The sequence below is a fragment of the Condylura cristata genome, unplaced genomic scaffold (assembly GCF_000260355.1).
Source record: "Condylura cristata isolate star-nosed mole 26May11 unplaced genomic scaffold, ConCri1.0 scaffold00004, whole genome shotgun sequence".
NCBI lineage: Eukaryota > Metazoa > Chordata > Mammalia > Eulipotyphla > Talpidae > Condylura > Condylura cristata.
Genome location: NW_004567105.1, coordinates 21,636,955 through 21,697,982, shown reverse-complemented (window position 1 = coordinate 21,697,982; position 61,028 = coordinate 21,636,955). Strand labels below are relative to the sequence as shown.

The 61,028-nt window shown below is 35.0% G+C and overlaps 1 protein-coding gene across 1 annotated transcript; it reads left to right on the top strand.

Moving 5' to 3' along the window:
• The first annotated feature begins 14,120 nt into the window (after positions 1-14,120).
• ALX1 (ALX homeobox 1) lies at positions 14,121-34,806 on the top strand. Its single transcript, XM_004675841.1, has 4 exons — positions 14,121-14,496; positions 17,193-17,497; positions 20,359-20,487; positions 34,168-34,806. Exons 1-4 carry the CDS (start codon positions 14,271-14,273, stop codon positions 34,486-34,488), a joined length of 981 nt encoding a protein of 326 aa, XP_004675898.1. The 5' UTR covers positions 14,121-14,270; the 3' UTR covers positions 34,489-34,806.
• The last annotated feature ends 26,222 nt before the right edge of the window (positions 34,807-61,028 follow it).

Here is a 61,028-nt window from a genome sequence, read left to right as displayed (position 1 = left end):
TTTTTTGTACATACAGAACTGGGGTACAGGCCAGAGGCTCAGGGGCAGTGAGAGGCTTCACCAGAGACAGAGTGGAGAGCAGAACAGACAGATGGACGAAGTACACTGCTGAGGGGAGCAGCGGGTGGGTCAGCAGAGGTCTGCCACGCCACGTGGTTGCCTCCGAGGCAGGGGGGAATCAAACTCATGCGAAAGTGGCTTTAGATTCTCAGTGCTGTGCTTTAACCCGCTGCGCCACCAGGGAGGGCCCAAATTGGATATAATTTAAGTGTGTAATGTACATCTATTTCAAAATATTTAGTATGAAATAAAGAATATAAAGTTTCTCCCAAAATTGATACTGATTATGCTAAAACAATAGTATTTTGAGCCAATGAAATGTAAGTTTCATCTTTTGCTGCTTTTTCTTTTTAAAATGTAAATATTAGAAAATTTTAAGTTACTACTTAATGTATTTCTATTGGATAGCATTGTTCCAGAGGATTTTCTGTGAGATAACTTAGGTAGGGTGTTTGGTACAAAAACCAAGTGGTATGATAACAGCTAAAAGAGAGCTAGTGACCACAGGAAATAGAGAACAAAGTCCTAGTTTATAATAAAACAGGTTTCTCTGTTCCTCTGCAGCAGGGAGGAGTAGGAACAGAGGGAAGAATCAAAAGGACTAAAATGGTGAACTATGGGTGAGTCCTGCTGTATACCATGGGGATGAGATCTGCAGGGGAGAATCCTAATGGTGCCACAATATAAAAATATGTTATTTTTAGGAAATTTGGATTCTGCTAAACATAGTGAATATTGTGGGGGGAAAGGAGGCAGAGAGAACCCTCCATGTGGCTCTAACTTTAAGAATGGATAATTGAACTCAGCTCTACATTAATGAATTAAATAACATGGTCTGAACAGTGTCATCAGTGGGGCTTTTAATGGGAATCATACTCTATTTAGCACCTGTGATATCAAAAATTCAGTTATAATCTAAGACTGTAACAGCCAGTAAGTAACAGCTGCATAATTTGGGAGATGACAATACAGTGTGTTTATAGTTCTTTTAATACATATCAACACATGCTCTATAAGGTACTGCCTACCTACCAATTTCCTCTCCCTCCAGTAGCATGCAACTCTTCATCTACCAAAACCATGAGCCAGGCATTTGATAGTTCTAAATGACCTCCAGAAGATGGATTGTGAGGTCTGTTTAGAGTTCAGTCAGGAAGAATGCATGAAGCGGTATGAAATGTCTGAGATAACAGTGGTAATTTAGAGTTAGATCTCCTCTGGTACTTGTTTGTCATCTTTGCTTTTGGCCAAGGGTTCAGGAAGATCCCTTCTGTGAAGCTTTTGAAGTGAACCAATTCAATGAACATTACAACATGTAGTTTTCCTTTTATTTCAGAGCTTTTTCTTTTTTACCATCACTTAATGTAATCCACATCTCATCTCCACATTTTAGGAGATGTGTTAAAGCCCCTTTTACATTGCAATAGCAAAGGTGAGAGAACTATTTCTAGTTCATGCTTTCCTTATGGAGGCCTGAGCACATCTACCAACAGAAACTAGGTGAGTAAATGGAAAGCTTATTTCTTAAGTGAATGTCATCAGAATTTCTGAAAAGTAATTTTCTCCTGTAATTTAATCTTCAAATTTGTTTTATAATCCTCATAGAACTGGTCTAGGTCAGCACTGCTTAAGTATAATGTGAGTCACAGGTAATTTTACTTTTCCTAGTAGTCACATTATAAATGTAAAAAGAGATTGATTCAGTTAGTGTATTTTATTTAAACCAGTATGTCTAGTATATTTATTTTATCAAATGGACATTATCTTACTGTTGAACCTAATTAATAATAAGGATGTTATCTTACTGAAGAAGATTTCATCTATATGAGTACCTAAAATTATGTGTCATAGAGGAAAATAACACATAAAAATAAGATGATTTCTGATCAGTATAAATGTGTAAGTATTAATAAATATTTAACTATACACATTCCAAATCAAATAAGTGAATACTCACTTAACTCCTTTGTTCCTTAATATGGACATAAGGCTTCCTCAACAGTTTCTGAACTCAAGATTTCACTTTCAAGATTTATGTACCAACAGAAAAATTACAAGAAGACAAACAATGGATAGATCTACCTCTTACCTCTCTGGATGATCCAATTATAGATATGATCCAATTATAGACTTTCTTTTCACTTCAGAATGAAACCAATGCTTAGTAAAGCTCACTATATTTAGAACCAAGTAAGATGTCAACAGCAATTTTGTTCTGTTCAGTATATATTTTTGGCATGAGGCATATGGAAGAACATTAAAAGAACATTTTTTTTAACCTAACTGTCTTGTGTTCTAATTCTCATTCTGATTTTTCATATTGAACAGTGCAAATATTATCTATTTGCTTACCATTAAGATTATAGCACATTGGGTGCTAGGAGGTCAATAAGGAAATGTATGAGAAGTTCCTGCATCACCATCATAGGTACCATAAGCATTTAATAAATGATGACTTGACTCAGAAAACCACATACCTTACTTAGGAAGTATGTCCATTAAATGAGGAAATAGTATTTTTAAAAGATATTTAAAACTGACTGCTCAGATTAGCCTTGAAATGGCAGATTTCAAAATTTCAACTACACACACAGTGGCCATCTTCCATGAAAAATGTTAGAATCGTTTGGAATTTCTAGAAAATAAGTTGAAATATCAGATCAGAGTTCTGGAAACAATGTCATCTACTCCAAAATAAACCCATACAATGTTTCTACTACTAGTTGCTAGCTTATTGAATAGATTCTCCACTTCTCTCTTATCCACTTCCCCTTTTTTTTTCTAAAGATTTATTTATTTATTCATACAGAACTGGGGTATAGTCCAGAGAAGCAGAGGGTGAGAGGATTCACCAGAGACAGAGCGGGGAGCAGATCAGGCAGATTAACGAAGTACACTGCTGAGGGGAGTAGCAGGCGGGCCAGGAGAGGTCTGCCGCGCCATGTGGTCACCTCCGGGGCAGACGGGAATCGAACTCATGCCGAAGTGGCTTAAGCTTCTTAGTGCTGTGCTTTAATCTGCTGCGCCACCAGGGAGAGCCCCACTTCTCTTTCTAAGGAAAAGATTGACCCTTTTCTCTGTAGGGAAAAGGATCATCATCCTTTGATTTGATGTATTAATCATTATTTGATATTTAAAATTTAAAACAAAAACTTGTTTATCTTCATAAATGTATACTAGTCTTTTAAAGGTGAGTATTAAAATAGATCCAGTAAACAATCATATAAGGAGCTTTTGGCATGAGGCATATGGAAGAAAGTAACCTAAAGGAGATTTAAAAAGATTTGAGGAGTAGGAAAGATTTGTTTCAAATGAGAATGGACTAGGAAGGGGTGTTTTTATATTCTATTCAACTGATCTTGAAGGAGAAACTGACACTGAGAAAAACATTTGGGGCAAAGGATAAAGCCTGAATACCTGGAGTCAGATAACAGCAACATGTTCAACAAATGGAGAGTGGAGCCATCACAATCTGAATTACTGGAAGAAGTGAGAGTACCTGGTAAGAGAGACAGGAATTAGTAGGAAAAGTGACTGGGAAGTAGGACTGGAATGATGTGTTCTAGAACCTATCCAGCCTATAAGATCTTAGGTTTTATGGGTGGTCTCTAGGTGGATAGCTTTCAAGAATTGGAAAACCATAATATTCTCAGCATTATTACCTATGATTACTAGGAAGATTTTTAAATAAAAATAAACATCAGGGGGAATATTAATCTCATTCACATGTGAAATGATAACACTAGTTTTCTACACCAAAGATTTTCATTATTAATGAGTACAGTGTTGAGCATTGAAATTACACATGCTGATACTTCTTAAATCTGAGTGAAGCAGCTTCCTAGTATATACATTGGCAGAGCTCTTTGTAAATTCTTTCCTCAGAGGATATTGGTATAGAGAGTAAATTCCCTGAGCAAGCTGTTCTACCCCAGGAAATGAGTTCCATGAGGCCTTTACAAGCACTATGCTGTCTTCTAACTCCACTAATTGCTGGACGTGGGGGATGGGACTAGAATTTCTAATTTTATGCCTTAAACTATACTGGAATAAAAGAATTTGAAAAGCTCTTTTTCAGCTTAGACTGTTATCACAGAATACCAAAGACTGAGTGACTTTTAAACCACAACCATTTATTTTTCACAATTCTGGAAGCTTGAACGCCAAGATCAAGGTACACCATGGTTGGGTTCTTGATGAGGGCTCTCTTTCTTGTTTATAGATGGTCATCTTACCATGTCTTCTCATGGCAGAGAGGGAGATCTCCGGTCTCTCCAAACTTGCATAAGAACATTAATCTCATCATGGAAACACCATTCTGCAGACCAAATCAAACCAAATTTCCTCAAGCTCCTACCTCGAATACCATCACATTAGGGATTCAGGTTTCAACCTAAGAATTTTGAGAGAACACAAACATTCAGTCCCAAGCAGCTTCCTAAAGGCATGTAGTTTAATTGGTAGGAATTATTTCTAGTAAATTACTTCTGTAGAATTTTTTCAGTATGTGACTTAAAATAAGAATCTTTCTAAAAGGCGGTGAATTTGTTAAGTACTCTTGTTTATTATACAGATAGTTCATAGCAGAAGTTGGACTAGGATCTTAGTCTCCCAAGTTAAAAATAATCCTGAACAGTTTGTGAACAGTAGTTTGTTTACAGTCTAACTGAATCATCCTTTAGGGCAAGTACATTTATCTTATATTAGTACACACATTTCAGAACATGAAAATCTTCATGGGTATTTGTTCTCAGATATAATTCTCTCTCCTTTTTTTTTCTTTTAACTAATCATCATTATATATTTGATATTCTTATATTAAATAGCCAAACTTTGTTCCTGGCTTTAAAGTCACTTATTTTTAATCATAGTATCACAGTTAATTTTTACTATGTCCATAATCTTTATAAAATGCTTCCTATTCTGAATTTTCAAAATTATAGTAACAGCATATAGGGCTTCACTCAGATTTAAGAAGCATTAATGTGTGTATTTTCAACTCCCAACACTGTATTCATTTATTAGTCTTTGGTGTAGGTAACTGGTATATAAAATAATTCAAACCTTCAGATACCTTAACTCTCTTTATGCTTTTTCCCATCCTTTGAGATAGGTACTATTTCTAGTCCAGCTTTATAGGTGACTATGATTCAGAATAGTTTCTAGGGTAAACTCAGCATCACACAGACAGCTGGACCAAATCCAGGATTCAGATTCACTGAATACTGACAATATTTTATTATATTTCTAATGCTACAGGTAATATAGGCAAATATGAGAAAAGCTGTGTGTAACCACTTCCTTAAAACCACTGTCAATTTGTAACCCAAGAATTACCTAGATCATAACAATAAAGGGAGGCCAAATTGATACAATGGTTATTTGACAGAAAGCACTTCTTTCCTAAGTGAACTACTCAATTCCATCATAAATAAGGCAAAGTATGATAAAAAGTTATTTTTCCTCCTTAGTATTAATGTAATTTTCAAATAAATGGTATTGGATATTTTTTTTCTGACAGAAGCTCTGGAAATGTACTACTAGTCTAAGTAACTATTAAAGACCTATCTGGAGTTTTGACTTGGAAGAGACAAAAACAACACAGATTTCCTTCCAACATCTCTTGCCCACTAGTATACAACTTTGAGAATCAGTCAGGTTTAGTCATAGAATTTTTGTTTTGAAAATGCATGCACTTTTTTTTTTAACATGAAAACCCTATTTTCAAACCAATCCACCTAATTCCACCTAGTGTTAAACCAAATAAATGTAATCAGTCTTTTGTGTGGCACACTTAGCTAAAAATTACCAGCTCTTGTAACCATTCGATGCATGACATCGTTTCCAAATCTTTGACTTTGTTCACTGTATACCAGAAAAACTCGACTTTATTAATTTTTCTCTGTTGAAAATTTTTTTTTCCAAAGCATTTCTCATTTCCCTAGATTTCTGTATAATCAATGTATACTGAATACCTGACCTATCTTGATGTAGCTTTTACTTCTGTTAATGTAATATAAGCTAAATTTGTTTTTGCTTCTTTAGCAACAAAAGCTATGCCCTAAATTCGAAATATCCTCAGCTCTTTATTGTATGGCCCTTATATGTTTTGTTTGCTTCCTCCTATATTTATATGTTTAATCTTAATTTGTGAATTTATACTTTCATTGGCTTAGTTTCAACATTCTGCCTTCTCCAAAAGTATTTACCACCCACTGTCTTGTATTTTAAAACTTCATCCCTCCTAAAACTACCTAATTTATTGTTAAAAATCTATATTTTACAAAGGATATTTGATGGAAATATTAAATAAAATTAAAATTCACCTATAATGAATAAAACTTGAAAGAAATCTTTTTAAATGATTTACATGATTCCACATGTTTACTGCTAAGCTAAGTAGTCATATGAACTACTTTAAGAAAGACCTTACAATCTGTACAGTTTGATTCCACTGTGATCCAGCAGTTAGAGATATCTAAAGAAGATCTATCAATAATACAAAGCTCAAATGAGACACTTCCTATAGAACTACTTTATTTCATAAAAAGTAATAATCATATTAATAAAGTTTCTTAATTTATTTTGCCAACATTTAAATTTCTTTCCAAATTCTAAGACAGTGGTCAAACTCTTATTAACATTAGAAAGTGTAAGATTTAAATGCATTCTTAAGTCAGAATAATAAATTAGATTTTACTGAATTCAATGATAGAACAGTTCTTTTGTCCCATTTTCAAACATCTTTCTTAATGTAGCAAAAGGGTAACTGCAAAACTGCTCCCCAAAAGTAACCATCAGCTAAATACAGTGTAGAATAATTTCATTAACTGTAATCAAAAATAAATTTCATTTAATTTCAATCATCCCCCCACCTTTATATACATGAAGGATTTTTCCCAAACAAGTTCCGTTTAAAATGTAGCTACTTCTAAAAAGCTGAGCCTGTTTTGATTTTTTTTTTTGATGTTTCACAATTGGTTGAAATCTCACAAAGAATCTAACACAGATAACATTTTTTAATCTTTGTTTTTCTTTTTGGTAACTTAAAAAAATACAATCGATGAAGTATTGAGTGGAAGAGCAATAAATATTTAAATCACTTGAACTTTATGAACAAATTGTGTTGTCATGAGATTATGTGACGTTGGAGCAAACTGTGAAGGTAGGCAAGTGTTGGTAATTGTTCTGAATCTAACAAAGGTCATTGCGGGGAATCTAATGTTGGGAGCTAAATGATGACATGATGATGTAATCCGTTCAGATTCATTTTTAGCAGAAGTCTTCCAAGACAGCGGGCGTCACCCCTGCTAAAAGTACTGTGCCAGCTTCATTTAACAAAAAGGACATTAAAAATCCAGAAAACATGAAGAAATCGTTGATATCAACCAAGATGTTAAGAGAGAGGGATCTGTTGCCTGACGATTAACGTATCGGTTGGAAACTTCTTGTAGTCCAGCTGAAACCTGATTTTCCCTAAAGAAAACCAGAGTGACTTGTTCGCTGAGAAGACAGGTGGAAGAGTGCAGTGTGCGCTGTTTTACCCCTTCAGACCCACACACACGCACACTCGCTGTTGTCAGGGTTATAAGTCTCTTGCTTTATCCCTTAAATCTGCAGCAATTTGTGATATGGATTAGTTCGGACTGTCAACTTGTGAAACAAAAAGGGCACTGTCGTTAGCAGGGGACTGTTAGATGATCTATTTGCCAATATCAATATTTGGATGGAAGGCTTATAATATGTTGTTTTTCCAAGAGTTAGACTTTAAAGGAGGGAAAGCACCACTGTTGAAATATTAGCAGCAAATCGGTTAACCACTAACTTCATTCTGTAGTCGTGGAGGCTCTTTTAAGTTTGCAGAAGCAAAGTTTTTTTTTTTTTTTTCCTCAGAATAGATATTCCTCTATTTAAGAGTCCTTCGTTACAATATGTCCCCCAGTTCTAGCGATTTCCCCTACTGCCTTGAAGGTGAAATATCGGGCTTCGTTTGGACACTCAGTCTTCACTCCACAGGCATGCCGAGGGGGTCTCCTGAGGCTCCCGAGTGCCGGTGGCAGGGAGGGTGGTCCTGCACCGAGGTGCGCACCAGGTGGCAGCCCACCAGTGCAAGGGGGCGCTGCGATTTGCCTCCGGAAGTTTGCTCCACGAAGAGTGGGCTCAAGTCCCTGGGTAGAAAACCCTGGCCTGAGGTCCGCCAGCCGCTAGACGAAGGTGCAGCCTGGGACCCGGTCCCCGCGGCTGGGCGCCTTGCACAGCCCAAGGTCCTGCACCCCGAGGAGGGGTGTCCAGTGAGCGCGGCTGTCTCTCTGCGACCACAGAAAACGTTTTGTTCCGAAACTCTACTGAGGACATTGTGCAAGTTAAAATTCACTTATCAGAATTGCCATCAGGAATCCAAGTTACGGGGGGCGGGCAGTTGAAGGGTGAAGTGAGCGGCTATTAATCTTTACCTTTCTCTAAAGTTGTCTGATAATTTTTGAAATTAAGAAGTTGACCTTCTTTTCCCCTTTTTTCAGCCTAAATAATCTTTGATGCAGTAAACTTTTTTTGTGTTTTTCCTCATTCTGTTCAATTGATAAAGCAAAGGGGGAGATGATTTTCAGCTGTTTGCAATAAGGTGCGTTCCAAGCGCTGCTTGCGCCCAAACTTCGCGCTCTGTCGGAGGTAGAGATAAAGGGAATTGTGCTTCCTGGGAGGGGCAGAAAGGGTGGGGGTCTAACGGGAGAAAAAAATCTGCCTTTCTCTGTTTGAACGACTTGGTTGCGTCTATTGCCCATACTTTGCCCTGGTTTAATGGCCATGGACTTGTATAATTCCAGTCCAGAGGAGAAACCGGTCATGTCATTTTGCCTCTATCTCTGGTGAGGTGTTCTTTCAGGACGTCTTTCCTTGAAAATCATGAATGTATGCGCTGTTTCTTCTAGAAAATAAGCTCTGTAATTAAGACACATCTAGTAAATAGCAGGAACATATGTCTAAAATATAGTGGGTAGAATTTAAACAATTTATATCTTAAAGGAGTGGCAGAGTGTTATAGGGAAACAATTAATAGTTTGAGTGAAAGCCGGGTTTTCTGGATTAGCTTAGGTTTTTAAAATTGTATTCCGAACTTCCCACAGCAATGACAACAGCCTTTAGAGAAAAAGATGACTACATTGTAAATATGAACAATTATATGTTAGATAAGTGGAAATACCTGCACCAGGGTGGGATAGCCATTGTAAATATTAGCATTTTAAATTGAATATTTTTAGGAAAGCAAGACTTAAATCCATTTAAGAAAAGGATCTATGTGAAAAACATTCAATGAAACCAGTTGAAACAACAACAACAAAAAAAGCACAGGTCTTGAAAAATCATGTGATTTTCTGAAATATCAGAATACTTAATATTGCTATTGAAATAAGGCCAATTTAGTCCATTATATATGAAAGCATCGTGACAGCACTCTTGAAGAGTCAACAGTATTCATTAAAATTCAGCTGTTTTTTTTTTAATTAAAACATAACTTTCAAGAAGCTTCATTAGTATATAGTAGTGTTCTGGATAAAGATGGATTGGGAGATTTATATTTTCTAAAGTCTAAATATTTCTTCATATGTGTGTATGTATTTATTTTTTTGTTGTTGAAAACCTCTTAAGCTGCTTCGATACAAAATATTTTTCTGTATCTGTTCTGTCTGTAGAACTCTGTGGGAAGGCTGAAGATGAAGCTAGGGAAGAAAAACAGCAGCAAAGCACACACAAACATGAGGCCACCTGGCTGTTTGCCATCATACATGACATTCAATTATTTTAGAACTTTTTCATGAGTTTCCCCTCCACCCAGCTTCCCCTCCCCTCTCCAAATCCTTGCTTTTCTACATTTGGCATAGCTCATCTGATTCAGCACGCATTTTTCCTAGCTTTATTTATATGCCTCAAACTCTCACCACAAAAAGAAGTGCTAAGATTAACATTCTTGCAATCCTATCTTGACATTTCCACTATTACTACATACAAATGATATTTCTTTCAATAACTTGAGAAAGAAACTAGAGTGGTCTACACATTGCTTCAACTGCTGCTTTGATGTATATACTCCAAATATTTTTCATTTCCCAAAATATGTTCTCATGGGAGGCAGGAGCATTAAAAAGAGCTTTTAGACCATGATTTTTTTTTTTAAAGTAAAATAAAGTCAAATTGACAGACAGCCAATCCCTAATCTGAAGTTGACTTATCTGAATTTACCTTTGGGGGACAGAGCAAATAGTTATTTCAGTGAACTTTTCAATTTGTTTTAATGCATTCAATTACCTTTACTCTAGATTCTAAAGGGAACACAATGAAATTTTTAAAAATACTCCAAAATACTGCATTTGGGAAATTGGCACCTAACAACAATAGATTGGCTACTGGAATATTAAATGTAGCTTTAAAAGGGAGCATCAGAGTCACATCACAAAATAACCTGTCCATTAGTGTTACCATTCCAGCCTGGAAGACCAAGGCGGAGAAAATACTGTTTAAAAAAATTTGAGACTTGAACCTAAAATATCTCTTGTTAGCCCTCATTGATTTATAAAGGAGATGTGAGGAAGCATCAGTGGCTACACATGTAGAGCTCTAACACTGCTGGAACCCTTGGATGTCCTACATGTTGTTGTTATTTAAAGAAGCAAATGGCCCCTCTTTCTCTTTTCCTTACTTTAGCATCTCCTACAAGAGTTTTTATTCCAGATAGATTTCTTGACTGGCATGAAATATGGGAAGGTGGGGAATGCTGAATACTGGGTATAGAACCTAGGTTCCAGGTATGGAACGAGGTGATAGATATTCTTTAACAGTGGAATAGAAAGATGGAGCAAAAAGAGGAAAGTTAGCCTGGGCTGTTGGGCTGAGCCTGCTGAAATAAAGTCCCTGTTAGAACCTGGCTGAGTAAACGGGATCTCTCTTGCCAGCTGATGGCTCCTCAGAACGCTGATCCCTAGGGCCCTGGTCAAGCCAATTGGTGAGAGTTCGAAAATAGGAATGAAGATAAGAAACAGTCTTTAAAAGCCTACTGAGAAGGAAAGAGCCATGCCGGTCTGAGTAGAGTAGCTGAAGTATTTATCAAAGTTCTATGGTCCATTTCCAGGAAGGTTATCCTCAAAGCATCAGGCAGAAGAAAATTGAGGTAGATCTCAGGGAAGGTGGACAGTCTCCAATCAGATTTCTTCTCCTTTCTTGTGACTTCCAGAAATCATTGCATTATTACTATTTTAATTAGCATTATTTTAAATGTATTAATGCTCCAATGGCTAGAGCTGTGTCATTACTATAAACTACATCTCAACCTCTCAAAATCCATTTAATGCAGCTCTTGGAATCAGAGACCCAACTTCTTGCCAAAAACTGCAGATTAAGCATTCGTTATGGGAGTTTGCCATTAGCTGTTCCCTTTGTTATGGGCACATGTGGTTACATGTCCCAAAACACACAGTATTCCGTGTAATAGATTTGCATTTCCAGGGGGCATCCAGGAATATTAAGCTCAGTTGGTGACACCTTGCACCCATCTATCCAACCACTATCATCAAAAGTGGGCTTGAGGTCTGGGGTTGCAATGGGTTTAGTAAGCAGCGAGCCTCCACTCCCTCGCCTGTCCTCTCCTCTCTGAGCTGAACCTTTATTGGTATACAAGTACTCTAGAGCTTGCATCATATGTCTTTCATTTAAAAGGCACTGGATGTTTTTTCTGGGAATTTAGGACTCTTAGGATGCATATTTATAAACAAGCTGACATAGCTCTACGACATAACTAAGTTTATAGCTAGGAGTTGTTTGTATATTTCCTCAAGTCAGCAAGGCATTCATTGTACCTGCTGCTGTGAATTTCTGGTAAACCAATTAAACAACCATGTCTCATATCCTCCCAGTGTTTATTAGAGAAAGTCAGATTTTCAGAGTATCTGAAGGCAAGGTACAGGGGCGATCCGAGAGAATTGAAAATCGTGGACCCCTAGAGGAGCGAGTAGATAGATAACTCCACACGAAGCGTTCTGGCACGGGCGGCCCAGGAACCCACTAGAAAGTGGCCAGGAAGCACAGCATAGCTTCTCTTATGCCTCAACTCTTTCACCAGCATTCCCTTAGGGGCATTTTGGGGGCTGGGGAGCGGTCAGGGGGAAGGATGCCAGACTTAAGTTTCCGAATCTTGATGCACACTGATTTTCTCCCGAAGCTCAGTCCCATAAAGCTGTTATTTGCTGGAATCCCTTCACTTTTAACAAATACTTCTTGGTGCTGAGGTCACATCTCAAAGGCATTAATAATATACATTAAAAGTTACTTCCAAAAGTGTGTAATTCCCAGAACCTAAGTGCGCGCTCGAGGCCACGATGAACCACGTGAACTGATATTGCGCATCTCCCTCAGGACGATCCAGAGAAAAGAAGCTCTTTGCTCTGACGCCAAAAGACCCCGATCTGGTGTTCAGGACTGTCGAGTTTTTAGTATAGTGCTGAGGAATAGCTCTGAGGGGTGCGAAGCTCCAGGATTGTTCGCCCCGGGACGGCTGCTAGTACTACCCTCGAAGAGCGGCCACCAGCGAGACGTAGGTCGGCCAAGACCCCGAAAAGGGTGGACATGCCCGAACCTATCCGATTGCTCCACAACATTATACTTGGCCTCGCACCCGAGCGGCGGTTGCCAGGCGGTTGCCCATGGCCGTGGCTGGTGACCAGGCTGGCCTGGGAAAACGCAATGCGTTGTGACCCGCTGGATGCAAAAGTCTGTCAGGACCCGCGCGCTGAGACCACCTTGGCAAGGCGCAATACTTAGTTCCCACTTTTGGGGCGCTTTCCACCAAATGTGCCCATGCAAAAGGCCTACTGCAAATGGCTGCCTTTTCGTGCTGCAGGCGCTAAAAACACGTTTCCCCTAGACGCCGCGGGGTCCTGGGAAGCTGTGGCCCGGCCCACCCTCGCCAAGGGCTTTCAAGCCGCAGTGCTGCCTGCCCTCTGGGAGCCGCCAGCCCGGCCGCCCGACTGTCCCCTCCGGCAGAAAGGCCGACGCCGCCCGCCTGTGCGCCCCGCTCCGCGCGCCCCTCGCTGCCCGCGCGCCCTCCCACGTAACTTCACGGCGACTCTTTAAAAGTAGAAACACGCACTCTTGGAAAACCACGCTGAGGCCTCGCTCTTCTTCGGAAAGCCCTTTGTGTGAGAAGCCGCTCTCTGCCCTAGACCAAGGCTCAGACTAAGGGGCCTTTGGGGGGGACGTTTTGCTCTCGGTTTTCTTAAAATGTTTGGACCTAGTGGTGAAGTCGTGGCCCTAGGGGAGGGTGGGGAGGCGGGCGGGGGACTCGGTGGATATTGGCATAACGGGGTCAAAGCCTCTGGCTCCGCTTCCTTCTCCCACCCGTCGCCACCACGTCCACACGCCGCCGCATTCCAGAGAGAAAGGAGAGGCCACGGGCTCCTGAGCGCCGAGCGCGCCGGGACGCCGAGCTCCTCCGGGTTGGAAGCCCAAGCGGCCCTCGCGCACGGCCGTCCCAGCTAATAGCTGCCAAGGCGTCCGGCTTCTTGGGCTTTGGATCAAGTGGATCTTCCACATAAACGATTTACGGATGAAATAAAAGCCCTTTAGAGCAATGCTTCCTTTCAAGTTCTTAAGACGCCTCTAAATCTTTCTGGGAGTGAGAGGCCGGCGTGGGGGCGGGGTGGGGGCCGGTGCCCGGCAGGCGCCCGGGGAGGCTCGAGCGCAGGGAGTGGAGGGTTAACTGCTTTGCGATCTCACCAAGCTCTTCCGAAATGCCAGTCCACTGTCGCGGCGACAATGTTTCTGGTGGTCGGGGCCTCGTCCCTCCTGGCATTTGTCTGAAATGGAGCTGTCTGTCTAACCTAGGCCTGGACGCGCCCTGCCGGGGTAAGTGGGGGGAAGGTGGGGGAGGGGAGGGGGCGGAGGGGGCCCGGGGTGGAGTTAGTCGCCTGCCTATTTTCATATTCATTAGAGCTGGGAGGTTGCCCGAGGAGCCCAGCTGAGTTTCAAGATATAAAAGCAACTTCGGGTGCCCCCTTCGCAGCCGGGACGTATTAAAGGGCTCGGAGCCGGGCAGCTCCAGGCGCCGCAGCGCTCGCTTCCCTTTCCCTCCTTCTCGGGCCCTCCCTCCTCCCGCCCATCCGCTCCCTCCCCCAGTGCTCTCGGGTCTCCGCGCCCCCGGAGCTCCGCGCCCGTCTTCCAGGATTATGGAGTTTCTGAGCGAGAAGTTTGCCCTCAAGAGCCCGCCGAGTAAAAACAGTGACTTTTACATGGGCGCAGGAGGCGCGTTGGAGCACGTTATGGAGACGCTGGACAATGAGTCCTTTTACAGCAAGGCGTCGGCGGGCAAATGCGTGCAGGCCTTCGGGCCGCTGCCGCGCGCCGAGCATCACGTGCGCTTGGAGAGGACCTCGCCCTGTCAGGACAGCAGCGGTGAGTCGCCAGCCCCTGCCCAAGCCGCGGCGGCGCGTCCGCAGACTCGAGGTGCGGGGACCAGTCGGGCGGGCGGGGAAGAGGAAGAGGGGAGGGCAGCCAGAAAGTGGAAGCCGGAGGAAGGCAGGGGAAGGGCGCGCCTTTTAGCAAGCCGCAGACTTTTGGGGGGCAGAGAAAGGATCCAGCGCTGGGGTTCCTCCGCGCGATTGGGCTTTCGCTGCCGTGTCTTGTCCCTCCACCGGGCGCGAAGTCTCTCTGTCCAGCACTGGGGCGTAAACTGATAGGGCACGAAAGAGAGCGGAATTGAGTCGAGAGAGCGAGCTTCTCCCGCGAGCCCGCCGCGCAGCCTAGGCAGAAGGAGCTGAAATCGATCACAGCTCGTTAGAGGATGTCACTGTCGTTACGAAAAAGAAAATGTAGGTGGAAAACATTTTTCTTTCTTAAATTTCCCAAGACACAGCGACATTTTGTCTTTGGGAAGTTGGAGGATTGCTAGGTTCGTTTACTTGGATTTGGGATTTCGATTTACTTGGATTAGCTTCCGGCAAGAAGCTCCAGTATAATCACTCACTCCCGAATTCTGCATTGTCTGTTTCCTGACTGCACATTAAAAGTCACCTAAGAAGCCTTTTGGAATGCTTCTGGGTGAAATCTTCAACTTTGAATGACCAAGCATCTCAAAGTCAAAATGTTATCAAAACAAACCATCTATCTTTTCTATCTTGTAACCCAATACAAACCTATTTTTTTTTCAGATCGAGACAGCTAAAGCAAGTTTACAATTCCAAGAGGACTTTTCCTTATCATTGTATATATTCCACAGTTAAGCTGTAAGGAGCGGGTTGCTTTAAAATAACAAACGAATTAAGTGTGAAATATTTACAACAAGCCTCCCGCCCCCTATTTCAACGGAGGTTTCAAATCTGACGAGGCACTCGCTCGTAGACGCTCATCTTTTAAATACTTCGTGCATAAGAAACTTAAAAAATAGACATCTTATATTTTTCTTATTTTATTCAGTAAGTTACTGTTGACTTGCAAGGTTAAATAAAAATAAAGGCACAAAGGATAGAGAGTATCATGTTTTCGCACTCATTTATTCAGAACGATGCGAGAAAGTGACTTATATTTTAATATACTAAATTTTTGGCTTTTTAGCTGTATTTCAGATGGCAGTAACTTTAATTTTGGAATTTGTAAATGTATACATAAAGTTATTTGAATGGTCAGAACTTTAATAACATGGTTCTGTAAGATCCTGTGTTGACTGCTAGATAAAACTCCATCATAATAGTTTAAATTGTCGGGAAGCCAAACTAAGACGAGAAATAGGTCATTTTTGATACTTTATCAACATTTAAACGAATACCACACTATTAGAATGAACTTTAATAAGAAAGTGTTGAGAAAGATAGATGTAGGCAGCAGTCCGCTAAATATGGGCAAGTTTCTTTCTCCTGAGATGCCCTTAGCCTGAAGACTGTTGCCCCTCCCCCATCCCTAATTACCGCAGTTCCCCATTTAACTTTGCCCAGGGAGACAAAACTGTATTGTTAATCAGTCATGGCTCTTCTTTATATTTAGTTTTACATCACGTCTTCTTTTGCATAAAAGCTGTTTGGCATTTAAGTTATAAAGTCATGTAGGCATTTGTAGGATGATTAAAGGACTTGTAAAGTGAATTATATACTCATTTAAAAACAGACAAAAATGAACAAAATTATGATAGTTCATCGGAAATTATCGCTGACTTGGTTAACTTTTTTTTTTTTTAAAAAAAAGGTCATTGATTCGTCCATGCATTTATGTGTGTGTGAGAGATACATTATGATACATTTCGTTGTTGTTTTCTGTCATATTGTAGCATATAGTCGAATCTGAAGGAATCACTAAAATTAAAACATCCCTAAACAGTATGCCAGGTGACATCTTTTGAAATTTTTTAATAAATATTTTAACTTCTGTGCTTTAGAAAAAGGGAAAACAAAATTCTTTTTTTACAACATTTCATGACATTTCTAAATACGACATTTAGAAAGATCTGCATGAGAGTTTTTAAGTAAAGAAGCATTCTTAAATTTTATTCTTTTATTTGAAATTCATTTTTTACTTGAGTAGACTGCATGGTGAAAAAAGTTTAAATGCAAGTATTTGAAAAACAATAGTAATGACGTGGTCACATGCTAAATCTGTTAAGTCCATACATTTTCTATGGAGATGTAGCTAACTTTTGGTGGACCATTTGGATTTTGTCTCACAGATATTAATTAAAGTTAAAAACATCTTTCCCAAGCCTTGCAAATAGTTTAAAGTCTGCCTGCTGTGAAAAAATGTATGATTTACATTAAATTTTTTGGTTTTCAAAAATTTTGTTCATTGGAATTTATTTTTCAATCTGGAGGTTCTTGATATGACAATTTAATATGAATACAAATTATGTGTTAAATATTACATTAACTGTATTGTAGAGTGAAATTGTGAATTGTACATACTGAGGTTCACACATGCAATTTTAAATAGTTTTAAACCTGTCAAATATGAATTAATACTTATGTTTATAATGTTATGCTGAAATTAAAACTGGCACAGTAACTCATTAACAGACTGCTTTTCTCATGCTTCAATTACTTAAACTTAATTTCTTCATCAAGACGTTTCATAATCTTGAGAACTCTATTTTGCCTTTCTGGGTACAGTGAACTATGGGATCACTAAAGTAGAAGGACAACCTCTTCACACCGAATTGAATAGAGCTATGGACAACTGTAACAGTCTCCGAATGTCTCCTGTGAAAGGGATGCCAGAGAAGGGAGAACTGGATGAACTTGGGGATAAATGTGACAGCAATGTATCCAGCAGTAAGAAGCGAAGACACCGAACCACCTTCACCAGCTTGCAGCTGGAGGAGTTGGAGAAGGTCTTTCAGAAAACCCATTATCCAGATGTCTATGTCAGAGAACAGCTGGCTCTGAGGACAGAGCTCACTGAGGCCAGGGTTCAGGTAAGAGCCAAGTGGACTTGCATGTTTTTTGGGGGGGGAGAGAAGAGTGGACATAATGTTAGAATATTTCAGTAGTTGCATTTTGCCACTAAGAAACTGGTTTTGCAAATGAATATATAGAACAAAGTTAATAAATGTATCCCTGTACATCCACTATAATTTCTTTTTATTTTGCAAAAGATTTAACAACTTGCACAAAAAATGTAAAACAAAAGAACACTAAAGTTGTCCCATGGGTATAAAAATTAATTATTATTTGAAAAGAATAGAATGGCATAATGTAGCTCTGATGTCTAAAAGTAATTTTTAAAGGGCAGAATCTGAGCTATTATTTATAAAATCTAGTAATAGTAATCCATATATTTTTTTCCTTTTTAATCAGTTATTGAGATTCATTTTAGGTTATAGAACAGATATTGTTATTTCAATAATAGCCTATAAATCTATAGTTTTATTAAGGTTGGAATTATAATAAAGAAAAAATGAAAAAAGAAAAATACAACTAATAGTTGTATTTTATAATCTATATATAATTATAGAGATTATTTACAAATGTCTAGTGATAGTGATTATCAATATTGCCATCTTATTTTAAAAGATTCAATGATTTATGTCTTTTTTTCCAGAATAGGAATAATGATGTTAAAGTAAATTTTGATATATACTTAATTATAAAAGTTGTGCTGAAATTACCAAATTGGATGATTCAAAATACTAATTTTTAAATCACTTTAAAAAACAAAAAAATTATACAGTAAAACTCTACCTCTTTGATGTATCTTGTTTTGACTAGATTTCATATTTGTAAGCTATATTCTATTAGTTTCCAGATAAGATTAATTCAGGAGATGGCCTTTGCTCTTTGTACGTGTCTCTACCACTCTAAATATGAAAATGAATTGTGCAGTTCCCATAAACCAATAAAATAGATAAATGAATAAAATAGTGAAAAAATTTTTCTCTCAGTGAGTAATAGTGTTCCATGACAAGATGAAGCCATTGTAAGCTCTTAAATCATTAAAGCCAACATCTGGTGGTGCAAGAATAACCAGCTGCAGATTTTTGCTTTGGTCTGTGAAGCCAAATGATTATTTTATCTCAGTTAAAGAATTAAAGATTAGAAAGTTAAGCTAATGAAGAATTCTGGAATTGTCAAGTGTTAACACAAGTCCTACATGTGTATTTTTTTTGTCTTGTGTTCATATATCTAAATAAGTTGTACATGTAACCATAGATAAATAAGTTTGCAGGCAATGATCAGCTATGCACAGTGCACATTTTCCCCTTCACATTTCATCAAGCCCTAATTAATTTCTGTCTGGGGACATTCACAGAGTGCCAACCTGAACCTAATTGACTCAGGTCTCTTTCCTACTTTTCATATCAGAATGGTAATTGGTGCCCATTTTAAGAGAATTGCGAAAGTTTTTTTCTAAATTAAAAAACAAACACCTCATTACTAAATTCCCTTAGTATGCTCTCTGTATCTATATGTGGAGACAATTAGTATATTTTATTTTATCTTGCTGTTGTCTTGAGCACTAAGTATAATAGATAATACACTTTTATCAGCAGTGTTCTAAAAACACTACAGAACAGGTAGTTATCTTTGTTAAAATTGTCTCTTACATTTACAGTATGTACTTAAACAATTGTACTTTAAAATTTAACTGAGCACTCATGTGTTGCCTGCCATAAGTATGAAAGATTTATTGCGTATGGGACGGTGAAAATTTCAAAGAAATATTAATGAGAGACTTTTCATAACTTGCATTTTTATGCATGAGTTCTAGCTTCTGTCCTAAATCGCTTATATTCCAAACATGTTTAAGACTGAAGAGCTTCCCAACAGTTGCTTCTGTAATGACCATTAGAAAATATCAAGTTATACATATCAAATATATTTTTTTCTGTATTTCCCTTTAGTATATTAAAATATGAACACGAAGATCTTCAGTGCTAGTAGGATAAGTTATTAAATGGAAATGGTTGCTATGACTAATATTTTGGGTGTAATTAAAAAAAATGTGGAAGACATCTGAGTACCTTGTAAGAGGCCACACTAATTCATAGATTTTCTTGACACTTGTTTATACCTGCTCTGCCTCTTTTATCATTTATATTGTCTGTGTTTTTGAATTACAAAAGTGATTACATTTAGATTTCTGTACATTTTCTGTAATGAATAATAAATATTGTAAGTGGTGTAATTTATGTAATAATGGCATTTATATATTTGAAAACCATTGTGCAACTTCAGATAATTCCATTATACCTATAGTCTCTATCAAGCTCAATAAAATATGTAATGTTAATATTTTCTATTTATAAATAATCATGATATTTTTGTTGATGCCATATTTTTTAGATGTAATCTTTATGTTTAATTTTTTTTTTCATTAAGGTACAGAGACTACTCAGAATTCTGAGTTGTCACTTTGTGACATATTTTAAAGATAATTGTTTTGACAGGCCCAAATATTTATGTGGTTATAGATTGGGTTAGTTTTATATGCATAACCCCAAACTAAAAATTTGTGAATGTCTTTCAGGTTTCCAACATTCCCTTAGAGGAGGATTATCTATGCCAATTTGGAGATAAAAGTCTTCTAAATCTAGTTGCCTTTTATTTTTTTATAAATGAGAAAACTGAGGCTTATGCATATTAAGTAAATTTTTTTTCAAAATTTCTTTACTATATTGCCTCATTAACAAACCACTATATTACTACGTAAGATTTGGAAATCTTTTTCTGATATAGATATCAATTTTAGTAATTTTGTTGACCTGATTTATACTCTTTTAGCATCATATTTCCATTGTGAAGTGTTCTTTAACTAAAATTCTATTTAAAAACTTAGGTTTGGTTTCAAAACCGAAGGGCTAAGTGGAGAAAAAGAGAACGTTATGGCCAAATACAGCAAGCTAAAAGCCATTTTGCTGCCACCTATGATATATCAGTTTTGCCAAGGACTGACAGCTACCCACAGGTATGGTAAACAGCACAGAATAATGATCTGATTGGGAGAGATAGGGTTTGTGCATTCTGAAAATGGTTAGTATAGCCTTCATTATGTCTAGTTAAGAATGAAAATATTTATCTTCAGAAGCCTTTTTCCATCAGTGTTGTCTTTATTGTTGCTAAAATATTTATTTTTTGTTGTTTTCTGGAGTCATTCACTTAAAATTTTTTCAGGGCATCTTTCTTGTTTTGGATTGCAACAACTGAAATAGAGCATCATTTCATAATATGTGTTTTATTTACTCTAGCTGTTAATTATTCAGACTAACTTCCTTTGTTGACTTTTACAAATAAAACATTGTCTGCCATGTTATCTCTATGGTTATTGCTTTATGAACCACACCATAACCTAAAAAAATATGGCCTTTCAAACCTCAGTTACACTTCAAATAGCTTTTTTATGTTGTCTTTTCAACTTTGAGGTTGTTTGTTATTTCAAGGAAATGTTTAACCTTTTTGTGTCATAAAACATACAGAATTGGTAGTAGACTTAAGTTAAAATATTTATCATTTGAGAATCACTTTCATTTGTAATGCAAGATGTCTTATTTCATTTCAAAAAATAGAAATTATTTTTCTTCTAACTTTTCCTCTAATTTGGAGAGTTTTCCCCACACTTTGTATGGCATGAAAATAAAATACATTTTGTCTTTCTAGTTGAATATTACTTTTTGTTAATACAGAAGAGTAGTATTAAGAACGATATTCGATACTTGATCACGAACATATGTGTTATAAGGAAGTAACCATCGGTGCTCCATTCCTTACTGTTTAATATTATACGTTGTATGAGACCACTCTGAAAACACATGTGAAACACATACTCTGGTACAAAACATTGATAGTTCACTAATCAAGTCATTGCAACTCCAAACTTAAAAGTTATAAATTTTTTTAACTATAAACTGATCCTTAGGGAATGTGATATCAGTCCTTTAAATTTCTGCTATCTTGGTTTTCTTAGACATTTTCTCTAGATAAATTCCTCAAGTTTGCTAATGTGACATTATGTATATGAAAAAGAACCTTAATGGTAACCTAATTCAATTTCATTTTAAAATTTAGGAGATCAGGCTCCTGTGAGTTAAGGCATTGGTCAGTGATGACTCTAGTGGGTGGGACAGGCAGTCTACAAACGACTGCTCTGCTTACATTTCCACTGCTCTTTGCTAGAACAAAACTATGAGTACCTTTTGCTTACTGGCCCATACCTTCCCCAAGAAGAATCTTTTACTTATTCTTAAAAACATGTCTTACAGTAAGTACCTTATTTTTTTTCCTGCTTAAAAGTATATTTCTGTTCCTGGTTACTTATCATAGTACTCATCAAATTTTATTCACCAAGTATTTTTGAGTGTCCTAGTTATTTTTAAATAAAGTGTTATGAGATTGGTATTTTTGGGGGGGAGGTTTGTGAGCAACACAAGAACAGGTGGTGTAGAGTTTTTTAGTTGTTGACATGATTCTAGCACTTATATGTACCAGGCACTGTTCTGAACACACACACACACACACACACACACACACACACTCATTTAAATCCTTACAGCATAACACCCTTATGTAGAAAGTGTTGTTAATTATGACCCCCTTTTTTTTTACAGGAGGAAACTGAAAGACAAAAAGGTTAGGTAGTTACTCACTTTCACATGTGACAAAGCCCTGTTTGATCAGTCAGTTTGTCTCCCAAGCAATATCTTAACACTCACAAAGGATTGTCTCTCCCATCAAATATGTTTAAATGATTGATATGTTAATACAAAGGAATAAAAAGCCTAAGTGAATTTTTCCAATCTACAGTTTAGTTTGAACAGAAAGGGTCTAACCAACCAATAAGAACACAATAAAAAAATGGAGATGGCATATACTTATACAAAAAATATGTTAGATAATAATATATGAAACACTGGAGGGGGCCTGTACATATTGTAATTTGACCTGCTTGACGGTGATGACTTTATAAATAATACAGTCACAGATTAATGAACTTTCCAAGTGTACTTTAGCAGTCTTACTGCTAAGTTTACCCCATCTCACTTGACTTTTTTTTTTTTTTTTTTTTTTGCATCTTATAGCAGTCTTTCCTCGTAAAACTCATCTGTTTTTTCACTTCTCTGTTGGTCCCCCTTTCTTCAGTTTAGCATATAATATTTAGAATAGTACATGGCACTAGTTAAGCTCTAAGCTAAGGACTAAATATCACTTAATATACTCTGACTAGTCACATTTTTTTGAGGATTATCTTGACACTGTGTTATTGTGCCTCACAGCTTTAGATATTATCAGTAGCCAAATCAGGTAACCTAGTAGCTAAAGCAGGAAAAAAAATGGTACAAATTATACAATTGATAGTCTTTTTTCACTCCAATGAAGAAAGAGTTTCCCTTCACAAATCCTGGAAATTTTATACTAATTTTCCTTGTGATTTCTCCATAATTTATGTGCTTTGTCTATGCCTCATAATTTAAGAGGGGAGCACAGAGCACATGCTGAGATTATTTTGACAGTGTAATTTATTAACAATAATAAAAAATTAATACTGTAAAAAATTTCTTTTAGATTGCTAAGTCATTTAATGTTTTGTTGGAAAAAATTCTGAAAGCAAGTGTCTCCCGCTCCCTACTGTCAGTATTGGATAAAGTCAGGGGAAAATTCCATTTAACTTAAAAACATGCAGTTGACTCTTTTTTAGTTTGCTTGAAAAGAATAATTATGCCAAGACTATGTTTCCCAAGCTTCAGCCTAAAGGAAATATTTTTTTTCTTTTATCACGTGGCTTGAAAATAGAAATTTATAATGGGAAAAATAGGAACCGAAATAGGATCCAGCAACTCATTGCAATAAGACATTGAATTTGGTTACTGTTACTAATTACAGAAAAAAAAATATTAATTACAATAAAAGTTGGAAACTAGAAAATGTTGGAGGCAGCACAGAAATAAAGAATTAGCAATTTGGCAGGAAAGCAAAAGCATACACAGAATACATGAAAAACAGATGGTTTAGAAAATCATCTCAAGCCTGCTCAGTGTGGATAATAATCTTACCTAGCATCAAGGTACCTATATATAACATGTAACATTTACTTATGAGCAGTAATTAACGTTTTATAAAATGTAATACTGCATTTGCATTGGTCTTCTTACAGATAGTAATAGTATATATAGTAACAGCCACACAAGTAAAAATAACTAGAAGTTGGGAACTTATTTTAAGACAGGCTTCATTCTTATAACCATTAACACATTTAATTTGAGGTCAGGTTTTCTAAACTCAGGAGTCCAAGCCTCTTTAGGCAACATTTTCTTCTTTATATTTCACTCAGTAATGAAACAGTTCACTTTTTACCTAAGCCATCACATCACTTTGTAAAAGAAAAAAGAAAAAAAAATGCTTCCATTTTCAAAAATCTTAAATAATGATTCAAAGCATTTAAAAAGTATAGCAAGGTATTAAACTGTTATGAAATATTCTTTTCTTTATTTCTTTACATTTAATAGCAAGCAAAACATGGAGAAGTGTGATATCAGTAGTAGTATACTTTAACTTATTGCAATAGAGTTAAGGTAGAATATTTGGTATGCTAAAAATAGTATTTTTAAAAAACTGGTTTGTCTCACAAGTTTAGTTGCTATTTTGGCAGTACTATGATTTAGCTAAGTTAAACTATTTGATCTTTTCCTTCCATGACATCTTAAATAAGCAGCTTCACTGTTTGTGTTGTATCTGTTCCCACAATCCCTTCCCATCACCTCGTCTCTTTCCTTTCTGTATCCTCCTCTCAATCCTCCCCCAATCGCACATCACTTTCTCACTGACATTCTGACCTATCTGCCACCCCATTTACAAAGTTAAGTATTTTAAAAGATGATTTCACTTTGTGTCACAATTTTAGAATAGATTTGAAAATAGTGCATAATTACTTCTATGTATTCAGGGACACATTAAGAACAAAAACTAATCCGTTTCAATAAAAACAGCAGATTTCTGAACCCTCACTAAACTACCTCTGTAGGGTTTAGCAGTTAACACTTCCCTCTTTGAGTCTGTCCTCCTCTACCAAAAAGAACAGACTAGAACTATTTTGCAGAGCCCTTTCCATTTTGTGTTTTTTAGTTATTTGTATTTTATACAGTAAGTATATGTTAGGTGCTGTTTTAGTATGGTGATAATATGAATGATCTAGATAAAACCTTCTTTGTGAACAAAGTACAAAGGAAGTGATATTCATAACAATATCTGCACTTACTTGTTGCAAAAAAGAATCAAGGAGACCTACATAATTTTGCCCTTGAGTTTGAAATGCAAGTGTCTATTGACATTAAATTCTAACTTGTTTCTAATTTTTAAAACCAAAGCATTTAAAAAATTATTTTTCTGAATAAAATATTTTCTATTTAGGCATAAATTTTTCTGAAAGATTATCACTAGCTTTATTCTTAAGAGGAACACTAAGGTATTATTAGTGCTAGAATTGGCACTAAGGATGATGATCATAATTGTAACATTTTTTTGTTTATTGAGAGGGCTAATTTGATTTCCCAAGAGACTATGCAGCTAAATCCAGGGTTTGAGGAGAATTAGGTATTAATGTGGTAACAATGAGAACCATTGCCAGAGAGGTATGGGTTCAAATTGACACTGCCCCTTGAATATTGGCAAATGAATCAAACATGTTTTTCCTCAATTCTAAAATGGGGATAAAATTTTATATTCTTTTTTTTTTGGAGTATTAAAATAGTTTATGAAAAGTACTTACACATATTGACTCATACATAAGTGGTCAGTAAATAGTAATTGTAATAGCTATTATTCATTATTAATTTTTTTCTAGTAAACGATAGAGAGGCAGCTAAGTGGTTTGAATGCTCTTTTAAATGTAAGGGAACATCATTTAAACTACTCCAACCTGTGAGTAAATTTACTATTTAGGGAAAGATCAAATTCAGTTAAATATACTTCCATCTTTAAATAAATATGGTAAGATTAGCAAGTGTGAGTATGTTTTCAATCCACCACAGTTATTTTTTTATGAAGAACATATTTTCACCCAAAATTTAAAAGAAGGGATTGCAGATTTTTTTTTCTTACAAAAATTTTCAATGAGGCTTTATTTAGTATATAGTAAGGATCCTTACTAAATTTTCACCAAATGTGTAAAGGGATACAGACAGTATCTTGCTTTATGTTATTTAACTGATGGCTTCATAAAAGTATGCCACTTGAGTTTGAAGATATCAAGTATAGGATTCAAATATTAAATAATTTGTAGTCATTTGGGAAATTTAACATGCAGCTAACACCATGTAACAGTTCTATGTTAACAAATTCTATTTCAAGCATCATAATTAACAGTTTCAAAATAAAATTTTAAAGTTTCTTTAAAATAGAGATTGTGAAGTTATTCAACCTTTCTTTTATTACAAGTTTTTGTACTAATCTTAAAGTTTACTAAAATAATGAAGAAATATGGAACTCATCTCCTATAACTACTGTGGCTTAGTAATTTAAAGACATATGGAATTGTTTTTATCTATAGCTAAAGTATCACATTTTTATCACTATTATTTCTAGTTTTCCTAAATATTTGAAGCAAACAAGTAACCCAAAGCCTTTCAAGAATGTTAATTCTATAGTTACGTGTGATGCACCCTGCAGTGAATAGTCTTACATTTGTGACACAATCAATGAGATGGCCATCAGAGTCAATGAGTGATACAGTGAAACTTCCCTTATGATGAAAAAAGGAGAAAAATGTGAACATTGTTAGATAGACAGGTCATATAGCAATTGTACAATTTCTCAGTGATTGTAAGCACAAGTATTTGAAGTGTAGGAGATACATAACATAACCACCTATTACAAGTCAAATAAATACAGTTTTACAATGAGTAAGTTTTTTTATTGTTTTATATAATATACATAAATAACAATTTATATATATGCATTTGTATACAATAAAAATAAGTTATATGTCACCTGAGGTACAATTTGTCAGTATCAATTTGGTGAAGGAACAGCTAGACATAATGAATGATTTTTATTTTGTTGAAAATACAAAAACTTTAATGATGAATATTCTCCAAAAGAAGGCAGTACATATGTTTTGGATTATATAGACTTATTTTTTTGAAAAATATGATATTAAAATTTCATGTGAATTAATGATGTTATACTGTAATAATATCTTAGCTATATTTTGCTTTTAGTACATCACCACTATCAAAGCATTGACCTTTCCCAAACTGACCTTCAGTATTTATGTTTTTAAAAAAGAATAAATCAGTAAATTGAATAGATAACCAAAGTAAATAAGAAAAAATGAAAATACATGAGCTAACATTAGTTTATATATATAACAACAACCTTCTTGGGAAAACAGAGGCAAACATGAGGGGAAATTAAAACTCCAAAAGCTGCAAGTTTAAGAGAACAGAGCTTAGGTTAAAAGTTATAATTTAGACTACTATCATTAGTGTGAATTTTATGTTATACTTGAATTTATCATTTATCAGGTTTATATATATTTGGATTTTTTTCCTCAATCATAAAGCATTAAATAGAAAGTTTTGTGCAAACATATATTTGATTATAAAAATGCAAAAATACCAATATTACAATTAATATTAATACAAATAAAAGAAAAATAAAATTGACAGATTACTATCAATTATAGACAAATTTTGAGAATTCAAAGCTCATATATATAAAACCTTCGGGATCCCTAAGATTAAAAAAAATATTGTGCAAGTAATTTGCATATGTGATACCTAGTTCCAAAAGGAAACCAATTTGCATTAATATTGGTGTCTTATAGCTGTGAATTTTGTTTTAATGGGTAGGTTTGTGTCATTAAAACTGTTAATAAATAAATAGAAGGAATTTTAAAAAATTAACCTGACATTGATGAGTCAGTAATAGCTATTCTGCATATAAAAATACACAAAAATACTGTAACATATAATTGGAAAATAAAGCAAATGATAATTGTTGCTTAATAATAATAAATAAAATAGCAAAGGCTAAATACTATTATTTTGCTACTTCCTTAAGTGAGTTGACTTGAAAATTTCACTTTAAAGTGTATATTTGAGATAAGATTTTCTATAAATTTTTAATATAATAGTTACCATATAATTTAAGAATACATTCAACACTAAGGTAAAAGAAAAAAATGTTTTATTGTTTCTTATGTTATTTTAATAACATAAAATTTAATAGATTTATGACTTTTCTGTAAACTTTGATACATTAACTTTTTTTGAAGAGTGTGATCTTACACCTCTAAATTTTTGCACTATTTAGAGATGAACTTTTCTTTTTCTTTAAGAAAATTTGACTTTCAGATTACTGGTTTCATATGAGTATTACATGTAACAGTGGGATTATTTTAAAATGGCAAAGATGCTCTTCTTTTTCCCAAATCTCTATATGGATTTCTAAGATAAAATTTTACTTAAAATTTGTATTGGAATTTTTACTAGCACTCGATAGTAAGTGAGATCCTTTTTTGATCATTTCTAATCATTTTGGCTTAATGATACTATAGGTTGAAAAATATGCTTTTAGAAATTTTGAAATGTAAATTGACTACATAAGCATCTTAGTATTTATATATTAAAATTTGAGCAATACAAATTATGCCTGATAATTAAGCACAGATAAAAATGTACTGTAATTTCTATCTCCCATAGTACCTAATCATGTCAGATTGATCTTTTTGCTGTGTAATTAATTCAGTTGAAATATTTTTTTAATGTAGAAAACAAAGTCTCAGTGTGTATAATTCACTAGTAGCAAATTCTCTATGTAAAAACACACGCTGTTTCTCCGTGCCAGGATCCTACTAATGTAGTAACTAGAAAACTCAATGGAATTCTAAAGTTAGTCACAGTTAAAAATATCTGCAATTTACAAAGCATATGACTTTTATTAATATCTTATCACCCTAAAATTTAAAACGGATACTCTAGTAAAGAATGTAATAATTTCTTAAAAATTGAGCTTTTGTAAAAATATTTGTGCTTTTAGAGAACCATTACTTTAAGTCTAGTAAATAAAGTTATATAGTAATAATGTCATTAAAATATGGATAGCAAATATTAAATCATATATACAGCAATCAATAAATATAAACATTCAAAGAGGCACACTAAAATTTTAATGCAAAGAACCTATCTCTGGTAGCACCTAATCATACATAATCATGCTAAGATTGATCTTTCTTGCTGTGTAATTAATTCAGTTGAAATATTTTTTTTAGTAGGAAAAAAAGGGATTCAAAAGAATCTCATTTTGAATCCCTGACATCCTTTTTTAACTGGGAAGTATGCATTGGCGTTTGATATGAGGGTAGTGTGACTATAATATTGTGTGAGGGGTGTGTGTAAGTATATACATATAGAAGTTGATCACAGGTTGGGGCAGCTGTATGCTGAGAAGGAGTAAACTTAGACAATTATTTTAATAGAAAAAAATTGTTTCGTTAGAGCTCTTAAATGTTTTTTTTTTTTTAATATGGTACTTGACAACTAAAGGAAAGACTAACAAACATATTTCTTTTAAAAGTATGAACAAATACCATAGTAACACCAACAAATATATTAGAAATATACATTATTGCTTCTCTGCCTTTTGGCTAAGATCAAGAGTAGAAATATACATCAGGGTTAACAGACTAAAATTTAGTAGTCTGTAATTTTGGTTACAAAGTATATATCTGTATTAAGTTTCTTAGGTGAGAATGAATGAGATTTATGATATTCTATCCATACAGTATTACTTCACAAGAAATACATCAATATATCCACTGTGAATGATTTTATATTCATATATACTACTCATTATACGTCCATTAATCCCCTTCTTCCTATTGAATTTAATTCTTTAGGAGAACAATAAAATGTTTTAAAATGGAATGAATAAATTTGATTTCAGTTTAGAAGGTATCTGACCAAAAAAAGTCCAATTTTGTTCCCAAATTCCAAAGTCATGGAATAATTAAGTGTTAACTTTTTATTTGATTAGAAAAACATTAAGGGGCAAATGTTCAAAGTAGAGAGTAGTAAGTCAGCTGAACTTCCATTCATGCTAATGGGAGGCATTTGGCTAAGTTCCCTGGACAAGGCTTTGAACATACCCTAGAACTTAAAAAAAAAAAAAAAGTTGCAAAGCACATTAAAACGTGGAATGTTTTTAGGTCCTCCACTTCTTTTAAACACAACAACAACAAAAAATACATAAAGGCAGGCAGTACTTTTTTTTTTTTTAAGCACACATGAAAGAAAGATGTGGGCATTATTTAATAATGGTGTTCCTGGTTCAAAGCCCTTAAATATTATACAGTTAGAGGCCTAGAGAAAATGCCCCTGAAAAAAAAATTTGTTGCTGAACATCACCATTGTAGGTATCTCTGAAATCATCCACAAAAGAAAATTAATGGTCCTGTTTAGAAAAAATTGCTTCCTTACATTAGAAAATTTAACAGTAAATATAGTACTACTTTTAATAAGTTAAAGAGCAAGACTTTTTGTTGATATATATGTACATGTGTATATATATATATGCATACATATATATTACAGTTATGCGTATTTAAGCAATGTGATGTGTGACTTCCCACCACTTCTGTAAGACTAGAATCAGTGGAGGGGTGGAAGAGCAGTAGATTGAGTCCATGTTAACTGTGATAAATTTAGTGTCCTAAGCTCAAATAATTTTATTATGTAATCAACTGTTTCTTCAAATACTAATAGAAATAGATAATCTAGAACAGAGATGACACCTCTTTGCCAGGTTTTCTCTATGATATTCAGGTGACACAATATGATATTCTGTTGTAAATGTTATATGTTGATCATGTTGAAAGATATTGACTACCTCCAGCACATTCAAGAGAATATGGCTGGAATGATTATTCTGGAAACTACATCATATGAAGAATACTTTACAGAAAAGAGACTTACAATTGTGTAATAATTGCCTGATGATACCAGATTTCACATATAAGAAGGATATTTATTCTGTGTTACCTTTATAGAAAATTAATAGAAACGATAGAGAAAAATAATGGCTCACTGTTCTATGGAGCTTTCCAAAAGGGAAAGGGATTTTTAAAAAGCAGGTTAACTTCTTATCTCAGAAGTGAACATAACTGAGATTGTACAGGGGCTTTTTCATTCAGGAGGAAGCTGAACTTCAGTGGTGTGCCTAACTCCAGGTGATTTACAGAATTGCATGTGTGCATTACATTGCCATTAATTTAATACAGATCCCCTGAGCCACACCCCATGCTTGATGAATTAGAATATTCAAGAAGATGTGTCTTTGTTTTAGAATAAATGTTTGATAAGAAAAAAATGTATTACTTGGAGAAGTATAGTAAGCAAAATGTTGGTATTCAGTTTTCATTGTTTCTATTATTATACAATATTAGTGATTGTAGAGTGAAATCATGACATAATTATATTAGAATAAATTATCCATAAAATTTTAATCACATCTACAGGGGTCCAAATTCCATATTCTTAGATATTTTTCAATCATTTAATACATTTCTACTGAGGGTTAATATCATGTAGTACATTAGTCCTGAGGTTGAAAAAACAGTGTGAAAAGTCATTGAAGATTTTCCTTTCAGAGAGTAGACTCTAAGAGTTGGAATTATGAGTAAGTAAGTAAACATTTTATGAGACTGTTTTTTATGTTTTTATAGTATTTAATGTTTCCTAGGTTCAGATTTGACCTCTACCATTAGAATTATACATCTTAAGTGAGCTTCTTAAATCTATGCTATGGTTCCACCTTCTCCAAAATGGAGATAGTAAAAGGGCATACCTTTTAGTGCATTGAAATGATTAAAAGTCTTCATAATGTCATATAATGCCTGACACATGATAATTAATTGATAACTTTTAGCATGATCTTGATCACTGTCATCCACTGTTTAAACTTTCAGAGAGAATGCTTCAGAGGAAGCAAAACCACAAATCACTAGGGATATGCTCTTCTATGATTCGTATCAAACCAATCAGATCCCTAAAGTCAAATGAAGACATGCCAGAAATTCAAAAGTGAAAGAAAGACTCAGGATAGGGGAGATAGAAATCACGGAAACAGGACATATCAGCAAAAATATGTGTATCACTATCCGTGGGAATATTTGGGTGTTTTCTCAAGTCCAACTAAAATACTTCTGTAGTAACTTGCTTTACCAATACATTTTGTTCAGAAAACATTTTTATGTTAGCATTTCCTTTCCTAAAATCAACACATTTAATTTGCTTGACCACTTCCAGATAAGATTGTCTAGTTATAGAAACTGTTGAATTTATTTTCAAATTATAGATATATTAGTGTTAATTCTTATAGGGAGAGAAAATACATATATTCATAGATTAAATTGACTTTACCTTGTAATATGCATACATGATTTATTAAATTTTAGCAACATTATGTGTAAGTTGAGATCTTTAACAAACACCAAATGTAAATAATCTTTCTCTGCCACTTTTTTGCCTTTCATTTATTTTTTCAAAGCTAAGCAAGCAAGTTCACTTTCATCTCTTGAAAGCCCTTTTGTCAGACATGTGACTGTAGTTTTTGCAGTATAGCACAATGTTTGATTGAGGGGCAAAGAAAAGTCACCCACATCGAGTTAGAAGAGCAAGTATGACTGAGTAATGATATTAACAGCAGCTCTTGTTGACCTGAGAGACTTAACTCAGTAATCACAGGCATCAATCATTATTTTTTTAACTAAAGTGGAATACATACATAATGAGCCAGAATTAAAACAACAACCCATGAGAATGTGAGGGTTAATAAAATATGATAATCATTATAGAGATAGATAGATTCACATATTTAACATATTTTAGAGTACCTTACTTATAAATACATATATAAATAACAAAAACTGTAATGAACTGTAGTTTTTGGAGTATAGCACAATGTTTGAGGGGCAAAGAAAAGTCACCCACATGAAGTTCGAAGAGCAAGTATGATTGAGTAATGATATTAACAGCAGCTCTTGTTGACCTGAGATACTTAACTTAGCAATCACTGGCATCAATCATTATCATTTTAACTAAAGTGGAATACATACATAATGAGCCAAAATTAAAGCAACAGCCATTCTTACTAGGCATTGGAGCCCTAACTAAAGGATGACATTATGTTCACTTTCTTCTGTGTTTTGAAATTGGTTAAGTAGTCCTTTCTTGCGTAATATCACTACCAGAGTGCTTTAGATTTGTTAACATTTTTTTTGCTATTCATTGATATATTGTCATAAAAAGTATGATTTAAGCTTGAGCGTTGTAAAATTGCCCTACAGGCTATTATAAGCAGTAGACTAGACTATAAAATCAAAGGTAAGGAAACATTATTTGTTGTATATCTTTTGAAATAATTAGAGATTCTCATCTTATGATTTTTAAAAAGAAAACCAGATGCATTAAACATATATACTACTGCTGTGTTCTCATTCAAGTCTATTATATGTTGCAAAAATGCATCCACTTTTTAAATTTCATCCTCTCAGACTCTCTCTGAAATTTAATAATACAACACTTTCTTTTTCTCCAGCTCCTTTTCTGTGTCATGATCTTCTCTCTGATTCTTAGTGATGCATGTGATCTCTGGAGGGCTTGTGCCCTTCTTTATATAGCTGGTCTGAATACCTGCTATTAAAATTTTTATTCTATAAATTCTAATTATTCTTCCTTTTACATGCTTGTAAATTTAGAGAACTGTATTTGTTGAGGATTTTGCATTCAATTGTTTTCTGTGGAAAATTAATATGAATTGTAAATGTCTTATACACAAATAGTAAAGCAGTTTTCAATCTTTTATAAGATGTTATATATATTTTAATTATATTTGTATAATACTTTTGTTAATACTTGCATGTTTTTTAAGTTGTACTTTCATTATTTAGTAATGTTCATGTTTTGGGATTCTAAATTTGTTTTATTTGTCATACTTCTATTGCAAACTCACTATATCACACTGTACTGCACACATAAATCACCTGTACAAAAACCTGTGTGTTTCTCATATTCAATGAGATATATGTCAAAATTATAGGAAATAAAAACAACATAAAGGTAAATGTTTTCCAAAATGAGTTTTAGCAAAAATATCATATAGAACAAACAAATTAATGTCAGCAACAGTTTCTAATAAAAACTGCCACACCATGTTTCCTACAACTTAAAGAAAATGCAATTCTGTTATTTTGTTTAGAAAGATGAAAACTGTATTTAAATGTAAAACAATATTTTAAGCTGTTTTTCTAAATACATGAATTGGTCATAAATCATGACTATGACTAAATCTTCCAGATTTAATTTTTAAAATCATGACTACAAGGGAAAAAAAATATCAAAATATACTGACATGTTTTCAGAGTATTTTATGTGGTCAAATACATGGGCTATGGTGATCTATTACCGTGTAATAAACTGGAAGAATTTTTCAAATCATTATTTTTCAGCAACCACTTTATGTACTCAAAATATAATTAGACCACCCAACTGATACAACAATGAACAGTTAACAACCTTTAGTAAATGCAGCTTAACAAAAATAAAAGGAACAAAGTGAGAATGTATAAATATAATATTTGTCATCTTATATATTCCAGATTCAGAACAATTTGTGGGCAGGAAATGCGAGTGGCGGTTCTGTGGTTACTTCATGCATGTTACCACGTGACACTTCCTCCTGTATGACACCTTATTCTCACTCGCCTCGGACAGATTCCAGTTACACAGGGTTTTCAAACCACCAGAACCAGTTCAGCCACGTGCCCCTCAACAATTTTTTCACTGACTCTCTTCTTACTGGGGCTACCAATGGACATGCATTTGAAACAAAGCCAGAGTTTGAAAGGAGGTCTTCCAGTATTGCAGTCCTGCGAATGAAAGCCAAGGAGCACACTGCCAATATTTCATGGGCCATGTAACATACAGTACTCTTTTATTTTTCTTTTAATGGCAAAGTAAAACATTCTTATTTCTCATATTTAAAGGATACCACAATAAGCTGCTGTGTGTGTGGAATTGCTAAAGGTCAAGATATACAGTGAGACCAGCTTAAATGAATAGTTGTGTTATTATTTAACATTAAAATTTAAGAATGAACCTCTGAAAAGACTAAATAGGTTTACCATGCACCAGTCTCCACAAACTCTGTTTTAGTAGTACGTTTTTTTTTTTCCTATTGTACGAGTCGATGAAATATGATCATGCAATTTCTTAAAAGAATAAATGTATTAAACAAATTCTTCTGTTATAGATTGATTTATGTTAGTTCTGTATAACAAGAAATCCCTTGTAAAATAATACTTGATAAAGGAGGAAATGCTCTGGGGAGAATGTCAAGATACCTAAGCTGTCAGGTAAATATGGAAGCAGGATATTTTGGGGAGTGAAATGTCATTTCTCTCTTTTCGATTTCAAAATGCAGTGAGCATATTCCCTGTTGTTGAGACATTAACATTAAGCATTGAATATCTTTTTACTTCCAGTCACTTAGTGAATTTCCACTCTGCAAAAAGAAAAAAAAAAAAAACCTCTAAAATGAACTGCATTTGCATTGATTATTTAGACTTTCCTAAACCATGTAGCTAAAGTGATAACTGAAATAATCCAGTATAATTTAAAATATAGTCACAAGAACCATTTTTATAAATGGCATTCCTAATGAAATAGCATGAACTTAGTGACTTGGTGATCAGACACAGCTAAAAAGAAAAGTACAAAACCAGTTATTTAAAAACTAAAGTAGTATTGATTAAAATATACATGCAAACATATAATAGATACAGTAAAACATTTTCTTTAATGAACTGTGAACCTTAATATTTATGTCATGGGCATGTACATTTTTGCACGAGTGTATGTTTGTGTTTTGACTTATAAGCTATAGCTTTTTTTTTTTTTTTTTTGCTACTGTGGTTTTGCATAGGGAATTAAAATGTCAAAAGACTCTAAAATTCCTGGTGGAAAAGAAAAGAAGAAAAATACATTGCATCTGGAAAATTGCTAACCCCTTTGATTTACTTCTCCTCCCTTTCCCCTGTCACATTCCAAGCTTTTTCAGATGAGTGAAATGTCAGCCTCCTTGAAAGACTCTTAAGTTCATAAAAGCAAAGTAAATTAATTGAAATGAAGATGACTTCCATGGCTTGGATCACAGCAAGATCTGCTCTTTGTACTTTCTTAGAATCTTCTTGTGGTTCCTACAGCCTTTAGGGATATGCTTGGAAGTCCTGAAGGCTAAAGGACAAGAACAAATGAATTTTAAAAATTAAATTTCAGAAAAAGTACTTAAATCCAGTAAGTATCTCTGCCTAGTGGGAAAATATTTATAGCAGTTAGACATCTTTTGTAATAAAATTTTAAATCAAGCATATGATAGAAATGAATGATGTTCTAAACAAACTTTCTCTGACTTCATAACTCTGTTCTTTATTACTTTTGTGTTCTCTTTTCAGTTTTGTTCCCAAGACAAACTTGTTCAACTTTGACCCTGAGAATTATGCTTACATGCAGAAGATTTTGTTAAAGGGTTGTTAAATATCCTTCAGGTTTTATAAGAGAATGACTTTTTTAAAAATATATATATATATAACCACACACACATTTTTGAACTAGAATGTAGAGGGAAAGTATAACAATTTCTTTTTGCAAAAGTTTACCAAATTAGTTTATGTTCTGATTTTTTAAAGTTTAATGTCCCTTTGCTAATACCTCATATTTTTAAAAAGAGAGACAAAACATATAGAAGCATGTTTGAATTTCCCTTCAGTCCTTGGTCTCCCTATGCTATGTTTTTCTCCTCTTTATATCTAAAATTAAGGGATTACCATATCACACTGACCACCAAGGCACCCATAGTCATTCACCATATTCCTTTGGGCCTGCTTCTCACCCTTCCCCTCTGCCTTGTGCAACCTGAATTCTACATCAAACATGTAGATCTTGTTACTTGTTCATTTCTCTCTGACACTTTGTGGTCTTCTACCTCTGAATCATATATGTGGTATAAACCATTGTTACCTCAATAAAAGAAAGAATGACTGAGAAAAAATGAATTTAAGATAGTGTAAAAATAATTAGAAATCAAGTAGAAAGTTTAACGAATAAAAATAGTTGGAGCTTTTATAACTCATTTTTTTCAATAAAAAATCTAGTTGAGCTTCTACAACTACGAGGCTCTGTATACATTTTATGTCAGTACACCTTTAACTATGCCTACTGTGTTAGTAGGAGGTGTAGAGTTGTGGTTCTTGTCCTTATGAGTGCACAGTATTTCTGGACATGCCATGTGCAGATGCATGAAGTTTGACCCTCAACCATGGCTCACATTTGATGGTGACATGAAGAATGTCATGAGTTTATGCTAACATTCTAAGCTTTTCTAAAGTTGACTGTTTATAAGTTGCTAAACAATGATGAACTTATGTTATTCTAAGATACTATGAAGGTAAAAACAACGGATGTACATAAAATGCATGTCTTGAATTTTCTCCTTTCTCAATTTAGATTAAACCAGTTTTCATAGACTAGAATTTATATACTTGAGAGAAAAATAAGGAAGATTTCATTTTGTTGTCTTTGAGTTCATCATTGACATGTGTTGTGTTACTTTTGGAAAGTTTGGGTGCATTAAGTACTTGATGCACTTGGACATTTGTTTCTGGGATGATCTCATCCCCTACTTGCCCCCTTTACCTATTTTTCTTCTACAGATGGCTTATGAGATGATTCTTTTACCCTTCCTGAGCAATTTGTTTAAGGTTTGGATCTTACCATAAGAGATAAATTTAATGGAGATTTAGGTAAGGCTTGCAATTACTTATAAGCATACAATGAAATTTCAGAAAGAATGATGCATATTGAAGGTATATCATTTACTTCTTAAGAATGTTAGTGATTATTTTCTACATGACTTCTGGTGAAAACAGAAAAAGAAAGTCACTATAATCTTCACCCTCAGTCCTGACAAAAGATCTCAGAAGAATAACAGAGTTACTTAACCTATATAACCTTGAGGAAACTCATGAAATTGTGTGTAAAAGTTATAGGAGTGTATTAGTTCATCTGACTATTGATTTTTTTTTTTTACCTCCAAGGAAGAGGGAAGGGGCAGACCAAAACACTTAATAGACTTCTTACAAAGATGATATGTTATTGTTCCCTTTTTTTAAATCTTCACTTGTCTCAAATATTGGGTACATACTTGACTTCCATTGAACAATTTTAGCATTGTTGCCCCGTGTTTTAGATAGTGCTGCTTTATATTTTGCTGTAGTTTTAATTTATCAGCAACTAAACAAAGCCTTGAGTAAATATGAAATGATCAATTACAGTATTTAAATAGGGTGTTTGAGAATTTAAATCATACTTTAAACTTACCAATGAGTCTGATATTTGTCTTTCAACACTTAACTAAGGTAGTAAATTAAGTTGTAAATGACGAGTAATTATGTTTGATACATTTTTAAATTAAAACAAATTTTTAATTTTTAACTGCTGCCAAGTTTTTTAGGAGAAATATGGAAATGAACTTACATTTAAATCCTAATTGAGATAAAGTCTCTTCTCATTAGAATAAAAATATTTATGCTTATTGTTTAAAACAAACAACAAAAATGAAAATATGATTGCTATCTTTTAGTCATCTCTAAGAAATCAGGCATCAAGTAATCCAACAGACAACATACCTTATAACTATTCCTATTTCACATTGAAAACATGTTTGGCTCTTTTGGTAATAATTTAATATAGTAGTATTTGTTTTAGCCTCTGAGTCTCATTATATACATTTTATATGAGCCTAGTAGTAGCGTTACTAGTGACTCAAAAAAATATTAGAAGTGAAATAACTAACAATAGAATCAACATTTATAACACAAAGCCTCAAAAACAAAAATAAATGAGAGAAGGATTTTGCAGGGTATAAGATGTGCTGAAACAGGGGTTCCCTGCCTTTTCTTTTTTTAATAGCTGTCCTTTTAAAATAAACATATTCAAATATTTATTCTAGAAGTGTATTGCAAAAACAAGAGCAGCACTTCAAGACAGGGCTGATTCTTCAGTGAATAAAATTGTAGAGAGTTGAAAGCAGTATTTCTTCTGTTCTTAGGTTTCTATGGCTGTATTTTTAAGTCCACGGGGCAAATAAATGACTTAAATATTTCATTATGATACTATCTTATAGAATGTTTCCCTTTAGAATAAGAGACTTATGTAGCGACTTGCATGTTTTCACACAATGCATACTTTCTTTATTTGAAGTACACATATCATTTCTCTTACCTACTTACTGGAAAACACTGGATGTGAATTGATAGCGTACATTTGATGAGGTGAGGACCTATACCCTAATTATACACAGTGTTATAAACCAGCATTAGCTTAGTAATAATAATTTTTAAAAATCATACAATTAAGAAAAAAGAAAAAAGAAAAGACTTAAAGAGCTTCCAGAACAATTGCCAGCATTGTCGAAACATGACAGGCTTTCAGTAGAAGGCAAAAGGAGCCCCCTACAGGCCACCCTGTAGAGTCCATTCAGTGGCCATGAACAGATTTAAAGGTATAAAATCTCCCCATTATCACTGGAGAAGGATTCACAGCTTAGGCAGATGCTGCAGGGAAGGATGTGCATAATACTGAGGGCTGTAAGTTAAGATAGAAAATAATAAAGCTATTTTCACTAACCCCTAGAATAAAATACAAAATTTTCTTTTATTCATGAGTATGGAAAACAAACCTCAGTATGTATCATTAACAGGACCTGTGATTTTTCACCAGTAGTAAGAACAAGCTTCTTCCTACTACATTGATTAGAGTTATAGAAATCTTGGGATAGTTGTAATCCAAGTTTATCTGTTGATTTGGTTCATTTTCAAAATATTTCAAAGGTTTTCAAACTTCTTCATAATTAGGAAAGTGTTATCTCTGCTGCTAACTTTATTATTTAAAGTGTTAAGAAAGCTACAAAATACTGTTATATTGTAATGCTAATTTTGTAAATATATAAGCACCTTGTTTCAATATAATTCATTTACCTCTTAACCCAACACAACTTAATTTATTAAAAATCACTATCTGAGAAGGGTTTCTCAAGGTTACTAAGCTGCCAGAAGGGTCCATGTAACAAAAGGAATTAAGGAACTCCCCTCTTTTTTGTACTAAAGTCATCGCTCCAGATTAAACAATATTTCCCCCCAGAGGAGAGTCATGTTATAAAATAATTAAAATATGGTATATAATATTTTTTCAGATTATCTTTCACTGGTAGAATATAAGTTTTGAGAAGAATAGGACTCTTATATCACATGAACTCAACACGTAGGTGGATGGATGGATGGATGCATGCATGCATGCATGAATGAATGGATAAAGCATTTTAATGAGGATTATTAAGGAGTCTGGATACCATAGATGGGGACTAGGTACATAGAAAGAAGCAAGTGGTTTGTGAAAGGAGCCTGGCCTTAGGAAACCTAGTTTTACCACTTTGCAGCTTTAAAATTTTATGTGGGAAATTCAAGCCACATGAGCCTGGCTAGAAAAGCATAAAGCTTTAAATTAACATATTTCATATTTATTTTCTCCTTTGACTTTTGAGGTTTTATACAATGGGCTTTATTATCATCTGCATTTCACAAAAGAGGAAAGTTTGGTCAGTGTAGACAGAATGTCTAAGTCCAGAACCTTGCATGCTGTTTTCTTATTTGAGGCTTCTCTTAAAACTATGAAGAAAAAGGAGTGAACTATATATTTGAAGAAAAAAAAAAACTTCATAGTAGGCTGTGAAGTTTTTAAATTATATACTTTTTCACTAGCTAATTTTTTCACCTGTTGAGTTATTTTTTTCTTTTTAATTTAGTTGAATCTACTTATGAAGTATTTATTGAGAACCCCTGTCTTGTCAGGACCTTAGAGATGCTTGTTGGGGAGATTAAAGCATACAATAAAAAATTATAATCTGATGTGAACTCGGCTCAAGCCTAAAACTGTTTTCTTAGATAAAAGAACAATTAAGCAACCTTTGTAAGTATGCAAACTGCAGAGAAGAGTTAATCTTTGAGTTAATCTTTGAAGGAACTTAAAAGAAAATGGCATCTCTTTTTCTCTGGAAGATAGACCAAATAGGTTATGGAAAACTATATCCATGCTAAAAACCTTTTCAATTATTTCATCTTTAATTCATACATACAGCTTTTCTCTAAATTTAAATATTTATTTCATTTTATCATTTTATTAACTGAGAGCCAAAGTTCTCAGGTTAAACATAGAAATGATATGTTTTATTCAACAATATTTTTCAAGTTCTCTACTCTCAAATAATTCAATGAATATGTGCTTAGCTCATAATATTACAATGTGCTTTGGAAGTTATGAATAAATACAAGCCGTGGCCTTTATCTTCAAGGAATATCCCATTTAATTTGTGATGACATTTGCTAAAACTTGCCTAATACGAAAAGATAGCATGTGCATTTTAATAAGATCTCCATATAAGTGTGTAGCTGGAAAAATTATAGGTGTAGCTTCAAAATTCACATCTGCAGAAAGTTGATAGAAAAGTTCAATAAGAAGGTTTCACCCTAGTATACCCCTTGATCTCTGACCAAGAAAAAGACAGAAGATTCTGAGGTCATTGCAGGAAAAATACTCCCTACTCCATGAAAGGGAGAAGAAAAAGAAGCAACAGCTGGGTGTTGCTTTTGTATCTTTAATTTAACTCTTTATCTGCCACAGTATGGCCAAAGTTTGTCTCACTTTATACAAAATTCTTACTTAAATTTTACAAACAGAGGCTTCCTGAAGGAATTGCTCTGTCTTATCTAGATTGCTCTATTCCCAGCTGTGAAATTGATGGATGTTTTTAAAGCCCCAAGAAGTCTTCCCTTGATGATACGTTTTCTGGTTCAAAGGGGGTGGAGGCAAAGGCAGGAAAAAATTATCCACTTAGACAAAGTGAATGATCTAGAGAGAACGCGATATAGCTAGAGAGCTATGCAGCTAGAAGTTAAGAGGCAAACCCCTGAAATGAGTCAATATACTGCAAGTGAAAATCAAAGGCAATGTAGAACTTGCTAGGTTCAAGCAGTTACATGACTTAGATTACCAGTTGTATCTGTGCAAAAGTTTCCTATATTTAAACCTCTTCCTGTGACATTTCCATTGGCTTTGACTGAGATCACAAACTATTTGGCAGAAGAGAGTCAAGAGTCTGATCCCAGATGTGTTACTGATAATCAACGCCACCTCACCTCTCAGTTCTCAGTGTTCTTTTCAATTCAGCAAGTATTTATTGGGTGCTTATGGCTGCTGACTTCGCTAAGTCAGAGAAAAATAATGAGATGCTAGTAAAATGTGACATGTCCCTGGTAAGACATGTAGAAAAACCCTTATCATCACTAGCATTTTAACCCAAAAGTTGGATTTAATTGCATTAATAACACCAGTCGTGTACATTGCTTCAAGGTCTCATAATTTCCACACTGAATTTTGATTTTTATCTGCAAGAACCACTGGATATAAACCACAGTCCCCAAGGCTTGACTTATAAGTAAAATAACACCGCTGGCTGTCTAGCGTTGGTTATGCACATCCTTAATAGCTCAGCTGAGGGACAGCATTAGCCATTATATAAACTAATTGGGTTAATTCTGCTTTGGAATTTAGGCAAATAATGTAACTGAGATAAACAGAGGGTCACTTATGCATCTACTTGTACACATTTATCTACACTTCTTATTTATACTACTAAATGCTTAAAACAACACCAGCCTATAAATTTGCCTTTTCTTTCTGATTCTCTTGGCAGGGTTTCTTACATGCTTAACTTTTAAAAAGTGGAGTTCGGTCCCCTCTCAAATAAATAAGAGAGCCGGGGAAGGAAAAAACTGCAGCTACAAAGTAGTTCTAACCCATTAAACGCAGATGGCTCACAGGGGGTTTAATCATCAGGAGCGAACACACATCATGCTGAAATATAGAGCTGTTTTCTATCACTTGTTACCATTTGAATGTCTGTCTCAGGAAAGTGAATTCCATATATCTTCCTGGCCATCAGTTGCCCTTTGAATCCTCCTCTCTCTGATGTAGCAAGATTTCTCTTCAGAACTTACTGAGATGAATGAGTTCTTGCCACACGTAGAAGTGAAAGAAAACATTTCTTTCTGTCTCAGAACAGATGAGATTCGTCATTAGGAGAATGGATTTGACCTTGTAAAGTGGACCAAAGCAATTAACAAACAAACCCTTTTGGGGCAGATTGCCTTTATCCTCCTCCTCTAACAGAAGCTTTTCTCTTTTTTCTTTTCTTTTCTTCTCTTTTTTTTTTAGAATATATATACACAGCTACATTGCAAACATTGTTGAATCTCATCACCTGACAAAAATAGAGTATACAGGATGAGAAACCATGTCTCATTTCAACCTTCGCATGCAAGAGAATTCCAGACACTTTAAAAATTCATATAGATTTGATTTTCTATATTATAAAATTCTGATTTCTTATGATAAAGAATAAACCATGTCAGTTAGCAATGCTGATAAGTTAAAGTCATCAGAACTCATTAAAGAGATTCATAAAACCAGTTTGGTGTCACTATACAAAGCAAAGCTAAAAATTAGGACGAGTCTATTATGAAATAGTGAAAACCTAATTTGTGGACAATTAATGATACATAAAAAAAGATTGCTTACACTGTGCATCTCATTCCTTCACTCACTGTATGAGTTTTTAAATCAATGTATCTTCTAATTCATGCTCTCCAATCTATAGTTCCTTCCCAACTCCTTATCTCTCCTTGTTCTCCTTTTATCTATTCTCCCCTTTTCCAGAACCCCTACCTAGCTCAAACTCATTTTTCATGTCTAAAGTTTTATGTGACACTTAAGGAACAAGCCGCTACCAGGCCCTGGAATAGCCAAACAGTGAGAAAACAGCCTCCTTACTTTCTCAAGGGTTCATAGTAAATGAATGCTATTAAAGGAAATAACATAATCTTGAGCAAACCCAACCAATAAACCACCAGCAGATTGTTCATGGATCTCAGTACTTTGTTCTTGATGTTTCATTTCTTTTTCCTGCTAAATATATAAACCATTCTGCAACTTAGATACTAGCTAAAAGTTGTTTTGTTTGTTTGTTTGTTTGTTTGTTTTACCCTGCAAATTACCTAGTCAGTTCCAGAGATTGGTAGAAAGGCATGTCCTCTAAAATTTTTATGCATTTTATTTTATTCTTTATTTTGCAAAATCTATCTTTTCAGAAACAAGAAGTAATAGGGAGGATATTAGAGTAGGAAAAATCTGAGATCGCAATGTATTCCTAAAAATTATAGTAATTAAAATGTATCATTTAGGGAAATATTAAATCCACATATTAATATTTTTTTTACCAGTAGATGGCACTGCACAGGTGTAAGAGATGACTATATCAAGGCGATGTAAGGGCAGACTCTTCAACTGTGCTGGCCATCATAAAATTCCCTGTTCTAGCCTTTAATAATTAATGTGTTGCATCTGGAAGTATCAGCAGTTGTATATGAGGAGAGAACATACATTAACACTAATTTTATCTATCAAACAATACTAGGTGGCAGTTGAGAAAATCTTCTTTCCAGATATGAAAACTGAAGCACAGAGATGGAAAAATTCCCTAATGCCACACAGCTCTTTTTGCTCATTCTCATTTCATTAACACAAGTCACTTTTTCATCTGTTGAACAATTTTTAAGGTGCCAACCTGAAACTATGAGGAGTAGAAAATGATGCATTCAGTCAAAGGCACCAAAAAAGTTTTAAAAGCACGGGAGCTTTGCTGAGCAAAGCAAAGGTATCCTGAAAGGGAAGGGCCTCCTAAGAAAGGAAAATAAAGCAGGCTCACAGTATTAAACACCAACGAAGAGGAGAGGATGACACACATAAAATCCACCAATTAATAACTTTATTTAGAAATGGATACTGAAATAAGCCATGATGACAAAACAAATATAGCACATTCTCATAGAAGACAAGATGACAATGTAAAACTCTTTCAAACACTAATGGAGATCAACATCCTGAGTCTCCAAGGTAAAGATGAAGAGGGAGAGAAGGCAGTGGGGGGAAATGGGGCCTTCCTGGTGATCTAGGCATTAAGTCTCAGCACTATCACTGCTGAGGCATGAGTTTGATCTCTAGCCAGGGATCTGACCCACATGATGCAGTAGACTGCTTCTGTCCAGCACGTTGCTCCCCTCAGCAGTGTATTTCAGCCAGTCTACCTGTTCTGCTCCCCACTCTGTCTCTGGTGAATCCCTCATCCCCTGCACCTCTGGTCTATACTCCAGTTATTCTACACACACAGACACAGACACACACAACACACACAAGAAATGAATGCTGGATACTTTTTTTAAAAAAAAGATTTATTTATTTGTGCATACAGAACTGGGGTACAGGCCAGAGGCTCAGGGGCGGCGAGAGGCTTCACCAGAGACAGAGCGGGTAACAGAACAGGCAGATGGACGAGGTACACTGCTGAGGGGAGCAGTGGGCGGGTCAGGAGAGGTCTGCCACGCCATGTGGTCACCTCCGGGGCAGGCGGGAATCGAACTTATGCGGAAGTGGCTTTAGCTTCTTAGTGCTGTGCTTTAACCTGCTGCGCCACCAGGGAGGGCCATATGCTGGATACTTTTAATAAAACAGATTCTTAATATTGTTCAATTATCTTTTATGTTCTGGTTAATGTAGTGTATAACACACACATTAGTGTATAATATACTATAGTATACTACAGTACAATACACTCTACATTAATGTATTATGCACTACATTGAATAAGTGGATTATAACTTGGTTAGTGTCTTACATCAACTCCAGTAACTCTCCCTTTCCTCTTACTCAGGTATCTCGACCCATGGTAAAAACCCAGAGTTTCAGGTGATCTAGGATTGTACCATCATGGAAACCTGAAATCCTTACCTCCATTTAAAATTTTTTAACTCAGTTTCTTCAGCATATCTAATTATCTGACCCCATCAAATCCACCTGTACCTCCACTTCGGCAAGTTTTTTTTTTTTCCTGACACCCCTCTCCATATCCATTTTCTGTCTTATCCACTTTAAATGTCATAGGCCATTCTTTCAACTACTCTCTGTCCATATCTGTAAAGGCCTGCTGTGTTCCTTTCATCACACCTGCCTCCAGTAGAAAAATGAACATCACTAAAATGACATCAATTGCACTAAAAGAATGTATACTAACTCCTCTAAAAATGTGGGGTTTGGGTCCCAAAGGCAAGCATCACATGCCTGAGCATAGCTATTCCACATTCCTATTTTCAGCATAATCAATTTAAAAAAAATTTTCTTTTAAATAATTTTTTATCAACACAGAATAAGATTCAAAAATAAAAGATCCCACCTCCTTAGATGTATGTTACCACTTCCCACCCCACCGAGGACCCTATAGTCCTTCACCATAAATATTTTGAAGCTTTTTCACTCTTCAAATATTTTATGTTCTTGTTCCTGCTCCTTGCTGTGTCTCTTACAGGAAACAGGAAAAAAAGTTATCCTTTAATATCCTTTTTGTTCTGCCACATCATCACACTATCTTCTCTACCTGACTATCTATCCACTTCAGATTTCTCTCTTCTTAGAAGGACAGCAGCCATTGGATTAAGATTCATCTTCACCCAGTATGGCATTATCTTAAATTGGTTGCATCTAGAAAGCCCTATTTCCAAATAAGTTCACACTCAAAAGTACAGGGTGAGGAGTACTTTCAGAGGAGTACAATTCAACTCTGAATAGAACTGGACACAACTGCATACTTTCCCATTTTGTCAGAGACTTTAGACATTTTCTGTAACTTTAAACTTCTCTTTTATGCCATTTACCCATTTTTTGTTGTTGTTGTTGCAAAAGCAGTAACAGGCCCTCCTTGGTGGCACAGCAGGTTAAAGCACAGCACTGCAAGAGCCACAGCCACTTCAGTGCAGGCTCGATTCCCTGCCCCTGAGGTGACCACATGGTGCCACAGACCTCTCCTGACCCTCCCGCCTCAGCAGTGTACTTCCTCGATCTGCCTGTTCTGCTCCCTACTGTCTCTGGTGAATCCTCTCACCACCTCTCTACCTCTGTCCTGTACCCCAGTTCTGTATGCATAAATAAATAAATCTTAAAAAACAAAAAAAGGAAAGAAAAAGCAATAACAAAAGCAGAGGATATTTTTCATGCCTCTTCATTACTTCCATGTTTGCCCAGCAACTTCCTAAGAGGCCGTTCCTACACTCAGTGCCTACTTTTTTCACTTGCCACTCTCTTCAAATTTGATAGTTGAGTTTTGAATTCTGCCCATCCACAGAAATAAGATTATCAAATTAAATGGAATGGTTGTCTTTGTGTCCAATTCTATTCAGAGTTTACTTGTGCTCCTCCGAAAGTACTACCCTCTCTGAGTGTGAGCTCATTTGGAAATATGGCCTTTCTAGATGCAGCCAAGTTAAGATAATGCCATCCTGGGTGAAGATGGATCTAAATCCAATGCTGTTGTCCTACTAAGAGAAAAATTTGGAAATGAACAGACAATCAGGTAGAGAATATAATGTGATGATGTGGCAGAAAACGGTGAGCCAGAAAACACCAGGGATCCTGATACCTCAAATTAGAAGAGAAGTGTCGGGCGGGTATTCCAGCAGAGCCTCCAGAAATGAAGTGCCTAGCAGCACCTGATTTCAGATTCAATGGATTTAGGTTGTTTTAAGCCCGCCAGTTTGTGATACTGTTACAACGGCTTGAGGCAACTAGTTTTCAGAATCATTTGGCACGGCTGGGTTCACTATTTTCAAAGGAGTTCTCCATGTTGGCTTCTACAGTCCTACACAAACTTCTCCATCTGCTCTTTTCTATGCCCCAGTAGTGGTGACTTGGGGTGTTTTACTCCATCTTCTCACTATCAATATTCCTTGCAGGGATTTTTAAAAAATATTTATTTATCTTTGCATACAGAACCGGGGTATAGGCCAGAGGTGCAGGGGTGGTGAGAGACAGAGTGGGGAGCAGAGTAGGTAGGTAGATCAGCGAAGTACACTGCTGAGGGAAGCAGCCAGCAAGACAGGAGAGGTCTGCCGCACCATGTGGGTCACCTCTGGGGCAGGAATCAAACTTGCACAGAAGTGCCTGCAGCTTGCTTACACTGCTATACTTTAACCTGCTGCGCCACCAGGGAAGGCCCCTTGCAGGAATTTTTACTTAGTAACCATACCTTTGACCACACTCCCAGATCTCCCTTCTGAAAAGAGCCATCATCCATTTATATTCCAGGCACAACAGACACAGGGAAGCTCAACTGAACATGAAAACCAACCTACCCCTACTTTACAAATTATAAATATTAAAGATCATCTTTTGAATAGTTTTAAGATCACAGGAACAGAGAGAGGGAAGTTCAAAGAACTTCCTGTATACCTTCCTTCCTGTATACCTCCTATTATATCTTACATTAGTTTTTTTTTTCTTTTCTGTGTTCTACATTTTATGAGTTTAAAAAAAGTAACCATCATTACAGAAAGTGTTGCTGCCCTAAAAATCTTTTCACTTTGTCCAGCCGCCTCTTCCACCTATCCCTGCCAAACACTGATCTTCTTACTACCTCAATAGTTATGCTTTTTCCAGAATGTCATACAAGGAAGGAATTAAACAATCAGTAACCATTTAGAAATGTGTATCTGGTTCCTCCATAGCTTTTTTTTTCTTTTGTGGTTTGAAGGCTCATTTCTTTTTGTCAGAGTATTCCAGCATAAAGATGGATGTACCACAGATTGTTTATCTTTTTACTGATTGATATCTTGATTGAGTTTAAAGTTTTGGCAATTAAGAATAATGCTGCTATAGCATTCAAATGGAGATTTTTAAAAACTCATTTAGATTAACATGGAGGGGAATGGTTGCAGGATAATTTGATAAGAGTTTATTTAGTTTTATAAGAAATTGACAAATTGTCTTCTAAAAGTCTGTATTTTTTTGTATTTTCACAGAATAAGTAATATTTGCTATTGTTCTACATTCTCAAAATATTTGTTATTGCTAATTTTCTATATTTTGACCATTCTAAGGTATGTAGCGTTATCTCATCATTTTAATTTGCAATTCACAGATCACATATGATGTTGAACATCCTTTCACATGCTTATTAGTCATCTGTATGTCTTCTTTGGGGATGTTGATTCAGATATTTTGCTCATTTTAAAAATTGAGTTTGTTGTCTTAGTGTTGAGTTTTAACAATTCCTTGTATATTTTAGATATTAGTCCTTTATCACGTACATGTTTTGTGATGATTTCCCACCCACTCTATGACTTACCTTTTTTGTTTTCTTATAATGTCTGTAGCAGAGAACAAATGCTTACTTTTTTAGAGATTTTTTAATATTTAATATCTTTATTTGTATATATTTGACATCAGGTGTGATCCCCATAGAATTTCCATCTCCAATTCATTGTACACCATCACCTTAGTCCCCTGTGTTCTTCCCGTCCTTGTTCCCTCCCACTCCTCCCACCCCACAGAATATCTCTGATTTATAGTTGTCTGATTGTTTTTTTTTTTTAAGATTTATTTATTTGTACATACAGAGCTGGGGTACAGGCCAGAGGCTCAGGGGCGGTGAGAGGCTTCACCAGAGACAGAGTGGGGAGCAGAACAGGCAGATCTACGAAGTACACTGCTGAGGGGAGCAGCGGGCGGGTCAGGAGAGGTCTGCCACACCATGTGGTCACCTCCGCGGCAGGCGAGAATCGAACTCATGCAGAAATGGCTTTAGCTTCTCAATGCAGTGCTTTAACCTGCTGTGCCACCAGGGAGGGCCCTGTCTGATTGTTATTTTTTTCCCTTATCCCTTATTTGGTTTCTCTATATTCCTATATATAATGAAACCATTTGATATTGTTCTTTTTTCTTTTCCTTCTGACTTATGTCACTGAGCATAATCCCTTCTAACTCCATCCGTGTTGCTGCATGTAACACTAAATTATCTTTTGTTGTTGCTGAATAGTATTCCATTGTGTATATGCACCACATCTTCTTGATCCAGTCATCTATTTCTAGACAATTCGTTTTTTTTTTTCCAAGTCTTACCAATTATAGATAGTGCTGCACTAAACATAGGTGTTGATGTATCTTTTTGAATTAATGACTTTGTGGCCTTTGAGTGGGTTCCTAGGAGTGGAATAGCTGGGTTCCGGACCCAAAAATGGCAGCTCCATATTTAGTAAACAGAGGAACTTTGACACACCACTTTCCATAGTGGTTGAACTAGTTTGCACTTCCATCAACAGTAAAGGAGGATAGTTCCTTTTTCACCATATCCTCGACAACATTTGTTGTCAGTTTTTTTTTTATTGTAATCCCCACGGGTACAAGCCAAAGGCACAGGAGTAGTGAGAAGATTCACCAGAGGCAGAGCAGGGAGCAGAACAGGATGATCAGCGAAGTACACCGCTGAGGGGAACAGCAGGTGGATCAGGAGAGGTCTGCCATACCATGGCTGGGGATCGAACTCACGTTGAAGTGGCTGCAGTAAGTTTCATGGTGCTTAACTTTTACCCATTGTGCCAGCAAGAAAGGTCCAATTAAATACTTTTCAATGCATAGATTTACTCCTTTTAATTTAATTCTAAACCTGCAACATGACTATTCTAAATTCTAAACTATTAGTTATACTGTTAAGCTGAATTTTAAACCTAATTTTGGTGTGTTTAGTAGAAATGGCTTTTTGTGATTAGCTTTGAAATTATTGATTTAGATTATGAGGCTATAAATTATCTTCTATTAATTCCTGGCCAACCTCAGCATCTGTGTGCACAAAGACAAATATATGCAAACTTCAGTGGTAGGCAGTGAAGTTTGTAACTTAACTAGATTGTATCATGTGATTGGATTTCCTCTCTTTTCCAGAGGCTGGAAGTGACAGCTGAGGGCTCACTTACCCAACTAAAGGGGGAAAATCATGTTTCTTTATTGTCATCTAGATTTTTACCTCCATAACAAGTTTCAAGCAATACTAATTTTCTAGATCAGCAATAGGTTCCTCAAACGTAAACGCATTATACGTCGGTTTATAAGCTAGGTAAAGTAAGTTTCAGCAGATTTCTGTCGTCTAGTAATTTTCTGAACCATTAATATATTAATACGCATAGTGAATCTCCAGGAGGTAATGTATAATATAATGCTTTCCTAATATAATGACAGATTTTTCTTATTAGGTAACATCCAGTATAATAAATACTGGAAGGGATTTTGATATTCTCCTCAGGGTATGAAGAGAGTGTATTGATCGGATTTTTGTTGTTAGAAAACAGATTTATTGAAAGTCCTGATGCAAAAATGTGATTGCATACAATTTATCTAATAGACTTTGCTTCATTGGGTCATTTTCAGCAGTTTTGAAGTAGCAGAGCAAGAAAAAAATTTCCAAAATAAATGTCCTTGAGATTTAGTATATATAAAATGAAGTTTCTAATTGATACAACAATCAGTAAGCCATAAGAAGCAATGTAAAAATCCTAGAGCCGTTATATATAATTTGGATTGCTGAATATTTAGTATTATTGGATTTTAAAACAAGAACTTCAAAGGTAGCTGCAGTCCTCACTAATGAAAAGCACATGTGTTGCAACTGAAGCCCCAAAAGGCAACAGCCCAGCAAGCCTTGTGTGTGATCTGAGCACATAGCCTGCCATCTGTGAGCTGCATTTTAGGGTCCTGAACCGCAAAACTACCTTCCCCATCATCCTTTTTGCCATCATTGGAATGAGGGTCAGTGTCACCAGAGGGTCAATTTATATTTATCATGTTGCCTCTGAAAGGGGCTTCTCACTTACTCACCAAGAAGTGAGTCTGAGTTTATTCTTGTTGTTGTTAAATGCCATCGCAGAAACATGAGATAACTTTACTCATTTACTCATCTCCTTCTGCAGAGTACTGTGCCAGTTGCTTGACATGATGACAATGACGATACCTAATAATTTGGAGCATTTAGTGAACTACACACAATACTAAGTATCTATTCATGTTATTACGTTCAGTGATTTCAATAGTTCCTTGAAGCCTGTCTCATTATTTATATTCATTTTATAAATGATGAAAACCAAGAGACTTCCTCAATAGGTAGTAAATAGCCAGGACGGACTTTTAAATGGTCTCTATCTGACCTGTGAGCCTGCATCACTAATCACTATGAGATTACAGTAACCCAATTTGGATAGCTCTCTGAACACCTGTGGAGGAATTTCATCACCTTTTACTATGAAAAAAAAACAAACTAAAGTTCAGAAAATATAACTACTTTGCTCAAGATCTTGAAGGAACAGGTCTATAGGTTTCATTGTGGAAAAATAAAGGTATAAATTATATGAAACTAAGTAAACAAAAGTATGAAACATAAAGCCCAGGGGAGAGGAACGTAGTTGTGGACTATGGGAGAAGAATGAGGAGGAGGATAATCAAATATAGTATAGGGTGAGCTCCAAAAATCAAGTTAGTCTTCCCAACATTTATGTTTCAGACTTTAAGGAAAAAATTGTATTTGAACTTGATGACATATTTTCCTAATTTATAAACTGTATGAATAATAAAATAGGTTTCAATACAATGTGAAATGTTTTACTGCTAAAAGCATTAAGCCACTTGAGTTCAGAGTAACACCAAGAAGAATTTCCCATCACTAAAATGAGCCACATTGCAAAATGTAGGTGCTTAGCGACATCCTGCAACCACTTTATTTATTGAACTTGAGAAAGGAAAGGGGCCTCTTAACTTTTCAACCACTGAGAGGAGTGTGCTTTAAGAAAATATATTCACAGTTTCATAACCAGTGCTAGATATAAGTTGACAAGTCTCCTTACTTAGAAATAAGTATTAATAAAAGATATTTCTCCTGTTGAAACTTCAGAGAGATTTTCCATAAACCATAAAGTTAAATATTATGTTTTATGTTCTTTGTATTCTATAATTGATTTGTAATTTCTTCCATCATTTTAAAAAATACTTGTACTCTCTCCTTATAGATTCCAGGGTTCTTTATGCAATGATCTATGTTAATATATATGAGCATTTAGTGGATTATACATTCTATAAGAGGTTTTAGAATATAAAAACTAAGAGTTTGTCATGGTGGTTTGATGTCACAAAACCTCTCCTTTTAGGCAGACTTCTGGAGACATTTTTGGTTCCATCTCACATTCTAAGTAGGGATGAGATTATTAATAAAGGCTGATATAAAACATAGCAAATGTTAATATTGCAAATTATGATCCTGTTAGACACTCCGTCAACATTCAAACATCTCTCTGTGAAGCAGATACTATTATTATTCCCAGTTAATCAAAGAGGAAATGAAAGTTCAGAGAAATTAAATAACTCATCTAAAGCTTCTGGTCAGGTTTCAAACACAACTCCGCAACCAAACTTGTAACCATCATGGTACATATGGCCTTCCACAGGAAGAACATTGTTGGGGACCCCTTTCTGAAGTGGTCATCATTTCTTTGCCTTGGATTGTCTGTCCTTTAAAGGAGGAATCAATCTGATATCTAAGATTGATTGAAAGCCTAATGCTCAATGATTCTCTCTAATTGTTATAGCAAAACTTTAGAGAAATGGCTATTTGTACAATGTTCAAAATGGATTATGCTCTAAGTGGAAAAACTTGAGAGAATGAATGGTGATTTATGAAGGGGGAAGTTAAAATCATACATATTAATAACTTATGAAATACAGTGAACTCATTTACTGTTCCCTGTACATATGAAAAAATTGCTTTAACAGATGCCGTTGGCAACTACATACCTAGACTGTGGAACTTAAACCTGGAAAACATTCTTTTAAGGGGGGGGGGCACGGTGTGTATTATGCATTTGAATTCAGATAGCTAACATGGAGTCTCTTTTTCTTAAATTCAGAATTAATGGTAAATGAGAAAAATTTTGTGAGAGAGACTTTAACTTTATTTCTAAAATATGCTTGTCGACCTTTCTTGGGTGTGACCAAAGGACTTTAGTCTTTGTTTAGTTTTTCAAGTGAACTTTTCCTCTTTGTAACTCCATCTTCCATTTTTATTAACCAGTCAAGCATGTTTTACTTTACACTGTGATAAGGGGATCAGATACAGCTTCCCCACATCTAAGGGGATCTTAATCAATTGCAAGGAATACATGAGTGGCATAGTGTGGAAGCTTCCTGCCTCAAGGAGGAAGAGATCTCCTCTGGATTATTACTTTTGATTCCATTGATAGAGGGAGAAAATTAGGTAACCTTGAAAACAAGGTACTTTTGACTGAACCAGTTTGAGAGGACATGAGGTAAATTGTCACCCCCCTCTTGACCTTCAACTAACCTTTCACTTTTAACATATGTTTTGAAGTGCCAGCCATGTTGATTTCCATGGCTGTTTGGGTACAAGTTTCAGAAAAACTACTGCCCTGAAGTCTTTAATCACTTTTTGAACTTTGAATATAAGCATTTAAGATGCACTTAGGGCTCATAGAAGACTGACTGATGGGTACCGACTACAAAAACTTCCCCCCAAGTGCATTAATCAATCCGTTATTTAGTGGCCTGTGAATTCTTATTTCCTGGGCTGCAAAGTGAATTGTGTAGGTCCCTGTGCATGCAGTGGGGAGGCAGCGATTGAATCATGGAACCTATAGGTTAGCCGGAATTCCTCTCCATGGAACAGTTTCAGGAAAGCCCTGTATGAGTCTGGGGGCATTTTCCAGGTCATTTCAATGTGAATCAAGCTATTGTGTGCCGATATTTCTGTTTTCAACACCAAAAGGAATGAGAGATGAAAGAAGAAATGTATTGTTAATATGACAAGAAGCTGACATAACAAAGACAGAAGCAAAGTATCAGGGTTCACTTTTGGCAAAGGCTCTTTCACTGTGGAGTAATCTAAAAGTGCAAATGTGAAATTAATCAGAAACACACCTAATATGACCCTCACAATGAATTCTCTAGCTTTCTGTTAAAGAGCTTTAGTTCTTTTTTACATTGTCTTTGCTACCAGTGCCCCTACCACTGAAAAACCCATGATATATATGTGTGTGCGTGCATGTGTGTGTGTGTGTATGTGTGTGTGTATTGGAAGTCAGGTCACATGAATGGAATGAAAGTCAAATCTCATGTCCAGGGAAAGACTTGGCAAGCTTCCAGAAATGCTTTTCCAAAACACACTGGTCTCTAGTTTTCATTGTGGTCTCTAGTTTTCATTGTGTGGTGGGTGAGAAGGGGATTTCAGATCACTGAGAACCTCTGGGGATTATCGCTGGCTCAGACACCTCATTACAGAGCTTTAGAGGCCAAATAACCAGAGTGCAATGGAAACCAGGAGATCATGGAAAAGGACTTCCTAAAAGTAAGAGTGTGAAAAAAAAAAAATAATAAACAAACAAAAAAAGAACCTAATCTAAGAAACGAAGAAAATGAATGTCTTTTCATCGTGACATTAATTATGTTAATTTCTAAACTATGTGCCACCCAAATCACTTCTGTGCATTCTGTGCATTGATACTAATTTCTAATGAAATAATCAACCTAATCAGGTTCATTAAATAAGAGGATAAGCTTTACAAAGTCAGTGCTATTTACAAAAAGTATGTTCCTTTGCTCTTCTGTGAGTTTCTAATGGACAACAATTTCTTGGTGAACGACACATAGGAAATGCTAAGTAAAAATATGTGGGATTAATTTAAATTAAATATAATATAGCTGCTTATCAAATCTAAACATAAGTAATCTCAAGCAGTGTGCAAAGTATCAGAAAGGGCATAGGAATACATTCTTAGATCTAGATTATTGCCCTTAAGCTTATAGTTTAATCATGCTCATAATACAAATTTAAAAGTTAGTCTCATGTGAATTAAATGTGATCATGAGTAATTAAAAAAGTCATGCTACTTTAAAAGCATTTTACATTGGAATTTTAATTGTCATATACATAAACTTATACTTTTAAAAGACTGTAGCTATAAAAAAGTTTCATTATTAAGTGCATATATGTGTGTCAGCACCTTATAAAGAAAGTCTCTTGAAGACTAATTCATTATTAAAACAACAGCTATTTCAAAATATATCTCAGTGTGATGTGAATGTGTGTGTGTGTGAATGTACATGTGTGTGTTCAGAGTACTGAATACATCTTTAATGAATTAATGACTAATACTAGTTTGAAGTAAGTGCTCTTCCTAAATGTTCTATGTAAAATAGGATGAAAGGAAATTTTTTTCTATTAGAATAAAAATTTAATCTATTTATATATCTATCTGTATACTGCTTCGTCTCTATTTCCTTTATAACTCATCTCTATTGTGTCACAGAACATAAAATTCATATATGATCAAATCACTTCTCTGCTTAAAACTTTTTAGTATTATTAACTGCATTATATTAAAGTAAAAATCCTATATGATTGAAAAAGTTTTCACTATGTGGCATCTGATAATATCTCTAACCTTGCTCTATTTGATGTTGTAGCTCATGGCCCATTGTTCAGTTTCAAGATGCACCAAAAACCCTTTTTATGACCTTTAGATTTCCCTATATATTGTCATTGCTGGAAAAAGTGTTTTCTTTATTGCCTCTTTGTCTAATGATTTCTCCACCCAACAAGATCTAACTTAAAGATCATTATATCAGGAGTTCTTCACTGACACATGGGTAATTCAGCTCAATGTCTCCTTAGCACCTCTATTTCCCGGATTATAACAATTATCAGACTTCATCATAAAATTTCCTATATATATCCCTGTGCCACACTGTAAATTTCTATGAAAATAGGAATTATGCCCACTTTTGCTCACAGGATCTTAACATAGCAGAAATGCAATTATATCAAATCCATTCAACAAGTATTTTTTCATTGACACTAAGCATTGTTTTTGGTGCTGGGTATAAATCAGTGAGCTTCTCTATACTTGTGAAGATTATGAAATAAGTAAAAATATGTTAGATATGATGAATGCTGTTTTAAAAAGCAAAGAAGGAGATGAGATAAGGGATTGCTGGAGTGAAAGGGTGTTATAATTGAGATAACTCATAGAAGGTCTCATCGAGAGGTGATATGAAGGGGCCACAGAGAAACAAGGAAGCCATAGAAGAAAAACAATGCCACAGAGGAGAAAATTTCAAGGACTGAAAGGAGATTTTTCCAGTTATATGAAGGAGAACATGAGAAGAGGTAAGATGGGTAATAGGGGACCAAGATCACTAAATAAATATGGACTGTTGCCTTTTTAAGTTTTTATTTTGAAATAATGTTAGATTGACAGAAATAAATTATAAAGATAGTACATGGAATTTTCCTAAACCTCTTGACTCAGTTTCCTTCCAAATGTTTTACCCTCATTTTGTTCAATATTCCTGTCTCTCCAATGATCCATAAACAGCATTTGCCTCCTGCCCTAGCCCTTTCTCCTATTTTTTTTTTTTTTAAACTTGCTCTCTACCACTGACTTCATAGAGTTCATCCTTCTATTTCCTTGGAGTAATAATTTTACTCCTTTTTCTCTTCTCTTCTCTTCTTCAAAGTCATTGCAATGTGATGGAAAGAATCTGATTGTTAAATACATCCGCACTTCTATCACCTACATATCTCTCTTCCTTTGGCTAAGATAGACATATACACTCTGGTTCTTTATACACACAGCAAGAATGTTATGTAGAGATCATGTAAGTCACAGAATATGCCTTCTTTTTTCTCCTGATTTGACTGATTAAGTCAGTCAATACATCAAACTGGTATGCCTAGACAGCATCACTTTATGTCTTGCTAGTTCAGAAATGTCAAGGGTCCCTGACTTTTGTAAAATTCTAGTTATGACATTTTCTTTGAAATCGCCTGCTACTGTTTCTTAAGAAAGATATCTGTGAAGTCTCCAGGCTTTTCAACCCCCCACTTGGAACATATCACTCTCTTCTGCAGGCTTGAGAGACACTTTGATCGTTTCTCCTTTACATCATGCATTATGGTTAGTGAACATGCAAATGCTTCCTCTCCCAGAGTAACTTGTTTATACATTTAGTATTTAGTAGAGTTTTCTTTATTTAATAGGTGCCATAAGTAGGTGAATGTTTGCATCCTATGTTTTAAACTTAAATTTTTGAGTTAACTTTTAACAACAAGGAAAAAAAGATTATAAACAAATGGCAACATGCAATAGTATACCTGATTTCAAAGGAAAATAGTCATTAAAGTGTTAGTTCTTATACGAGTTCATACTCAGCAAAAATTAGGAGTTCATCTTTGCTATTCCCTTCTTTGACTTTATAGATGCAAAGGAAAAAAAAGTAAATATAGAAAAAGTCCTGTGCTTATTTATGGAAAGTAGTTTTTTTCATTGAATTAAAGGCAATGTAGGTCTTTCATAGACTGACAAGCTTTGAAGCTTTTACTTAGGTTCAAGTTTATGTAACTTTTAATTGGTAACATGTGCTCTGTGGATGTCTATGCATATGAATCTGTACACAGTTTCCTACAAATATAGATATAAAAATAATACAAATCCTCCTTATCTTTTTATATACTTCTGCGTGACAACTTCTAAAGTTTACTAAATCCACCTAAGTCTTATAATACTTTGATAAGTAAAAACTCTTTATGCGACTGTCTTCCTTATCACACATAGGAATTTTTCAGACAGAGGCAAGAATAGACAGGAAGGAAGAAGAGAAAAGGAGGAAAGAAATAAGTATACGAGTGAATGCATTTGTTTAATAGCAGATGTGTGTTTGTGTCTCTGGCAGGGAATCCATAAATTTTAGAATATATTAACAACTATTCATTCCCTATCTATAGCTAGATCATTGGTGATTAAAATATTATTTTTTGTTGTATATATATTTTAATTTTAAAGTAAGCAAATGTTATGCTAGTAGAAGTAATAATAATTAAAAATGAAGGCATTAATAATAATGCTACTGATTAAAGAATGTAATATTTATTTTAATATTACAAACATAGGTACTTAACTAAATGTAAATACACTGTTAACTCCATTGCTAGTGAATTATAAAAATTGTAATGCATTAGTTTTCTAAAACAGACATTGAGATATCCACTTAGGATGACTTGATTTTTATTCATAAGATAGATTGTTTAATATGTTTATGTATCTTATATTGACTAAAATATATAAAATCTTTAAAATTCTGTGATATGAAACTTGTTTTTTGTATGTGACTTGCAAGGTATTAAAAAGCAAGCATTTCTCTCAAACGGCATGACTGAAGCTTAAAAATCACATGGATTCTTTATAAAAAAGCTTATTCAAATAACAACCTAAGCATTTTTTATTCTCAATTCTAAATGTCTTTTCTCTTTTCCATAACTCCATGTTGAATTTGCTTATAAAGAACATCTTTTAAATTTCTAGGGTACTCTCACTAAATATATATAATCAAATAGCAAAATATTTGTTTCTGTGCCCTCGGAAGCATAAAAGATTCATTGATAATATAAATATAGTCATTTCAGGTTCAGTAAATTAGCTAGAAGTTGTCAGCCTTGAGTATAGCATAAGGAAAGCTTTTGTTGAGAAGCACATAGAAGAAAGAATGTCTATTTAGACTGAAAGATTTAACCATTAGCCTGAAGCAGATTCATTGCCACAATTTTATTCTGATAGGATTTAAAGGATATGAAATACTAGATGTCATGAAATAAATAATTACATATTTGTTTTTTAGTATTTTATTTTAAGGCATGAGAAAGAAGTCTTACTCTTTTTTACTCTTAGCTTTATATTGATGAGTATATTTCTTCAGTTTTTTTTTAAATAAAACTAATATAAAATTAGGCAAATAAATAAGTCCATGATAATAATCTATATTAAAATGTATTACTAATCACATATTTATGGAATTCAATAATCTTCAAAATCTGTGTGTCAGAATAAGATAGGACTTAATATAAGGAAAAAAATGTCCACAGGCTGTGCCCATATCCTGTAATATTTATGGGTTAACCATATATCAGTTTTTCCTGAGTCAAAATCTTTCAATCTAATTGTTTACTCTTTGCCCCCTATTTCTTCACAGTCTCTCTCTCAGAAATACATACTCACACACACGTTACTGTAGGGACAGAGGCGTGAAGGGAAACTCAAATCCGTATTTTAAGTTCTTAATGTTTCTGTTGAAAAAAAGGGTACTGAAAAGAGAATGAAATAACACTCACTAAAAAGTATCTTGGGATTTAAAAAAATGTAACTGTCTTCTTTAAAATTAGCGCAGTAATGCTTCCTCCCAGTGTAGGATTAAGGCCAGGATAAACATAAGGATTTATGAAGCTTTCATCTGCATGAACAACACCTATGTTTCACTCTGATGCTTCATCACCCTGATTCTCAGAACTGCTTTCTCTCACTGTGTTGTGGGCTTCATTGAATTTCTCTTTTCTATAGTCTCTCCATCCGCATGCAACCTCTTCTTTTTCTAATGGGGATATTTGAAAATTATGATTTATTTATTTGTATTTTTAAAAAAGATTTATTTATGTATACAGAACTGGGGTACAAGCCAGAGGTGCAGGTGCGGTGAGAGGATTCACCAGAGACAGAGTGGGGAGCAGAACAGGCTGACTGACAGAGTACACTGCTGAGGGAAGCAGCTGGAGAGATGTGAGTCAGCTTCCTGGACGGGGATTGAACTTATGCTGAAATGGCCTCAACCAGTTTAGCAGCGCTGGCTTTAACTGGCTGTGCCATCAGGGAGAGCCCTGAAAATAATGATTTAAATTAATAAAAAAAAAACTGATACAGAGAATATAAAGAGAAGCAGTGAAAAGAAGGCAGTATCAAGGGGCGCTGTGTTAGTATGTTGAATGAGGAGACAAACAGGCAGTCTTAGGCATGCTACACATTTTTCTTTCTTTCCTCTACTATCTCTTCCGCTCTAAAATCACTTGAGAACAAGCAGGTGTTAAGAATCGGATAAGTACAGATTGTATCAAAACATACACCTAGTTGTGAAATTTATCCATGAGATATTATGTACTTAGAAGTTTAATTTTAAAAGCCTCGTGGTACTAGATTACACTAATGAAGAAATGACACTTTTTATGTGATCATTCAATCAATAATTATTTTCAAATAACTAATCTATTTTTGTCCGTTTTAGGTGTCTCTCATTTGTGAGTATAATGTGATCTATTTCACTTAGAGTGGCTGGTGCATTGATAATATTTAGTTCTAAAACTCTACTATATCTGACCATACAACTTCCAAAAACATCATGTTCTAAAAACTATCTTCATAATCAGGTTGATTGGAATTTAATAGATGATTTTTCCCAATACAGTATTTAAAATGGTCACTAAGGTCTTTAGGTCATCCACAAAGACACAATTAGTCTAACTCTGATGTCTGGGTTTCTCTAACATTGGACACATTCCCTAACAAAAAAAGTGGTGCTAACTTCACAAACCCAC

Coding starts and splice junctions, on each gene's coding strand:
- ALX1 (XM_004675841.1), top strand. CDS start 14,271: ATGGAGTTTCTGAGCGAGAAGTTTGCCCTCAAGAGCCCGCCGAGTAAA. Junction 14,497..17,192: donor GCCCTGTCAGGACAGCAGCG/GTGAGTCGCCAG, acceptor TTCTGGGTACAG/TGAACTATGGGATCACTAAA. Junction 20,488..34,167: donor GGACTGACAGCTACCCACAG/GTATGGTAAACA, acceptor TATATATTCCAG/ATTCAGAACAATTTGTGGGC.